This window comes from Manacus vitellinus, unplaced genomic scaffold (genome assembly GCF_001715985.3).
Source record: "Manacus vitellinus isolate BGI_N305 unplaced genomic scaffold, ASM171598v3 scaffold_8_pilon, whole genome shotgun sequence".
NCBI classification, from domain to species: domain Eukaryota; kingdom Metazoa; phylum Chordata; class Aves; order Passeriformes; family Pipridae; genus Manacus; species Manacus vitellinus.
This window is the reverse complement of record NW_021940864.1, coordinates 4,489,136-4,560,792: the sequence shown is the minus strand read 5'-3', so window position 1 is coordinate 4,560,792 and position 71,657 is coordinate 4,489,136. Positions and strand designations below refer to the sequence as shown.

General features: G+C 46.1%; 1 protein-coding gene and 1 long non-coding RNA gene across 2 annotated transcripts; both read right to left on the bottom strand.

Annotated features, from left to right (window-relative positions):
• Nucleotides 1-25,795: 25,795 nt before the first annotated feature.
• Nucleotides 25,796-45,486, bottom strand: ACBD3 (acyl-CoA binding domain containing 3). The gene is made up of 10 exons (XM_029965083.1): nucleotides 45,471-45,486; nucleotides 44,263-44,646; nucleotides 44,046-44,094; nucleotides 36,524-36,667; nucleotides 35,399-35,539; nucleotides 34,507-34,665; nucleotides 32,538-32,712; nucleotides 29,694-29,886; nucleotides 28,727-29,011; nucleotides 25,796-27,921 (listed from the first exon to the last, which is right to left on the bottom strand). Exons 1-10 carry the CDS (start codon nucleotides 45,484-45,486, stop codon nucleotides 27,710-27,712), a joined length of 1,758 nt encoding a protein of 585 aa, XP_029820943.1. The 3' UTR covers nucleotides 25,796-27,709.
• Nucleotides 45,487-47,592: 2,106 nt separating this feature from the next.
• Nucleotides 47,593-57,145, bottom strand: LOC108641808. The gene is made up of 4 exons (XR_001922288.3): nucleotides 56,763-57,145; nucleotides 56,585-56,655; nucleotides 52,975-53,080; nucleotides 47,593-47,793 (listed from the first exon to the last, which is right to left on the bottom strand). It is a non-coding gene; the product is annotated as an uncharacterized LOC108641808 (long non-coding RNA).
• Nucleotides 57,146-71,657: the final 14,512 nt, after the last annotated feature.

The following is a 71,657-nucleotide window of genomic DNA, read 5'->3' as shown; positions in this document are numbered from 1 at the left end:
AGGAATATCCCAGTTTAGCTGTCAATGCAGTTAAATTGTTCAAGGGAGAAGAAATCCTAATGAAAGATGAGGTGATCAGGAATGTATGCAGATGACAATATTTCAGTGTGCAGTGATACATCTGCAGTTCAGGGATAAACTTGGCCTTTTTGAGAATTGTGCTCTTAGAGATGCCACGTGAATCCTGTTGGTGATTAGCTCTCTGTGTCTATACTGATGCCAAGAAACTTCAGTTTCTAAAATAGTTTACCTCCTTTTTTTTTTCCCTATACCAATTCTACTATTTCTTGGGCAATTCAGTTAGAGCTGAGATTTTGAATACTAGAAACAAGTTGTGGTCATATGGACATAATTCTGTGGAGGAGTTTAACTGTATTGGGTGGAGGGATGGATGTGAAGTGGATCCTTGTCAGTAACAATCATATTCAAAAGTTGAACATCTCTTTAAGGCATATATGTCCACAGCTCAATTTCTGAATTATTTTTGTGAAGTCCTTTACAATGTGTATGTGATAAGCTGGTTTTTAAGTCTTTGTTTTAGATTTATATGTTAACAGCTGTATTTACTTGCTGTTTTCCCAAGAGTAAATACAAAACCTTATTTTAAGTTGGTTGCCTTATATTAGCAACACAAAAAGCCAACTTGCTTACCAGAGCCAAAAATTAATGCAGTGGGAAATTAAAGTAGTGGGAAATAACTTCAGACACAAGATCAATCTTGTGAGGCTTTATCAAATTCAACTGGTGGTTCTTGAGAGCTTGTGTAACGGGGAGCTTAAACCCAGCACTTCAGATTTTGTTTAGAAAAATAACTTGCTGAATATGAAGTAACTAATATTAGTGTACCTACATTTTAAGTGATGCATGTCTGAGCTATGTTCCTTCAGCCCTTTATCCCACCTGGCAGTAGCTATTAGGTGATCCTAATCCAGGGGCCAGATTCATTAATGCCTGCCCTATGACAGGTTGCACCACCTACTTGAAGTTGGTAATGCCACCATGATGAGGAAGGAGAGCCAAGTGTAACTGTTTCTCCTTAAGTCTCACTAATAGTCTCTTATGCTGGTGAATTTTTGGGATGCATTTTGTAACTTGGGGTTACTGTCTCAGGACATGCATTCCTGCCCTCTGACTTTCATGGGATTTTGTGACCACTTAATGATTTGAATCCACTTTTTTATATGACTAAAACCAGTGTGTTTCACACACGTACTTCCTGTGCCACTGTTTTTGGTCAATTAGCCAAATAATTGGACTTGGCATGTTTGCTTGATCTGAAGCAGTAGAGCAGACAGGAGGGTAGGACTATCCATTCCCCCAGCAGTGTACAGTTTAGGTTCAGTTTCACATTACAATTAATCCAAACTCTTGCCTGTGCTACCATTCCAATACCAGCTTTTCCTGCCACACTTGTCTCCATTGAGATTCTGTGATGGGTTACTTCAGTTTATCTTCTGGAGCCTAATTTTAAATTTAAGGTTTAATGAAGTACAGGCAAGGTTCAGACCTACTATGTTGATGGCATTGCTTACTGTGATTTAGTTTCTTACTCTAGCATACAAACACAACTTCTGTTGGTTTTCATAGGTGTAAACACTTAAAAATACTTCTTGTATAACTTGGATTCAAAGGCTTGAATTGAGAGGAGGAATTCTAGTGTCAGGAAAATTTGGGGTTTTTTTCCCAGGTGCACATCAGGGGGATAATGGGGAGCTGTTTGCTCAGATTTTACCATTACCATATATAATGAATCATCCTCAGTGATGAGATTTTTTGGTACTAAGTGGATGTTACAGACTTGTTTGTGGCAGGTTTGCCTCTAAGCAAGTGTTTTGCTGAACAGAAAGCCACGGTTTATGTATTTATTCTTTTTTAATCTGAGGAGGCTTTGATCTTCTGACCTGGGTAATACTATGTCAAAAAACTAGCTTAGTGTGGGAAAAGCACTACATCTATCAATAGCAGTGTTAAAAAGGGACTGTGGGGTCTGCACAGGCTGATCTGCTTAATGTAAGCTACTGAATTTCATCAGATGGTACCTAATCCAGTTCTTATTGTCTTTTTGTACTTAAAACATAGGATGCTTAACAGTGCATGTAGCAGAGACTGAAGACTTGCTATAAAAGACAATGTGTGCACAAAAAAACCTGTCTAGGGAATGTGAAGGGACTGCCTGGTTTCTGTTTGGGGGAACTACTGTCACATACTTGATTAAGGCCAGAAATTGCTCTCAAAAAAGCCTCACAAATTATAAGAATGTATTACTTTGTGCACGTATTTTGGAAGGGTGCCTCAGCGTAGCGTAAGCCCTTTCTTGAGTGTTTTATTTCAAGCAGTGATTGAGTGGTTGGGGGAGCAGACCCCTCTTTATTGCCTGGACAACTGTATTGTTGGAGAACTGTTACTCAAAACGCATCCCCTTCCTGCTACCTGGATGAGAATAAAGTAAGAAGAGATCTGGTGTATGGCCAAGTATCTACTACGGGTGTTTCAGGGGCTACATGTGGAGAAGTAGGATCAAGAAGGAACACATGGGTAAGGAGGTGTCTTTTTCTCCTCTTGCCCTCGTAGATGACTTTTGCACTTCCCACTGCATAGAAGTTGTGATTTCAGAGGCACTTTCTGCACAGAAAGTTGGTTTCTGGGTGTTGTCCCAGGGGCACCTGTGTTTCCTCTGATTCACACCACCCTTGCTCAACTTCCTGGCCCATGCATGGGGATTTTAAGAAAATCTAATTTTTTTTTTTTTTTAAATTGCACAAAACCCCCTCAATAACAGCAAGTGTGATCTTTGTAGGAGATAGGTACCACCTTTTCTTTATCCAAGAATTTCCTGTGCAGGGCTGTCGGTGATGGAGTAATTCTGAATAAATGGGGAAAGACAGAATGAATTGTAGCTGTAAGTGTGAGGGGTTTTTTTGATTGCCTCCTACTTGCTATCCCTGGCAATTTTACCTGTTACATGATCACAACTAAATAAATATACAAGAAGTTATTTATTTTAAATGAAGAGTATGGTCTGATTCTGAGAAACAGCTGCCAAATGCTGAGGCTTGGGGAATACTCTCAGTTGCAGTATGCCTAGGCCAAAGCTTTCTGCTTTTTCCTTGATGATGGTGCTTCTTGTCCCTTTGCAGCAGCAACACCAAAGATCAGGACACTTGGGTAAAATCCCACAAAAGACGAGGTTGGGGTCAAAGGCAGTGTGTGTGTGCTCTCCAAGTCGGTGTCACGGTTGCTCTTCAGTGAGAAATAAGCCTGGATTTTCTGTCCATCTCTGGATAACACATTTGTAGGCTTACACGAAGCTCGTGGTTTGAGACAGTGCACTCACATTCTCTGCTGTATTGTCCCCTGCCAGCAGCATCCCCCTCATCTCCTTCTGTAGGCATGCTATTACACACAGCAGGGTCTCTAGCAGCAGGGGTGCTTTATGTTACTAAAAGCTCCTGTGATGTCAGAAAGATTTAAGAAGTAAAATAAAAAAAAAAGGCCGAAAAAGAAAAAAAAAAATCTCTACAGCTCTGGAAACCACTTGTGTCTCCTGATGGTGTTAGGACTGAGCGTTCTTGTCCCCCTCCCTTGAGGAGCCTGCCCTCACCTCCTCTTTGCACAATGTTTGCATTTATATATGTGCTGTTCCATGGAAGCGTCCCAAGTGAAACCCAACTGGGAAATGTCTGTTGCACATACGTCCTGGTGTGAGTGTGAGCTCATTCCACGTGCCTCAGTGATAAATGTTAATCCGTGGGTTTGCCCCTACCACCCTTTGCTCACGACCAGTTCATCTCCTCTCTTGCTAGCCTAGATTTGCAAGAGATTTCTAAAGTTTAACTACTTTAGTTTTCCTTAGTGTCTGTTGAAGTTGGTAGGAGTATATTCCCTCTTGTGCCTTTACTTTGTGACTGCTTTGAGGAGAGGACAGGCTGAGAAAGCTCGGCAGTCATCAGGTGAGAGATGCCCCGTTCTTTTCCATGTACTGGAGGAGGAGGCAGGCTGAAGGAACAGTATTTACAGTCCTGCTCAGGCCTCCCTCTCTAAATGCATCATTGCCTGGCAGCTGAGCCCCCGTGGGTGGGAAGGCTGCCAGGTGAACACATGGGCACGGATGCCGGCCGTGAGGAGCGCGAGCACGAATCGTGGATGGCAGGATGGGCGTCCCAGCTGGATGCATCCCCAGGACCGGTTACCACTGAGGGGCTGCGTGTCCCTACATCTAAAGGCTGGAACGGCTTCAAACGGCCTCCATGCCTGCTAATTTGGGGCACGGGAGAGTTGCCAGGCTGAGGCGTGCATATCCCTGAGACCTTGGGCTTTGGCTTGGCTCTGGAGCGGGCAGGGAGTTGGCAGCGGCCACGGAAGCTTCCGTGTGCTGGCTTGCTGACGTGCTTTGCCCAGAGGGGCTGTCTCCACAGCGCGTGGATGATGGCTTTTCCTTTGTGCCTCCTTCCATCTGCACCCCACTGAGGCTGAGGGCATGGGCCAGAGAAGATGTGCAGAGGAGGGGGGACGTCTACAGCAGGTCCTGGGTGTGTGGGCAGGCATATGGAGCACAGGGGGTACCAGGCTGATGCCAGCACTCTCCCAGGAGGATGGAGTGTGAGCTGGGACTCCGCCAGGCAGATGTGAACAACAGGGAACGTCCAGGGTGTTGGTTTGTTGCTGAGGATGTATGCACTGTCTCCCGGAAGATAACTGGCACAATTGAGGTCAGTTGTGTCAGGAGGGTTTTGCCATATTCCCAGGGCATAACCTGAGCTGTGGTTAGCAGTGCTGTTTCTCTGAGTAGTCACTGAACTGACACGAGAGTTGTGCCTTAACCCTGACTTGATCTGGGACTGAGCTGGGTGTGGAGTTCAGGTGTTTCCTGAGACAACAAAGCACCAACCAAGAGAGTGTTACACAGTGTGTGAACGTGCAGTAGTTGTTGGCTCCCTCCAGCCCCCTCTTCAGGCCTATATGTGCAAAAAATAAGAGCAAAAGCATTTTTCTTTGCCTGCATTGTTGAGGAAGAGGGACTCCTTTAGTGGATTGGGGCTAGGGGTTTTTATGGTGATGCCATCGCCATGAAAAAGACACCCTTCTGTCCTCCCATTCCCTGGTACATGAAATGATTTAAAATTATGGTACTTGCCCTTGTTTTGGAGTTACAGAGCTGACTCTTTGATAAAACCTCCAGCTCTGCTGTGCAGCTCAAACGTAGTGGAGTTAAGAGATGTTTTCTGCCTGGTGTCAGCTTGAAGCCTCGCAGACACTGAATCCCTCTAGAGGAGGGCACATCTGTTCAGGAATCTGATCTCATTTCTGCCTTATATGTTCTCCAGCTAAATGGACCATTTGCTTTCATGAAAGTAATTGCTTTGAATACTGTGGAAAAAAGAAGCCAAAGCCACAGACAGCATCTAACCTTGCTAGTGTTTATTCAATAAATTAATAAACACTAATAGGGTAGCATTCAAGTTCACAACAGTGTACAACCTATTTTTAAGCCACTGTGGGTATTGCTAGAAGAGCACACAGCACAGCAGCCACTATCTGTAATGTGAAAAACCTGGCTACGGGTGCAGAGAGGGGTTATAGTGCACCCACGAGCATCGTGGAGCCGGGGCATAACAGCTCCATAGAAACACATCTGTTCCCGCCATGCTGATGAGGAGCTGCTCTGGCTCCACTGCCTGCTGCTGCTGGCACTGAGTTTGTCCCTCTAGCCTTACTTACCTGAGCCTCAGGAGATGCTGTAAAATACAGGGCTAATGCCAGGATGCTCTCGGCCTGGGCACATTGTTCCTGAGGCTGGCCTGACCTTCCTCTTGCCCGGCTGCTGTGCAGGTAGGGCAGGTGCTCCCAGCACCCAACACACCGAGTACGGGGAAACCCAGGTCACTCAAACTCCGTGTCACTATGACTTGTGTGCTCTCTCTACAAATCAGGAAGGCATAATTACATGCTTACTATAAAGCTTCTTGCCTTCCTTGCTGCATCACCCTGCTCATCTCTGCTGCATCCACAGCCCTGCTTTCTGTAAATCAGAAATACTGTCACACGTCCTGTCTGAAAGGAGCAGTGTGTACATCTTCCCCATGCACAGGCTCCCTCTCCTGCCTCTGCATCCACCCAGTTCCTGGCTTTTCCTGTGGTGGGGAAGATATGCCTTGTTTCTACAGGTGCCCTAGCTTCTGTGGTGACTTGACACTTGAAGGCCCTGTCCTCTCAAGCTGGCAGCATCCTTCCCTCACAGCACTCAATTCCCCTCACCTTCTAACTTTGGTAAGAGGTCAGGCATGTGGTGTTTATATGTGTAAATAATAATGTATGCTATTTGCTCAAAGTATATTACAAATTATATGTTATATAAAATTGTTATATATATACATATATTTATTGTAAATATAATGTTGTGAAGTATGTGCAATTATATATATGCATATTAAAATTTATTATAATGTTATTGTTTAAGCACATGAGGTTGGACAGATGCTCTTTTTATGTTTAAATAATACTATATTATTTATTATAAAGATATATTTTAACATATTAAAAATAGCTTCCTCAATCTCATACCAAAGTCATAAGGGGTGAGGAATGGAGTATTATGATGGAAGGTTGCTGCTAGCTTTATATATCTATATATTTATAATTTCTTTTTCTGTAGGTCTGGTAAAGGTTGGTTGCCTTAGGTTTACTTGCTATTGTTGCCTTTCCTTTATTTTTCTTTTAAAAAGTGGCAAAAGTTACATGGATTCTTCAGAAAGAAGGGACATTTTTGCAGATGAGCAGCTATTAAAATGGCACTAACCAAACGGTGGAGCTCATGGTCATCACCCAAGCCACAGCCACCAGGGGCCAGCCCAGGCACTTTGTTTAGAGGGTGTGAAGTGCTGAACGGTGATTTCTCTCCCTCCCGTGCATGCGCCTGATCTCTCCTACCCTCTCCTCATTTCCTCCGAGGGCTGCCTTTGCAGTTTTGAGGCAGGCACAGCACAGTTCTAATGATTACTTCTTTCGTGGATATCTTCTATTAAATATTAGAAAATTCATTTTGTTTCTCTGACACTCTTCCGTCCTATTGGGATTCCAGCACATGCTCTGCAGAGCAGCTCAGAGCCAAGGTGTGCACCTCAGCTTCCAGCTTGCAGAGATGGGGTGTGAGGGAGATGAGGAATGGGGTACAGTAAAGCCAGCAACAGAGCAAGTACCCAGTTTCATTAGGCTCCTGGGTTGATTTGGAGTCACACAAAGATGTGGTTTCCAGCTGGATGAAGGCAGAACCAGGAGAACTACTTGTACTTTCATCTTCCAGCTTAAGGACTATGTGTATCCATCTCCAAGCTGGAGCTTACATGGGTAGGTGTCATTTCTTTCTCTGACTCCAGGACCCTGCCCAGTACACCTGAGGGGAATGCAATATGAGGAAGTTTAAACTGCTGAACCTGCACAAAGGATTTAAAAATTAAAACAGTACATGAAAATTCCTAGGAAAAGTGCTTTAATTCAGGGCCTCCAGAAAAGTACACCACCAAACTAAAATACTTTCTAATACTTGACCAACAGAAGGAGCCTTGTCCACAGCCAGGCTGGCTGAGGTGGTACCAGTGAAACCTAGAGGTCTTCCTCAATGTAAGATATGTGTGCAGGCTGTGAGGTCCAGCTGAAGATGGTCCTGCCTCCATTCCCACTTTGCTGAGAGCATGTCTGCAGTCAGCTTTGCCCCAGGGCTCCAGGGTCACACCAAATGGTGCCCCTAGCCCCCCTCAATGCCCACCCCAGCACCCTTTTGTGAAGCAGCTGGGTGATGATTGCTCCTGTGGGCCAGTTGGGAATAGCTCATGGAGGTCTCATGCCTGCAACAAATGCAGGTGACCAAGGCAAGCCCACCTGCAGCTTTCATGGCATCAAATCATCCCCTAATGGATACTGGGGAATGGTGTGGGAGGGTTGGTACTGGCTGTGTTTGTGATTCCTGAGCTCTGAAATCCTGTTTTACTTTAGTGTTTCTCTGCTCCTTTTTCATTATATCTCTCTCCCTACCACATCCATATTGCTTTTTTCCCCAAGACTAGCTTAAATGGGCTCTGCCAGGGCACAGAAATATCAGATTCTGACTGGATCTCACTATTAAGCAAGGTAAACAGGTAGCAGACAAGGCCCAGAGTAAGCTGTTTAGCATCACGTAAAACTACTTTTATTTATCACTATGCGACTACTATCCTCAGGATATAGCCTGGCACTAATCATTTCCTCAGTGAATTGGCTTAATTATGATGCACTGGTCCTGAATTGTTGCTGCTTTTATACCAGTAATGCAGAGGTTCACACTGTACCTGTTGCTATATCCCATGGATGCTGGGAGCTGCTGCACCAAGGTGCCAAATCTCTGCTCCTGAGTAAAATTTAGTAACATACGGAGCTATGGGGTGGAGGCAGTCAAAATAAAAATAAAAATAAACAAGCCTCTACCTATTGGTATTTATACAATGCCACAGCTATGACTAGTGCTTCACACATTGAGGGGAAGCCTGCTAGAAGCGGCTTGTATTATTATTATATTATTCTTATCAAATAAACTCAGGACCAAGCACAACAAACCACAGGGTGGAGCAGAAGTGTGGTGGAGATACAAGCAGAAGATGAGGACTGGAGAAGATCTTTCCTAGTATGCAGCCAGCACTGGGGCAAAAGACACCCAGATCCACCCTGTGAGCCCAGGAGCAGGTTTTCCCTTCCCAGTCTTGCTCCAGGAATGACTTTCTCAATAGTTTTGTGCAAGTTGCATCACATCTGCATTTTTGTCTTCTCTCCTAAAGATAAGGTCACTGCTTTTATGCCCTTGCAGTGGGTCTGGGACACCAGTTACTGTTTGCAACATGCCCCAAAGAGCCACCAACCTGTGTGACGTTCACCCCGGAGAGCTTCTGAAATGCACCCTCCTCTTATGACAAGTCCTCTGAAAGCCGTAATCATGCTCCACTGCTGGCAGAGCAGGAATTCAGGTGGGACCATGGAGGTCTCTCCTGGGATGCTCAGAGAGGAGTGCAATCCTGCTGATGGAAATCGGCTTTCAGCAACGTCGTTGAACTCCCTTGCTGCTTTAAATGCTGGCCTAGATGATAATAGTGATGATATTACATTGCTGAACAGATTCAAACAGTGGGAAATACACCCACCTTGTTTAGAGGTAGCTAAATAAGCATATTTTATTTCATAAGATATCCTACCGCTCTTTTGGTATTAGACCAGTTCTCGGTGTCACCCCTGTCAGTCCCTCTGTCTCTGTAGGGTACAGGGCTGCATGGTGCCAACGTCAGCAGCCAAAACTGGTTTTTTTTCTGAGGAACTAACATCTTTGAAGGAGGATTTTGGCTCCCCTTTGTGTCTGCAATCAGCTAGTGACAGTTGACGATTATGACATTAAAAATATATTTTTTAACTACAGTTAATTGATCCTCACGGGAAATCAGCATGCAATGGGCTATTTGCTCTCTATTTATCACTATGCTTTGCTGAAAGAAGTTATCTCTGCTGTCTGCTACTGTATCTCCACTGTGATGGGTGCATCTCCTTGTGCCTCAGTGATGCTGGGCTCTGAAGACAGAGGCTTAACCCTGGCTGGGACAGGCAGCACCCGGCTGTGCAGATGCCCCTGGAGGACCAACGCTGCTGAATGGTTTCAGATAATCTGTGGATGCTCTGCCATAACCTGCATCCCCATATTTCTTACTGCTGCTTTCCCTTCCCTGCCCCACTGCGGCTCCAGCTGGGAAGCCAGAGCCACGTGCGTGTCTCCAGGCTATACATCAAAACTCGGCTTTCTGCGACCGTGGCTCTGCAATAAACAAGGAGAGCATGTCCCTGCTTGACTGGTACATTAAGCAGATGTTCAGTACCTAGACCTCATTTCAGGCAGGCAGAAATGAGAAGGAAGGAGAAGGGGATGATTTTTCTCTCCTCCCCAACAGCCAATGATGCCCTTGCAAACCTTCTGTGTTTGCAATGCCAGTCTGCAAATTCGGCATTAACAGCTGTGCGTGAGCTGCTGGCTGGATTGCAGGGATGCTACCACCCAGGATATTTGAGTGTGTGTGAAGCTGGCTCCAGCTGCAGAGATGGAAAGGGCTGAAAGGATGCTTTAGAGCCACTGAAGAAGTGCTGAAAGAATATGCTGGAAGCTTAGGGGTTATGGGGCTGTCACAGCCAAGCAGACCACTTTAACTCTCCTTCGAGCTACTCTCTATTTCTTTCAGAAGCAGCTCAATTTTTCATAACTTCCCTGTGTGAAAGGCTTGTTATTTTCTGTTGTTATTATTCTCCAAGGTTACACAGCATCTCTGTGGCAGAAATGCAGCCCTAAGGATGAGCTGAGCCATCTTGTCTCCTGTTTTCGCATTCATCCAGACACCTTTACCCTCACCCACAGACAGCAGCGAACGGGAGATGTCCCATTGACAGAAGAATGTAATAAAGGCTACAAATATAACAGGGGTTTCTAGGCACAAAGCAAGAGCTAATTAATGTGTAAATGTGCTCTAGTTAATTGGGAAGACTATAAACACCGTTCTACCTGGGCTGGACACAGGTAAGGTGAGGTGTCTTGCTCCTTTTCATCTGAGAGACGAGAAGCAGAGTGGGACGTTCCCAGCCCTGTGCTCCAGCTAAGAGGTCAACCTTCCTCTTGCCAGGCTAGTCACCCTGTTTCCACATCCATCTCTGCAAACAGTTGATAAAACAACCCTTCATGTTCACATTGAAGTTGCTTTAACTGCACAAACGACTTCTTGCAGACACAAGAAAGACAGTGATCAAAACTATAGGCAATGGCTACTTGAAAAGCAGAGCATCCATGCAGCAGGCTGATAAATTCTGAGTATTTCATGGACGAAAATGGAAGGGCAGTGGTGTTCTTTTAAAGATGTTCCAGAAAAAATCCATCCCTGAGCAGAACTGCTTTAATCTGCATGCTCCATTAGGAAAATTTTCCTTTCATCAGCAACACAATGGTCAACACAATGGAATGCTCAAGGAAAAAACATCTCAAGGCTGCACCAAGCAAAGTCTGCTTTTCACAGGGTGCTGCAGGATTGACAGACACCAGGCTACCTTCCTCCACTCAGCTGCTCGAAAAAGTCAGAGAGCATCAGTTGTAGTGAAAATGGTTGAAGCTGTTTTGGGTAAATGCACCAAATTCCCATCATAACAGCAGGTTTCTCGTATACTGAGGTTTCTTCTTAGTACTACTTAGTAAGAGTGCCACCAGAGCCACTCTGGAGGCACAGCTACATCGAGGAAAACATTCTGCCGGCTAATACAGCAGGTACTCCACTTGCCAGCAAGGCAAGGATGTGGGAGGCATGGTCGTGGGGACCTGGCCAAGTCCTGCTCTCCAGCCAGCATGCACTCTGCAGTGACTTCAGTGGGACATGTAAACCAACCATATCCTGGGCTGCATCAAGAGAAGTGTGGCCAACATTTCAAGGGAGGTGATTCTGCCCCTCTACTCTGCCCTCCTGAGACCTCACCTGGAGTGCTGCATCCAATTTGGGAACCTCCAACATAAGAATGACATGAACTTGCTGGAGGGAGTCCAGAGGACGGCCAGGAAGATGATTAGGGGGCTGGAGCACCTCTCCTACGAAGACAGGCTGAGAGAACTGGGGAGTTGTTCAGACTGGAGAGGAGAAGGCTTCAGGGAGACCTTATAGCCCCTCCTAGTACCTAAAGTGGACCTATAAAAAAGCTGGAGAGAGACTTTTTGCAAGGGCCTGTGGTGACAGGAAAAGAGGGAATGGCTTTAGACTGACAGAGGGTAGATTTAGATTAGATATAAGCAAAAAATTCTTTACTGTGAGCATGGTGAGGCACTGGATCAGGTTTCCCAGGGAAGTTCTGGATGTCCCATCCCTGGCAGTGTTCAAGGTCGGGTTGGATGGGGCTTTGAGCAATCCAGTCTAGTATAGATTGGAACAAGGTGATCTTTACGGTCCCTCCCAACTCAAACCATTCTAGGATGCTTCTGTAATTGATTACTTTTTTAATGTAATTGAAAATTGTTTCTGCCCATTATGCATCTATTCAGGGAGCAGTGATACTGAGGAATGTAGTGAGGAGTTATTTGGTGTGCATGGAGAGAGTTTGAGCAGTTTTCTTTCAACAATAAGGGATGAAGAGTTGGGGGTACAGGACTCGTACAGGACAAAAGCTGCCTGGGGCACAGAGTCAATTCAGAGATGTAGTAGGGTGCCTGTGTGCAGGGGAAAAAGTGATTTAACAGAACACAGGGCTCCATTTCCAACAGCATGGAATACCTGGAGCCCAAGGGGAGGTTTTCACAGGAGCCTGCACCTTTGGCAGTGCTTCCGAGGGCAGCGGCCGTCCCAGCACCCGCCTGGCTGGGCTCTGGCTGCTGTGATGCCTGGCACTGCGTGACAGAGCAGGTCACTGCAGCTTTACCTGAGCACCCAGCCCTGACCACTCACCTGCAGAAAATGACAACTGGGGATGAAAAGGGGAAGACGACAGGACTGGGAGGTGATTTTGGGTAGCAAAGGGAGAAACTGTGGGTATTTACTCAGCAGATGTGCTGAGGCTACCTGGCACAGCAAAAAATGGATCCCTTCCTTCCTCTGAGCCAGACATATCAAAGGAAAACAAGAGGCCAGAGGCTGAGGTTTATGGCTGGTGTGTCTGAAACAAATCAAAGGACAGCATATTTGGCTTGTCCAAGAATGGCAGGGAGCCTGCCAAGTCTTTCATGTGGGAGCACAGTCAAGGTATTGCTCTGTGCTGTGTTGGGGTAGCAGGTCCTGATGTACAGGCACTGATGGCAACAGCAAGGAATAGACCAAAAGTCATGGATATTGGACTAGAATTTAAATAAAATCTCTAGAATAAATTATATAGCTCAATGGGACAAGGCTGGGAACAGAAAGCTGGATGTCACCCCAAGGGACTGCAGTCTCCTTTAGGGACCTCCAGTTGTACTGCTCTGCTTATCTCCTGTCTTCCCAGTCCTTTCCCCATCCCTCCTCCCTTCTGCAGCAGAAGCTGACTATATAAAAGGACGGGATTTCAGAGACGAAAATGGTTTTTTGTTTCCATCCATCTGTGTTTGCTCACTCAGTGTCTGTCTGACTTCCTAAGTCAGAATTTAGCACCTATTACCTCCCTCTGCCATCCCCATTAGTTTTCCTGCATTGTGATCTGGGTTTTCCCTGGTCCTTATCCTACTCCTTGGGATGCGAAATTTCCTGCCATGGCCATCACTCGAATTTACATGCATAATGCAAAGGCTGACAAGGGGAGATGAGAAGCCTGGAAGCCCTGTGAGGGGGAATATTGTTTGAAAAGCCTCCAGAAATGACAAGAAAGCACTGAGCTGCATGGCAGGAATGGCTCTGCAGCCTGAGCACACCACATTGAGCCAGCTTTGGGAAGGAGGTGGGTATGGTGCTGGAGGAAAACATCTCTCCTTGGGCGAGTTACTAGAGGAGTAGCAGAAACTCCAGTGCAAGCTGAGCCAGACAGAAAGAAGCATTGTTGTGTCTATTTTAGGATTTTGTGCTGCTGCTCCTCATCACCCTGTCCAAGTACATCCCTTTAATGGATGTTGCCCGAGAGGAAGCACATACATTCTCCTGTGAGAGGGTGCCTGGGCCCATAAGCCTGTTTTTCCAACACTATAAATTGGTCCTATAAAAGATGTTGCTTCTCCCTGCCTCTCCTTAATAACTAGGTGCTGTGGCTATAATAGCACTTTGTTGCCATCATATTTTTCACTAGGACTCCAGTCCCCCCTCTTTTTTCCTCATGGATACTGAACAGCTCTTAGTGAAACCAAGCAGTTCAGCATCCCAGCATCCCAACATCCCAGCCCCAGTGGAATGTGGTTGTGAACAGAGAGGTCTGGTGAGGATGCTTTGGGAGGAGGTGGGACACTGGGCACGGAGGGAGGGCAATGGCAATAGGGCCACATGAGAATTCAGGAGATGGGAGGGGGTGGCTCGGGTGCATACTGCAAGACCCTTGGCAGCTCTCCTGGATCTGTCTCTGCAGTCACAAGGGTAAAAACGCTGCTTTTTCATACTCTCCCTCCTGGGATGATCACTCTGACGATCACAGTGCCCTGTGGGAAGCCCAGCCCCGAGACAGTAGCTGCAGTGGAGGTTATGGGTTCATCCTTAGGGACTCAGCATTCCTTGTTGTGTGAGCAGCATCTCTGCTGCCCTCATCAAAGGAAGGCATTAAGAACCTTCCTGATGGATGGTGCTGCCCCCTGCCAAACAATGCAAAACTCGTGGTGAAACGGAGCAGCGAGAGTACCCATCTGCACTGTGACAACCCATCTCCTTCCCATCCCAGCCCCAACACACCCTTGGCACAGTGCCAGGGCCCGCAGAGAGCACCAGAGACCCTACTGATGGCCCTTGCAATTCAGAGAGGAAGACTCTCAGTTTTATTTAAAAACAGTAAATGCCCAACTCCTCCCCACAAGTGACCAACTGGGGAAGTGCTCACCTGCACCCGGTTCCTCCCTCCCCAGTGCCACTGGGATCAGTAGTAAAGTGAGGTCCTCTGCATGACAGGCAACCAAGTTGTGACACCTGCTGGGTTTTTATGTGGCTGCTGCTGAGGGCTGCTCCTCTTCCTTGCACACACAGGGAACGTAGTGACAGGACAAGGGGAAATGGATTCAAACTGACGGAGAGTAGGTTTACATTAGATATTAGCAAGAAATTCTTTACTATGGGGGTGGTGAGGCCCTGGAACAGGTTTCCCAGAGGCACTGTGGATGCCCCATCTCTGGAAGTACTCAAGGCCAGGTTGGATGGAGCTCTGAGCAACGTGGTCTAGTGGAAGGTGCCCTGGCCATAGCAGGGGGTTTGGAACTAGACGATCTCTAAGGTCTCTTCCAACCCAAACCATTCCATGATTCTATGAAATTGCATCTGGAAAGTTCACTCTCCCACATTTCTTTTCCTCAAGGGCCATAGACTCACTGAAAACTAAAGATGTGATGTATGCTCCTTCAAAACCAAATGTATTCCTTGGGTGCACAGTGTGTAAGCAGAGCGTAATGTGGTTGCTGAAAATATGCGCAAATCCAGCATCAGAGACTTATATATTGAGATAAAAAAGGTTTAAAATGAACCATTAGAGGTTACTCTTACAGCTGAAGCTTTGAGGTTTTCTTTGGCACTGGGTAAAGCCTTGGTGGGGACTTTCAGACGTGGTTCACCTCTTGTGTCACTTGTATGCATGGCTGGGTGCCTTAGGGGCAACATGGCAGGGCTGTGTGCTAGAGAGGATTCACATGTCTGGGGTCAGTTGCATCTTTATGCATAGAAATGGGATTTAACCACACTGATCCTCTTTGCTGTTTATTGTGGGAAAGAAAAGGGGAACATCTAAAAGCCGAGAAATCTTGTCAGCTCACAGCTGGCACATCTGGTCAACAGGTTGAGGAAAACCAAACAGCTGCAATGTCATCTCTCTCACTCGTGCCTGTGTTCTTTTTACAGAAGAACCCACCCCCTTGCTGTGTGTTCATTCCCTCTCAGCTGAGCTGTGACTCTCCCACTGCAACCCCACAGTAAGTTGCTGTCAAGAGCAGCCTCCTTGCTTTGTGCTCTTACAATAAAGCACGACCAAGTATTTGCATGAGGGCAGCTTTACTGAGCTGGTTTTCTGACAATGCATAAAATCTTCTCATCCTCCTGACAAATTAATGCTTAAAAAGCCCCCTTTTTTAACTAGCTGCAGTGTTAACCATTATTACTTTTGGGCTTATTAATACTGTGGTGTACAGTAGCGACGCTGGGAAAACTCCAGGAAGTTGTAAGTATTAACACTTCTTTGCCTGTCAGGGTATTTAAGTCTTAGGTGCGGGGACGTGGGTGATTTTAATAATTCCCATAGATTCTTCAGCTCCCCTTGTCACATGCAGGGGACAGGAGAAGCATGATTAACTAATGAGCTGCCTAATGAAGCGCTTTCGACTACAGGCATTAACCATCTACTGTCAAACAGATCAGGGGGGGAAAAAAGGCATAATCCCATGTCAAAATTCCGTACTGTGTCACGCTCCCTTTGATGACAGCAGCTGGTCCCACCCCACATGTGAGAGGTGCTCCCAACAACACACGGGTGTTCAGTGTATTCGGCCACCAGCAAAACATGAGGGCTCCAAGTAAAGCAGACATGGTTAGTGGGAAGCTGGTGAATATCATGAATAAACTAAAAAAACCCTAAAACTGAAGAAACTGAAAAGACTAAAAAACCCTCCCACTTAATAGTCTGATAGGAAGAGGTTTATTTAACAAACCTCAATGAAATCTTTTAATTTAGCAGCCTTGAGCAGGAGGTTGCCAGCCACAAAAACCAGAAGAAACCCAAAATTAATAGCCCATAAAATGAGGAGAAATTTAACATGAAATTAATTTAACAGTCAAAATTTTTCATAGCTGCATGTATTAAACAGAGGTTTTCAAAAAAAGATGCTCTGACAACCCACCCTTCCAATACCTAAGGATAAAATATTTGTAAGGCCAGGCCCTGCTTCTGGAGCAGGGCTTGCCAGCTGCAGGCAAATGGGGATGGTAGGGCCAGGAAACCAATGCACTGGGCAGCTCTGCTTCCTAACAGCATGGGTAAATCCAAAACTTTCCATGGAAGCGGGAAAAATATTATCTGCAATTTGCTGAAAACCCAGGCATTGGTCAGCAACGCTTTGGGGGGATGTGAGATGTCACCTGCTGCTGCGGGATGCAGGTAAGTGCACTGGCAGCCACCAGCTCCTCCGGCTTGCTGCAAGGAATTAAGGCATCTCCTGCAGCTCCAGCCTTTCTGCCCCCAGGTTGAGACTGAGTTATTTATCCATACATGGCATTTCTCAACTCATAAGTAATCTGGCTCCCTGTTTTCCTCCTGGAGCAAAGGGTGAGAGTGGAAATGAGGGGTTCCCCCTCCAGGCTCAGAGAGGATCAGTGACATTGCTGATGGCTGACTCCTCGCTGGGCTGCTGGGAGGGGCTTTGTTGCTGGGCTGGGGTGTAGATTAGATACGGGTCCTGCAGAGTTTGGTCTGCCTGTTTTCTGAGGTCTAGTACATATGCATTAATCTTCCCGAATCCAAGGTTCTTGACACATCAGGTGGAATTTTTACTCTGGATGTGGGCTGTAAGTTTCCATCTATTTCCCTGTGCTTTAGTCTGTGTCCCTGGAGGCTGTCTGGGGCCCTGCTCAGCCTGGGCTGGGCATCTCTTCTGTGTTTCCTGACTCTCCACGTGCAGGAAGCAGTTTTGAGGGATGTTGCGGAAATTCTTTGTCTCCACTTCCTATTTCTTTTCCTGCTCGCCTCCCTCATACAGGCACGTGTGCTGCCTGCTCAAACAGCCTTGTGCTTCCTTGTTCTGGTCCATGTCTGGTCATCCATACTTTATGAAATATGGGAAGGGCTGGTTTTTTAGTCACTGGTGTTAGCCTTGGTGATGCCCCATGCCCTTGGGCATGACCAGGTGCTGGTGTGGTGGTCCCTGGCAAAGCACAGTGGATTTCGGCCAGCCTTCTCCATCCTTCCCAGAGACCAGGATGGCCCAGCATGGCTCTGCAAAATGTCCTCCCCTTCAGGTGCCGGGAGAGCAGAGTGGGTTTGGGTGCAGGCTGAGGGCACCCCTTCTTCCTCTCATCCTGGCTAAATGGCTTTATTCCCACAAATAACAGGATGTGGCACGCTGTGAGCGCTGCCAAAAATCCTGGCATTTTCTGATAGCATTGTCAGCAGCTATTCCTGGGCGCTCGTGTCCTCAAAAGGGGGTAAGGGCTGGAACTAAACTGCTTGTTAGGAAGTAATTTGCATGCTAGGAAGAGGATTTCTGCTACACAGAACGTGCCTGTGCAGGGAGAAGGCCAGTGGACATCCCTGCAGTTTGGTTTTGTGGTTTATAATCCAGTAGTTACCACTTGGTAGGAGAGATGCTGATGCTGCTGGGGTGAGGGCCAGCCCAGCTTCTCTGCCTCTGGTGGCTCTTCAAGCTCTGTGAAGGCACCTGAGTTTGCATGGCAAAAGAGATGGGATGGCCCCACGATAAAGGGATCTCACTGTGGCTTGGCAAACCCTGTGCAAACTGCACTGCATGTCTCATCCTCCCCATCAGTGCCGTGAAGATGCTGATGCCCCCAGGGATTGCTCAGCTTGGCATCATTTTGGAGCTTCAAAGTCTTCAGACAGATTATTTTTTTTTCCTAAGCATTTAACCAGTACTTGAAGCCTTGACAGTTCTCTAGTTTAGGTCAGGAATTGGGGACATTCATTCTGTAATCCAGAAGGAGCCCACGGGTAGATTAGCACCAGGCATCTTCCTTTGCCAGAGGTCTTTCCCATTGCTATGATCTGTGTACTGCACCAGGGAAAAACAAGGAGTATTACAGAAAAATCAGAGTGGATAAACCTTGTAACACAGACAATTTGGTAACTTTTCCCACCTACAGCTTCCCGTGGACTCTGTGGGACTCCCATCCCTCCTTGCTATGCCTCTGCATCCCAGAAACATTCCCCCCCTGTGGCAGAGGGTCAGACCAAGGTAGAGATGGCCAGTACTTACCTGCTGCTGGTGGCCAAGTCCCACTCAGAGTCCGAAACATAATTTACAAATCCAAACCTTTAACTATAGCCCCATCTAATGGCATGATCCTGGCTGCTCCCTGTACAATGCCTGTGTTTGGGTAGATGTGAATCCTCCTCTGGAGCTGGGGGTTCCTCATTGGCATGGCATGCCAGCAGTGCTGCTGGGCCATACTCAGCCTGCCAAATGTTCCTGGCCTGAGACACAGCAGCAGCTGTCACCTCATTTGGGTGCACCATCAACTCCAGCTGTTCTCCAGGATGCTCCTTGCAGTGCCAGTGTGGGGGATTGCCCCCCCCCTCCCTTTTCACTCGTGTGAAAAAGCTACAGCACCTGCAGATGCTTTGATGAGGCTCTGATTCCTGTCACCCAAGTGCAGCCATGCTGGGCTGGACACTCCAGAGCTGATGCAGGTGGCTGTTGGGAGCAGCAGGATTTGTGCTGTGGGAGCCTTGTGCCTGCTCTCCAGGAGGCTTGACCAAGGTCCTCTTCTGGGCCTGGGCAGGCATCTGGCATGTCTTCTGAGGTGCTCCCATTCCAGAGCAATGCAGAGACAAGGGAGTCTTGTGCCAGTGCTCCCATGGGAAGGTGTGGGGTGCCCAGCACAGTGGGCACTGTGACCAGGGGAACGCATTTATGGGAAATCCCTTGTCTGGAGGGTCCCCTGCACACACGCAGGAGCCACACGCTCTGGTTGCTGCAGGGGCTCTGGTGCTGATGGAATCCCAGCTCTCAACCCTGTGTGGCTCTCAACCCTTTTCAGCAAGGAAAATAGGGAAAATTTCCAGCAAACCCATGGGGGAGTGCCATGGGATGTAGAGCCGGTTCAGCCACTCCCTTCCTCGGGGCCACCTGCTCCTGGGCTGAACCCCTGTAGCCAAGCAGAACCACACTCTAGTGTGGCAGTGGCAGCAGAAAGTTCACCTGACGGTGATTTTAGTTGAATTTAAATGCTATCTATGGTTGAGATATGAAAAGCCATGAGAAATTAGGGCTGTGGGGTTTTTTTTACAAGGACGGCTCAGTCTGGCTGCTGCCTGGAGGATGGGGTCCTGCGTCTGCTTTGTGCTTTGCTGGCTGAAGCATCCCTCTCCCCACTTCTGCAGGCCACTGATGGCACTGGTGCTGGGTATGGGGTGCTGGTGGGGACTGTCCTGAGCCTGAGCCGGGTGTTGCTGCTGCCTTTGGAGGACAGTTTCATGCCTGGCAGGTTAGTAGATAGTTTAGGTTGGGTTTTTTTGGGGTTTTTTTTGAACTGCATTTGCACATATCTTCAAGTGTTGGTGGCAGCTGAAACCCGGCCCCCAGAGCCAGGTGTGGCTGACCTTGTCATCCAGGGCCTTATGGTGGTGTTGAGATGATCTAACATTGGAAAGCCTGGATCCTCCCTCCGCTGTGCCCACTCAGGGTGGAGAAAGGTGAGTGGGCAGGAGATGCCCTGCTGCCCTCCATGATGCTGTGGGGATGCTTTAGTCATCATTCCACGTGTCTCAGGGTGTGCACTGGCATGGTGTGTGCATCCACAGCCTTGTGTGTGTGTTATCCAGCCTGCCTGGGTAAATTTGTTTGAGACTTCGTGCTGCTAACAGCATGGAGATGGAAAATAAAGAGGACAGATGCCCAGCAGAACCCAGCTGCTGGGCTGCAGCTCCCTGCCTTAAAACAACTGTTGGGTTGAATCCCGGAGCAGGATTTTTCCAAGCCTGGCTCAGAGAAATGCTCCAATGGCTGGGAACAGCAGCTCCTCTGTGCAAGAGGAGGTTTTCTACACCACTTTAAGTGCTGGTGAGTATTTCCCTTCACCTCCCACTTTCTCCTTGCATAAGGTTGTGCCTGGAGCTCTCACATGGCATGGTCCCTAAGACCCTCATGCTGGTTGAGTCTGAGTGGAGATGGTGATGTTTGGGTTTTGGAGAGCCCTGAGGACACAAGGGCATTGAGAAGGAGGTGGCATCATCCGGCATCATATCATCCATTTGCTCCAGAGCACTCACCATGGTGAGAGTGAGCCCCAGCTCTCCCACAGCCCAAACCCAGCTCCAAGTTATGCCCTATCCCACAAAAGCACAGAAATGTAGCAAACTAACAACTGGAGCCTTCTGCTATTACTTTTTTTCCTGCTGTTTTGGGTCTTTGCCCTTCCCTTGCCGCTAGGGAAGGGGCTCCTCCAACAGCTGGGGCCAAACCAGGCTGCTTGGGCAGTGCTGTGGCTTGCCAGGCTGGCACTCACTGGGACAGCCAGTCCTGGCTGGGCTGGACATGCCAGTGGCTCTCTGCTCTCCTGTGGTTTTCATTTGCTTTGTGGCCACTGCAAGTCCCACCAGCAAGGCTGGTGAGGGAAGCCTGGCACACCTCCTCATGGGCTGGCTGGCTCTGCAGGAGCAAAATGTCGTTCTTTGTGGGGTCCCTCCTGCTGGAGAGGGGCAGCTCACAGCCCCAGCCCCCCATTTATCCAGCACCAGTGGGCTGGATACCAAAATCTACCTGTAAAAATTAGTTTTGGCATAAGTATCCCTGGGAAAGCCTTTGCCAAGGAAAAATATTGTCGACAGACTCTAGGAAAACAGCATTACTCATCCAGGGGAAAATAACCCAGCCAGGTTAAGCAACATGCACAGATATATTCAGCACAGCTTTATCTCCAGTTGGCAGATGGGTGCCTTCAAAAGGCTGGTGCTCTTCCTCAGTGTTACCCCATGTCACCCAGTTTGCCTCACCTTGGGTTGCTGTGGTCTTGAGGGTCCCTAGTCCTCACCAAGGGACACAATGGGCCAAACTGGAGCATTTCTGGGATGTAGCTGCCTGGGACAGGGGGTGGTTTCTGTGCCAGAGCTGAGCTGGGATATTCCCAGTGCTCTGCTGTGCCAGGGCAAAGCCCAGCCCTAGGGCACTGGCTGGGGGGCAGCTGAGTTTGCTTCCTGCCTTGTTCCTTCCAATGTGAAGTCCCTTCCCCGTGTGTATGAAGCAATCCAGGGCTCAGCGACATTTTTTTTCCTTTTAGACATTAAAAACCTCTGTTCTCTTCAAGCCAGAACCAAATTCAACGAGCAACACGCAAAGCTCTGCTAGTTGCTCTGTGATCTGGGCTGTCCTGACGCAGGCTGCAAATAGCTTCCTGATGTTTTACAGCACGTGCCAAAGATCAGAGCCTGAGAGATGGGATTTGAGACTCTTGAAGAAACCCTCCGATACAAACTACGGCTGCCCTGCAAGGGGCAGGAAGACCTCGTGTGGCTTATGAGGTAGGAGACTCTTCTTCTACCCCAACATGTGGCTACCCTTTGGCGCTGAGCACACCCAGACTGCCAGCCGAGGCACAAAGTCTGGTTTGCTTCATGTGATACAAAAACCTGGTGATGAGGAGGAATGGGGTTCCTCTCCCATAAAGCTGAGGTCCCCCTGCCTCGAAAGGGAGATTCCCCCCTCGCTGCCCCTCACCAGGGGCAGTGGGTGTAGCGAGTTGCACGGTCTCAGCACCATGGCTTGGAGGCCATGCTTGCAGGAAGGGGCATGAGCAGGGGCTTTTCTCAGCGTGTTGCTGCAACAGGCAATAAACATCAGAGTTTGTGATGATTTTTATTTTAGTTTGGGGTAATTCCGGGAGTTACTTTCCCCTAGCAAGGCAGTGCATAATGTCCATCCAGGCAGGTCTAGAAAGCACACCTGGGTCACAGCTGGCTGCTTGTGTGGCACTGGAAGGGTTTGAAAGCCATGGCTAAAACAGTTTCCTGAACGGTGACAGCCAAAGGGGCCCGTGCCCATTCCTGGGCTAGAAAAGGGTTTTGCTGGGCTCCCCGTGGCTGCATTGGCAGAGCTGCCCCTCAGTCCATACTGCAGAGCCTGTTCCCACATGCCCCAAATGCTGCCCCATGCCTCCTGTGCCGTAGCTTGATGGCTGTACAGGCATTTTACTAATGAAATGCTGGCAGAAGGCCAAGCATTTGTTCCACTGAGTGAGCAGTGGCAGCCCTCCTGCCCACAGTTCGTCAAGAGTGCAGGGGGAGAGCCCGTGTTTGAGCTTCCCCAGACAGACTAGATGCCAGCAACCCTGGTCAGGCTTCCCCAGCACGTTCCTGCTGCACCAGGGGACGCAGCCACAGCGGGAAAGGAGCTGTAAGCTGGACTGGAGGGGTGGCACAGGAGCTCAGACATCCCCAGGGAAAGGGAACGGTGAACTGGCCAGGCCAAGGGAATCAGCTTTTTCCATTCAGACCAGGTACTCCATCAGGGGAGCATAGGCAAGCCGAATTTTTGCTCAAATGTGCTGTGAAGGACAACATCAAATCTTCTCCTGGGCCCCAGCATAGATCAGCTGCCAGGTCAGATGAGAGCAGTGACCATCGTTGAGCAGGCGCTTCCTTAAAACAAAAATGTATGAAACCTGAAGTCTGATGCTGAGGAAAACTGAATTCCAGAGAAGTGGAGGCTGGAATAAGGGGTTACTCCTGCAAATCTGAGCACCAGCTAGGCATGCCAGTGTTGAGCTCCCTGAGTAAAAGGAACAGGTTTCTCACCAACTTCATGATGGAGATGATACAACACAAAAATAACAGGGGCCAGGAGAACTTGTTACAGAGAAGCACTGTTGACTTGTTTTCCCTCATTCCTTGCAAGATTCTTATTTTTAGGATACCAGACAATAACCTTGCATATGCAGTATCCATACTGCATTGTTGTATTTAATTAACACTAGTCAAAATAATTTAATATACTTCTTTAAGCCAGTCTGATGATGTTTCAACAGAACACCTTTGAAAGGCTTTTGATGTCCAATTGGCAGGTCTCAGATGAGCAGTATTTGGGGAAAGATTTGGGATGTCATTTCATGCTTTGCTTAGTCTTCCAGTACATGGTGTTGGATGTAGATGTGGTGTGAATTTAGAAGTTTTATTTTTTTCAAGCAATGGACCAGAAAGCAGGTAGTTAACATTTGTAACCTGCCCTGTCAAACCAGCTCTTGGTGCAAGCAAAACTGGCACACCTGAGCCCAGGGCCAGCACGCTGCTGTCACAAAGCATGGGACCAGCATTTACCACAGGAACTTGCACATCTCTGTGACAAATACATCAGCAACCCAGTCCCAAAAGTTCTCCCTTGTGTGCTGCCTCCCTGCACAGAGGGTAGGAGTAAAAACACAGGCAGGCTGGCTGTGGAAGCTGAAACCTGCTGCAAATGAACTAACAGCAGGAGCTGGGCTCAGTGATCTGAACTGTGTTTTGGGCGGGGGGGGGAAGTGGAACAGAGGAGATCAGAGCAGAAATAGCAGTTTGCAAGAGAGAAACTGTAATTTCCATGTATCCTGGGGGTACATGCATGTTCACTGGGCTCTTGCTCTATCGGGCACCTTTGAGCAGTGCCATGTGGAAGGTGCTGGCCAAGTCCCCACAGTGTGTGAATGAGGCAGTCAAACATGGCAGAGGAGCTCAACGAAGGGCAGGAGTGACAGGGCCTAAATCCAGAGTACAGGAACATGAGTCAAGCAGGCTGGGAGGGATTAGAGATCTCAAGTGGGCTTCTTCCAGCTTCCTCTACAGTCTTTTCAGTGGGAACATAATAGGAGGTGGAAAGAAAAGGATGGGAATCTCAGGATCTGGTGCTAGAGAGCATCCAGCAGCCAGAAAACAGCCTTCACATTTCTCCTTTGGATTAATAAGGCTTGAGCTGTCAGCCTGGAGCTCAGCTAGCACTTGGGTGAAGGGCAACTACTTTGCTGCTTTGTACTTTTAACAGGCCTGTGCAGCCCACTCTTACTCCTCCTAAAGCAACAGCGTAAGTAGGAGGTTAAATGGCTGAACCCTGCCCATTACAGTTACCTCAAAGGTTGCATCCAGCTGCTCTAAATCGGTGTCTAATCTGTGACTTAGAAAGCAAAGTACAAGGCAGAAAGTGCTAAAAGCCAAGGTGTGGGAAGGAGAGCAAAGAGGATAGGTGAGGATAATTTCACAGGGCAGCAAAGTGGTTTAATTAGCAAGTTGTTTCAATTGCAACTGCTTACCCTTCTGGGACAGCACAGTCAAGGAAGACCGTGCCTTGCTGTCTCCTACACAACTGCCTCAAAGAAACTGCAGAAGGAACATCCATGTTGATGGTGCTTTTGAGAACAACATCATTTCTAACAATGGCTTGTCCCTCGGATTGTTTAGCTTTCCTCAAAGGACCAGCGTATCTGGAACAGAGCTCTGTGAACCCGTTTATGTTGCACCACCTGGAGTTACTGGCAGTGACTCAGTTCTTTTCAGAAAGTGTTTATGATAACTCTCTTGTGGAAGAGAGCTGCCTTGAGTGAGCTGCAAGGAGCACAGTGCTTCACTTTTAATTGGAGAAAGGGGAATTTATACATGCATGAGACAGGTAAAATAGGCCCAACTGGGGTAGGCTTGCTGCTGTAATTACTTCAGTTTTCAATGCAGTTGCACATTTCACGTGAAATGAGCTTGTAACAAACTCAGACTACGGTACATTGAACTTCTCAGCATCTTGCCTCTCACAGCACAGCACTTGTTTTGTTCTCTCTGAAGAGATTTCTGCTCCTCAGGTGAAATCTGAGAGCACCAGCTTGAGAGGCTGCCGTCTACAGGGGCAGACGGGGCCATGGACCAAACTAGTGCACAACCTACTTGCAGCCTCAGATCTAGGATAAGCTACTTACCAGCAGCAGGTAAGCAGTAAAGGGTGATTTTGGCCAACAGAAACCTTGGAATAACTTGCCTTTTTGCCTCTAGGTCCTTGCTTTTCTTCCTGTTCAGTCTAAACTGTAAATGGTCCTGCCTGTCTCTTGCCCTTCGGGCCAAAGGCTTCTCAGGACAACTCCCCCAGCCCCTGCTGCCCTCGGGGTCTGGGTTCATTAAGCCTCAGGGGGAAAGGCAGGCGCTTTTCTTCTCGGCAGAAAGAGAGCTTACAGGTTCTAGCTGCCCACATCCAACCCCTCCTGCTACCCATTCAAAAACCAAAGCGATGATGCAGTTCAAGCTGGGCTCTTCCAACACTGACAGATGGCCTCGTCCAGCGAGCCAGAGACATTCTTGTGCAGAGCCTTTGGCCCAAGCAATTTGGCTGCTAAGACCACAGTGGGAGCAGGGTACTGAGCCTTTAAAAATGAGGGGGAAGGTGACAAGCTTATCTTAGCTCAGTAGCCATAAACAGCAATGCCAAGATTTGCAAATTAATAAAAAGCCAACAGCATTACAGATAAATGTCTTTTAATTAGGATTAAATACTATCTCAAGGTATCTTGAAATCGCACTTGTACTGTACTAATCAACAGCCAGAGGCAATAAAAAAAAGTCTGAAAACGTAAAAGTTCTAACATCCAACACATGACAGTAAGTGCTGCCATTTAAAGCGACAAACACCGCTCCCAAGAACAAATATTCTTATAGGAAAAAGTTGTAACATTTTTGTATGGACAAAAAAAATGTAAATTGAAGACCAGAAGAAATATATTAGTGCCTGCCTTTTTAAAAGGTGTTTGTTTGGTTTTTTTTTGTTTCTTTTTTTTGTGGGTTTTTTTACATTAAATACAGTTTCCTTTAAAAGCAAGGTACTTTCTAAAGTCATGGTTTATATACTGTATGTACACAAGAGCAGAACATTGTACAGTGTTTTTGGATAAAGCAGCACTAACTAGCTATAAGCTGGTACGGTGTTGCTGAACCAAAAGCAAGATGACAAGTTAAGCACTCTAGGAGAAGTATCTCCACGGTTGGTATGAGAAAAGTAAAAGTATCATGTATGTACAAACTGATTATTCAAACAAATCCCGCAAACTCAACATCATTTGCCGTGAAACTGCACATGCTGCAGCTAATCAATGGAAGTCTTACTGCAAGAGCTGATCTGAGACCCAAAGTAACCCTTTCCTTTCAGCAACAAAGTGCATTACCCATGCAGAGAGCACTTGCACAAGTCATTATTGCAACACATCACCCCTGGGCCCCGGGGGGTGTGGATTCTTACTGCAGCCTCAAGCCAAGTAGCCACCTGCATTTTTTTTCACTGTACAAAATACAAAATGCCCCAACCAAACCATATGAAACTGAGATTAAAGCTACGTTAAGTATCTGTATGTGCACTCTGCCTTTCTGCTGACAGTTACAAATTAAAGCAGAAAGTTCACACCCCAGTATCACCAGTTCAGACTAAAGTGGAGTGGCAGTGATTTCTGCAATTAGTGCAACATTAACTCCTATACTTTATCAAAGTGACTTACTGCTCTTCAGATGCACAGCGTGCTTATTCAGGTCTTACAAAAACAAACCAGAGAGCTGTGCAGAAAACTGGTTTCAAGCCTGTAGACTTCTTTTTCTTAAAGTCTACCCACTAAAAACCCATCAAACTCAGAAACAGTTTGTGCCCTTGGTTCTAAGCCAATTGCATCAAAAATGACTTTTTTTATTTTAGAGTTAGCAGTGGGGCAGAGATTAAGGTTCTTCTTGTAACATACACTTTTAATTGTCGTTCAGTTTACACCTTCAGAAGAGGTTATTTGCTGTACTCTCAGAACGCTGATCATCCTTGTCTTAGACACTACACTGGTTTAAGGAACTGAATGTTTCTTTGATGAGGACAGAAGTGAGACAACTTGTTTCTAAACTGCATCAACTTAAAGTTTCAAGTTTTAATGGTGTAAAAAAAATCTGACATTCAATTACAGTTAAGAGAAACTTGCTACACAGCAAACTGCATCCAAATCTACCAGTTATTGATGGGACCTTTAAATTAACCGTTAACAAGTTATTCAAAGCATCCAGACCTGGAAACATCAGATCACCCAGCCAGTGAACCAGCAACTCCCTCCCCCTTTTTCATGAGACTCTAACAAATGCAACTGATGTGACCTTAGCACTGGAGCCAATGACTTCCATTGGTTAACTCCAATCCCCAAATAGGTTAGGGAGATCCTGTGTTAAGCCCAATGCAATATGCATTAGTGTCATGGAGCAGGAAGATCCCAGTGTCTACTTGTTAAAAGTTCACACAAACCATACAGATACAGACAGGATAAAACACAGACTCAAAAGGATCCATTATGCTTGAAGAAAATTCCAAATAAAATGACATCTTCTGCACAGCCCAGCCTCAGACACAGCCACACCTTTATCTAGTATAATAAACTCTGTAGTAAACTGTTTTTGACCTCCATAGAGAGTAGGAGTTGTCAAATTTAAGAAGATAAACTCCTCTCCCTGGGTACTGGTGGCTGCCAGCATACACTTCTTCATGACAGTCTCGTCTGTACACAGGCACTATTTCATCTAGCTGAGGCTTGTTGGCATTCTTTTTGGCTTTTTCTTCACTGCTAGTATTTTCTACAAGAGAAAAGAAGGGTGTCAGTTAACATGGGTGGATGCTTTACGAGAGAAAGTCAGACTGATCTACAGTGGACAAGGCACCCTTTGTTAAAGGGATTCAAACCAAGGCTGTGGCTAAAGCACCCAGAAGCAGGAGGAACAGTAAGCACGATCACTTTACTGTAATTTATACAGCTTGATATTAAAACTCACCACATCCACCTCTCCAGGAAAGCTGGGTCAGTTTGTAGAGATGCCAAGCTCTAGTTTTCAGTAACACATTACCCCACACTGTCTGCTACTGACCTGACATACTTACTACTAGAGATTAGTTAGTAGTAATTCCCAGAAAGCCACTGCTTCCTATATCAGGGCAGCTCCTTCTAAGCAAATCACATGCTCACTGCAAAACACTTTTTGTGATGGTTTGCTAGACTCCCCTGCAGGCAAAGGCTGTGACTTGTGTCCCAGCCACTGACAGTATTGCTCTTTGAAACTGTTTTGCTGAAGCCTCAAGGGCAGGATTTTTCTTAAGGTTTTCAGCGTGCACATCCACTGTGCTTTATTATGGCACAGGTTTCTTCAGTCTAGCTTACTGAGTAGTTGACTTAGGAAAAGGATTTCCCCAGACTCAACTCCTTGAACCTATCTCTGATCAAAGGAGGTGACTGAAGGTACTTTCAGAACTGCACTTCCTGTTCAAAATTGAAAGCATGATTCCAGCTAAATGTAAGCCAGGGAAGCCAGGAAATTACACAAGACAATCAGCTGGGGTTTTCCCTCACAGCAAACTGTGACAGCTTATATAAATCAGCATGCTTACCTTCCTCTTCCTCCTCATCATCACTGGATTCGCTGACATGCACACTGACTGCAGTATTAGGGGAGTCTGTCCATTCAAAATACACCCCAAAACCAATGTCATAATTGTCTGTAGCAAACTCCCAAAAGAGGTAAGACCCCTCTTCATGAGTTGGTACTCTGACTGTAACCACTTCTCCTCGGCCCACTGTGATCACAGAGTCTGCATCCTGACGGATTTTTTCCTTGAAGTCTTTTATCTGGGGTCGTGTCCACATTGATGGGGCAGCTATCACTGGAACAGAATCTGCAGAGATGGGAGGAAATACTCCAGTTAGGGGTTTTTTTTCAGTTATTTATGCTGGATACTTAAGTGTGCCTTGAGAGCATTTGAGGACCACAAGCATCAGATTTGCTTCCAAGTAATTTTTTTTAACTGAAGAAGCAGGTTTCAACACTGAAAACATGTATGAAATGCAGTGCAAATTTAGTTATAAAACTTCTAAATGCTACCAGTTCCCCCATCAGTCACATTTAAACCAACAGTGCTTAGACAGAAAAGACTCAGAAGACAGATGTACTGCCACAGGTGACGGGTTTATACTGCACAGAACCCTTCACTGAAAGGATCTTTAATCAGTTTTAACCTGAGTTCACATAAGATTGAACATATTTCTGCCCAGAACAGCTTTTGTTCTAGAACTTTTATGCTCCTTTCCTTCAAGTTCAGAGTGAAAGGAGGTTCTGGATCCCATCGGCTCTGCTGAAATACTTTTGTTGCTTCCTCTTCCCCTCCCCTCCCAGAGCTGTTTTGCCTATACAATATTGCTCTGCATTGAGAGACAGCAAACCCAGGAATCAAACCTAGCTTTTCCATAGCCCAATGAAGCCAAGCAAAGAACCACAGTAACCATCATGTCTTAAGACATCTGAATCATAAGAAGGGCTTTTGCTATTTATTTTTAATTAAGAAGTCTAGCTAGTCCTACCTTTTGGTCCATTTTCCAGTGCTTCTTCCAAAGCCTCTGGATCCAACTCTTTTTCAGGGCTGTCTGCGTGTGCACTGGCCTGCCCATTAATAGATGGGGTGTCCCCTGGGGCAGGTGTATTCACCTTGGATGCAGTAGTCAGAGGTGCTCCTGTTGCTGCCACCACTGCCTCCTGCTGCTTTTGTAAGGCTGCCTAAAATGACAGAAATTAAGTCAAGGAAAGCCAAACCCTCACAAGATGTCAGTTTTATACCTTCTGCTGGAAGGTGTAAAGACAACTTTAAAGAAAAAATCTCCCCCTGCACCCCACAAGGGGGCTTGACTCAAAAGATAGAAGCAGCACACATTAACCAGTGAGAATAACATCTACTTTTTATCAAGGGAAGCGAAGCCACTTTGTTCTAGACTGGTGGATACAATCTGAACAAAAAAAAAAAAAAAATCAAATTAATTAGGGTACACACAATAAACTCCTGCACGAAACTGTGGAAGTTCTGCATTCCTATAACATATATTCCTAATAATAACAATGAGATTTTGATGAACAAATGGATTATAGGTATCCTGCAGGAGTATGAAGACAATACAGTCAAACATTAGTTAAATTTAAAATCTGAGCACTTGTACAGATGCTGTCCAGATCCACTTTCTACTACAGCAGTTCTACTACATCACTGAGAGAAAGTGGTGAGAACTTTCCTAAAACCTTATTGCACACAGCCTTTCCAAAACTAACTGCATCACAAGCCGATCTGTGAGCCACCATGGGAGAACAGCACTTTGTAACTGCACCAACAGATCCCAATGCAGCTGAGTCACAGGCATCCACACAGAAAGCATTCCTTGGAAGTGTTATGGAAGCTATGTGAGTCTTCAGGGGAGTCCAGACTTGAATTAGATAATTTTAGCTCTGTTACATGCTTCTTTTTCATGTTTTCCTCTGCATGAGTTGCCCAAGTGGAGATTTGAAAGATCAGCTTCATTGCCTGGTAGGATTATTTTGTAAGCCATTATAAAGGAAAGGCTGGTTTTGCCTGGGTTTTGGAGGGCATTAGGTCTTCTGTGCGTAGAAGGCAGCCAGCCATGATCTAAAGGAGCAGTGCTAACAGCACTGGAAAAATCTGGCAGGAGCTTCTCCTACACCTCAGTCTCAAGGGAGCAGCATCAACTACAGAAGACATCAAGCCCAAGTCTGATGAAACTGTAGCTTTTGCTTACCACTATGACACCAAAGCATTGGTACCAAGGGCTCATTAATCTTCAAAAGCAACTAGAACAGGGCAGAGACTCTCTGCCCTTTCTATACCACTTGAACTCCATCAAATCATGGTTTGGCTTAGAAGGGAGCTTTAAAGATCATCTAGTTCCAAACACACTGCCATGGGAAGGGACACCTTCCACTAGATCAGGCTGCTCAAAGCTCCATCAAACCTGGCCCTTAACAGTTCCAAGGACAGGCCTCCCACAGCTCCTCTGGGCAACCTATGCCAGTGTCTGACCACCCACACCGTAAAAAAATATAAATTCTGCCTTATGTTCAATCTAGACCTACACTCTCTCAGACCAAAACCTTTGCCCCTTGTCGTGTCACTACAGACCCTGGTAAAAAGGTCTTTTTTCATGTTTCTAATAAGCCCCTTTAGACACTGAAAGCCTGCAATGAGGTTTTCCCAGAGCCTTCCCTTCTCCAGGCTGAACAACCCCAGCTATCTCAGCCTGTCTCCTCAGCAGAGGCACTTCAGCCCTCTGAGCATCTTCTTGGCCCTCCTCTTGACCTGCTCCAACAGGTCCATGTTCTTCTTATGTCAGAGACCCCAGAGCTGGATGCAGCATTCCAGAGTGGGGGTCTCATGCGAGCAGAATAGAGCGGGGAGAATCATCTCTGTCCCTCAACCTTCTAATCACATTTGTTTTTATGCATACCAGGATATGATTTGCTTTCTGGGCTGCAATTAAGTTCTGGATATGAACTGCATTGCCAGTTCATATCCAGTGTTTCATTCACCAGCCCATCTCTGCAGGACTGCTCTCAATCCATTCACCCCCAAGTCTGTACTGATAATGGAGAGTGCCTTGAGCTGACCCAGGTGCAGGGCCTTGTTGAACTTCATGAGGTTCACATGGCTTCCTTCCTTGAACATTTCTTTGCTGAGGGTATCAGCCTCAACAAAATGCAAATGACTTAACAGGAAATTAATTACTGTATTTTAAGTCCTGAGCTCAAGAATAGACCTCAGGCTGGCAGTTACAGTCAGTCCTCCCACCCAACTCACAAGCAGCTTATTGCAGGCAAGCAACTTCATCAGACACTGATGTCAGACAAGAGATGCAAAAGGAGAGAGAAGTCAGGAGAGCTGAAACTGGCAGGGAGGAGCAATCTCAAACCCAGTAGTGAAGCATTAGTGCTGCATGCTCAGCTGGAAACACAGGGCTGAACAAAGCCTGCTGCTCTGCACAGATCTTCATACCTACAGGGAGAGTCACCTGAGTAGGTCTGTTCATGCTCAGATGCACTGGTATGTACCCCCATTAAATTACACACACACCACTGATGCTGCAGCAGAGCGTTTCACATTTGGTCTCCAATAATAATAATAATAATATCGGACCAAGTCATTAGTAAAGACTGCTTAGAATTTTCTTAATTAACAGCTGCTTCAGGAAACTACTCGAAAAGATCAAATAAAGGGGCTTTGGTGTTTGAATCTGAAGCAGCATTACTCACTAGCACAGTAGCTCTCCTCGCAGCAATTATCTTTTCAAGGAGATAACAGCAGTCAAGGCAACACCTCCCAGTGACAGCCTGGGACACAAAATCCAAGTTTCTCGGCTGGTCAGCCATACCTGTTGCTGTGCGAGCTGGACTTGATACAACTGCTGCATGTACTGCTGATAATGCTGTTCCTGGAGCTGCCGAATCAGGATCTGCTGCTGCTCATAGTTGCCCGGATACTGCTGGGCTGCATACTGCTGGAACTGAATGGCAGTCTGGGAGTTCAGAGCTGCCATTATCTGCTGCCTGGATTGGTGGGAGGAGAGTAGCAGATTACAAGCAGCTGAGGGTATTGGGGAAATCCCTGTATTTAAATGACTTAAGTGGCCTCAAAGACAGTTAATTCTGTTCCTGCAAAACCCAATTAAAATAAATCTACATAGTAGAGCAGTGCCCAGATCTAATGCAAATGTGAATTTGCCTAAAAAATATGCTGAGAATATACAGAAGGAAGCAACAATTTCTACCCAATGTTTGGAAACATCAAACGTTAAAACAACAAGACCTCTTACATAATTCTAAATCTGTAGTCTGATAAAGAGGTAAGGCTACAAAAAATGCATGGCTAAATTTCTCCATCAAGCAAAGGAAAAAATTCACATGTGGCTCTTCCAGAAAACATCCTTCTAGCAGACCTACAAATACTGATAAGAACAAAACTGCTGTGGTACAGCATGCCAATGCTTTTCGGTAAGTCTAAGAAAAACATACCACATGACTATCTTAATTTCCCTGGCCAGTATGCAAACAGGTACGAAAAACATGACTGACAGTGGACTAATTCAGGAACAAAAAAAAAAAATAATGCTGCCAGCTAGGGCACCTGCACCTCCAGTAAACTCAACTGCTGAAACTTCAGGAACACATGGGTAACTTATGTGCAGACTCAGTTTTGATCCTCTCCCCAAAAGATTAATAGAAACTATAGAGTAAACTACTAGCTAGATCCAGGGTTAGTCTCACATGTTACATCCATCAGTAACCAGCTATCAATGTTTCGGAGGAAGAAAGAAGTATTACACAAATGCAGAAGTAATTTTTTCCTTCCCACTCATTTTTCGTCCTAAAGAGCAAGATTTAATACTTTTCAGCAAACTGTGACCAGTTTAGATACACTTGGTCGGTACATAAGTATCAACATTCCTTTTCTGTCTGAATTCTTTGTCTCTGTAACCTTCTACAACCACTTAATACACAACTCTTATTCCTGTAAAAATCCCTCTTAGCTTCAAGGCATACCACACTTCTTGTTACTTAGCATTGTGCAACACTTTTATTAGATCTGTTAATCTATGTCTCTCTTTTACACTCTTCTGGCTCTCACCATGTTACACCAACAGTACAACTTGTGGATTAATTATTTGCTCCCTTCTCAAACCCACTACATAGCAAGTACAGGATCTACTTCAGAGACACCCCCTGCGAAGACATTTTTATTATGGAAAATGACTGTTGACTGATGTGGAACAGCTTTACTGCTCCCTTAAATATTACATGTGCAAAGCCAGATCCACATTTAGGGATGGGAACAATGAAATACAACTAGAGCTTATATTCCAAGTAAACAATTTAATTCAGGCTACAAACAGTGATTAAGTGCATTTGAATGTGAATTCTGTACTCCCCTGAACTGCAGTTATCCGATTTTCAAGGCTCTGCCTTCTGTGACAAGTTAAGAAACTTTCAAGTCACAGTTCAAACAACACTTGCAGCTGGACACAGCTCTACTCAGCTGAATGTAACATTAATCATTTAAGAAGCAGAACCACAAGTTTTCATGACGTTCAGCCCTTGAACCCCAAAACCTCCAGAGCTTCTCTTTAAACAAAGCTTCTCTGGCACTTTCATCTGAGAAAGCTGCATACAATAACATGTTAGGATAATTTTTTTCTGCAAACCCTGTCCCTCTTAACTAAGGATGCAAATGTTACTGCCAGGCTCGAGTACTCTGACCTTTAGCAGAACCATTTAAACAGATACAATCGTCTCAAGTGCAATGCAGTTATTTTCTTTTAAGTGTTGTTTGCTTCTGCTACTCACTTCTGTTGTTCCATCCGAAGTCGTTCCTCCTCTATTCTCCTCCTCTCCTCTTCTTCCCTTCTCAGTCTTTCCTCTTCTTCTCGCCTACGCTTTTCTTCTTCTTTTTGTAAACGCTCGCGCTCCTCCTCTTCACGCCGCCTTCGTTCTTCCTCTTCTCTTCTGCAACATCCACTCAATAAGCTATTTCAGCATTCCTACAGTCCTAGGATGAGTTATTTTCAACATGCTGTAGCCTGCTTTTTGCCTGCCCAATAAGGCTTTTTGGGCAGTATGATCTCCTCCCACTTAAACTGGCCTGGAGAAGCGTCTTATCGGACACATGAAGAAAACACATTATTGTACAGTTTTACTGTGCTCAGCAGCATGACAGGTGTAAATCCTGTGTCACAATTTGATATTCATGCTAACCTGTTACTATGCTATCTGTAGCAGAGGGCAGTAGAAAAAATTGCCCGAAAACCTTATAAACACATCTTCCAAGCTTTAACACATGTTGAATAATGATGTGGATACTATAGTTTAACAACCACATGACATGTAAGCAATAATAAGACAGCCTTTGTCAAGTTGCTAACCCATACTAGGAGTTTAAAACATCTAACAATTTAGTCCACAGAAACTGGGACAGACATTTTGTGAAGCATCTCTACTTAAGCAGATGATAGTATCAGCAAAATTTTTATAATTCCTTATATTTTAGCTGTCTTCATCTCAGAAACAATCATTCATTTCTGACAAAGTAAAAAGGCTTAAAGAGATCAAATGGCACCACGGCCACCTAAACTTCAAGTATTTATCTTCCTAAGATAACTTCAGCCTAGGCCAGCTGTGATACTCTCCGCAGGTCAAGAGTTACACAATATACACCAACACCAAAGCACTCAAATGTTACCTTCTCTTTTCTTGTTCTTCTTTCTCTATCTTGTGGGAAGTGACATACGTTGAAAACAAGTGGCAGCACCTATGTAGGAGCTTGACAAATTCTGTCATAGCTTTTTGCTTTGACATGTTTCCAAGAGCAGCCCATTCCTTCCTGAGAAAAAGAGAGAAATCACCTGAAATAACACAAGACTCAACTCTTTTCACATCATTAGTGAACTGAGAACACAGCAAAGAAAAAGAAGTTGGAAGACCAGGGACCAAACTTGATCATATGCAGTTTCAGAGAACCAACAACTTTTCCCCAAAGACAGCACTGCCTGCATCAGAACAACTCTTTCAAACAGACTGACTCAGTTCTTACCTTGAATTCTGAACTATGTCAAAAAACTTCCCAGCTACAAGTGAATCTGATGTATTTTTTTACCCTTCTTGCACTCTAGTTTGTGGAAAAAAAAGTATACACTTTCCTGAACGAACAAACATGGTAACAACTATTGATTACAGCGCTCCAGTTAGTTAAAAGCAACAGCTTGGTTATTCCTAAGGAAAGCTATACCCATTTGTCCAAAAGCAGTGCACTGGGTCCAGCTCAGAGAAGCCACTGCTGTGTTGCACATTGCCTTCACAGGAGAAATAGCAACAATGAACATGAGGAGTGCAGCCCGAACTGCAAGCAATACCAGAGACACACCTGAGACTGCCCAGATCTCATAAAAAATTTACTCAGTGTGAATGCATCAGGTGTCTAATTTCAGAAATTATCTTTGGTATTAGGACAAGCTATGGTGAATGCTTCTACCACTGGCAAAAGGCTTGGCCTGCTGTAACCCTGGCATGGAGTTAGGACGAAACATGGGCCTGCACTTTAATGCAGCCTTAAACTGCTATGAGGAACTGGACTGTCTGCACAGCAGCATCTCCTAATGCGGCTGAAAAAACCCATCTGTTAGTTCCTGTACTCAACTGTGACTCAAGAATTCTAAGATGTATTTGAAGAGGCCACTTGCACTTTCCATTAGCACACACACACACTGAGATAACCCACATACTTGTACTCTTCTTGCAGAAATTGGATGATGTTATCTTCAGACAGGAAATGCAGAGTTAAAACCAACAAAAGCACCAGCCCTTTTACCTTCTATCATTCCCCAGCACATCAAAGAATCCAACTTCAGGGCAAGTGTCAGGGTTGTAAGGTCCCAGCAGAACCTGCTTGTGCAGTGCCACAAGTTTGAGCTTTTCTTCATAGGTTGGATGAAAGGCTTTACCATCTTTTTCTGTAGGAAAAAAAAGAAAATTTCACTGTTGTGATTAATTAATTAAACACAGGATAGGAAAGAGGATTTTGTATAACCATTACTATAATTTTCTCCATAAAAAAAGAATAAGTCACAAAAGGTTAGACAAATTACGACAGCTCTATTCAAATAAAATATAGATCTGTCTAGAAGAAACACATCCATTTCAGCTGCTAAAACTTCATTGTGAAATGTTTTTCCTCATGCTATCTACATGTTTTCATCATACTATCTACAGCCAATCTTAGCTAATAAGTTACCACAAATACTTATGTTAATTTGTTGAACATTGTACCATATAGATCTACATCTCTGAAACATTTAAAAACCCCAACTGAATTCAAGTGTGTCAGCCAAGTCTCCTCTAGTGTGGATAGGAAGGATTTTCCACAAAGAACGATGTGATGTTAACTTTATAGATTGCTCTCCTTTTGCTCTTCACACCAATGAAAGCAGAACAACCAAGGTGGAAGGCAAGGAAAACTACACAGACAAAAAATCAGACTTAAGGAAAGTTCTCCTTGAGGGAATTTGATTGCTGTGCTTTGCCAAGGCAGCTGGAATAGCCCATCACAATGAAAAACCTTAGAGATGACTCCATCAGCATCAACACGTACAGAGAGCTCTGGATGTAAGAATAAGGCAACATAAGCCTGAACGTATTCCAGTGGCTCCATACCAACTCCTTCTGAAGCATTCCGGGTTAGATCCCGCTGCACATTCACAGGTAAGAAGAGTCTGGCATTGATTTAAAAATGATATATGAATTAGTCAGCTAGGATTTATCTCAGCACATTTAAACTGTCAAAACAAATCACAGAAACAGCACTGCTATATGCAGCTACACTGCTCATTAAGAAAAGACATTTGTCTTGAACAGGAAAACAAATAAATAAGCATCATCTCCTTTTGGCAGGGCTGAAATGAGGAAGCTATTACCAGAGGTAAGCGATAGTCACTTCATGACTGTAGTGCTCTCTGGGTAGTCAGGAGCTGGAGGCAGAGCTGCCACTAGTTTCCAGTTCTCCTTTGGAGCAAGTTGTTTACAGCCCCAAACTGAACAGTCCACACCTAAATTTCAGAGCTGACACGTATTGCAAAATTGCTTGGCTGATGCTTGTGAACAGAGGCATGAACAGGAAACAAAGCAAATCTTAGAACAAGACAGGATGGAAAATACCTCTACTTACAGCTTATCAAGAAACTGAGAACACATACTTCTGGAAATCAGAAACAATCCCAGAGGGAAAGTGTGTGCAGGTCACAGCAAGAAGCTCTATTTCTGACAGAGAAAGTTCAGTACGTTATTGGACTTACTCAGTTAAAACATCACAAGGAACATGTATGCCATTTGTTTTGAAGCCAGAATCAAAGGATTAGGAAGGCAAATATTTAGTTACTTATTATCAATTCCTAGAGGTCCACATCACTCTTGCAGAATCTGAAGTATTTGCTCTTGTTCCAGTGTCCCACAACCTTACAGCAAATATAGCTTCCAGCCTCAAAAACAGAAGCCTTTCTCCACAAAAATATCTATTTCCAAAAATAGCTGGAGAGATATCTCCAGTTATATCTAGTGGAGAAGGGGGGATATAAAAACTGAACCAGAGTCTACTCAGTGGTACACAGTGAAAGGACAAGAGGCAGCTGACACAAACCGAAATATAGGAAATGCCACTTAAGCATTTTTGTTGGGGTTTTCTGTTTGGTTGTTTTGGTTTTGTTGTTGTTGTTTTTGTTTTTGGTTTTTTTTTAATATTTTGTTTTGATTTTTAACTGAGAGTGATCAAGCATCGGAACCCACTGTCCAGAGTTTTTAAGTCTCCATGACAGCAGATATTCAAGACCCAAATGGAAACAGTTCCACAAAGCCTGATCTGAAACAGGAGGGCTAAACCTGACAACCCCCAGCAGTCCCTTCCCACCCCAAGTCTATGATCCTTAAGAGATGCAAATCACTACATGCTGGTAAGCTCTCTCCATGGGTCTTGGGTCTCCTGCTCTCAGGCCTCCCAAAGAGCCCTTTGGCTTTTCCTCAATTCTTCACACTTCATATTTAACTCGGAATTTACTCATTAGGTAACAAGCACTTCCATTGGCCTCAATAAACAGCACGCGCTTTGAAATAATACTTAATATCCTGGGGCACTGTGCTAAAAGCATGTCAATTGACAAGGGCACTAAACTGAAATTTTGCCAGACTTTTGAGCAAAGTATGATTCTCAAGGGGTCCCTACAGCATAGTTTACCTTGGACAACCTGTGTACCTACAGCTGTCTGCCAAAAAACATACCTATTTGATGTACTAGACTGCTGCCTAAGCCAGATAACTTCATCAGTATTTGAACTCACTTCTGAAGAGAATTAGAGTGAAAAAAACCCCATCATTTCCCATGCTATGCACAGCACATCTGCATTTTCACAGAACAGAGAAGTCAGACCTCATGCCCTAATTACTGAGAGAAGCCAAAATCTGCATTTACGAAGAATGGTGACCCAAGGGAAGAACAACAAACAAGTTAAATAAGAGAGGAAAACAGACGGATGAGAAAAGTATGAGAGGCATTCAGTGACTTGTAGATAATGCAGATTAGAAGCAAATTATCAGGAAAACACTTGGAGCTAGTCAGACAGTGAAGTTGTACACTACTTATTTTTCAGTTGAATTCTTCAGCATGAACCACACTGCATAATCATCCTGAAGATTTGGAATTGTTGCTGTTTAACTGAACCAGAGGACCTGAACTCATCTGCAGAGTCGAATACGCCAAAAAGTGCATTAGTGTGTCCAGACAAGTAGAACTGCCAAATCTATTCAAGCATCCGTGAACGTACCACTTAAGTAGGCATTACCCACACACCTAACACAGCTGTCAGGAAGCTGAAGCTCTAGGGAACACACTGAGAAATCCAAAGGATGTGTGTGCACAGCAGTAATACAGCAACTACACAACGCTCCCTACGCCACCGGTATGCCTGACCCAAGAGGTCCTGAGAGAGGCTCAGCCTGCAAACACAACAGAAAGATGAAGCTGCTATAGTAGTGACAGGCTGGTAACAGGGGCTTATGCCACTACGTGGCACTGTATTATTGACATGAATTGACAAAAGCCCACAAATTTAGACTCAAAGGAATTTAAGAACTATGCTTAAGAGACTGTATTGTGCAAGACACTGTTACTCGTGTGTAAATTCTGATTTTTTTCCCCCCTGTAAGAAACATGGCACAACGTGCTGCACCTTCTTCTCCAACTTTACCCACTCTAAATACTTAATTTCTGTGGGATGGCATTAGGTTGAGTCATCTAAAAGAAGCTAGAAAAGTTTGTGAAATGTGATTTTTCACCTCAGCTCTTAAAAGCAGAAGTAACATATGTTAATTCTATTCACTTGCAAAGTTTTAATGAGCAAGACCAAAACTGAGAAGTGTGAGGACTGAACTGCTACTGCAGATCCCAGTACGCTCTTATACTCCTAATTCTCCTCTCCTAAAGGTGTTCTGCCTCACCAGAAGAATTACCAACCAGCCCTTCCAATTAAACATGATCAAAGCTCAACTTCACAAATGTAGATAAGTTATAGAGGTTTTCATATCTTGAAAAAAAAGCCTACTTCACTTACGAATTACAATCATGCCATCAAATTAGTGCTCAAAAAAGAGGTCAAACAATTAATTCAGAATGATGTTCTGCTGAGGTTGAAAATGCATTCTTGTTAGGATAAGAGGAAATAACTTGAGCAGTCAAAGAAAATTGGAGTACTTAACATTCCAGGAAAGCTTTTAGATACCAAAATGATATGGTTTGTGTACTGTCTACTCAGATGTGTTGCACTGCAAATCACTTTGGACAGTGCATGAACACTTCAGGGACTGTCATATATTGAAGGTTGGGTGCAATGGTATTTCAATGACAGGATGTGGAAAACAACAACGCCAGGCTGATCCTGGAAGATATTTGCTGGCAGAATTATGCAAGCCAATGCCTCCTGCTGCAGGACACAACTTACATCTTGAACAGGCTGCCTTCACTGGCATAGCTCGTACCAGCTCAACGAGCAGAATAAGCCATCAGAGACACTTGTACTCTGTCAGCTGCCCCAGGGCTCACAATTACAGACAGTCCTAGAGACAAAGAAATACACAATGACTGTAACATGACTGTGTTCTCCACTGTACACTGGATCCAGCACAGTGGAGCAGCTTCTTAATGGCAAGCCAAAGCACTGGTCGACCTGCACTAGGCTCGACGGAGCAGTAAGGAAAAGAGTGCATAAGGGAAAGAAGGCTCTGGTTTCCCACAGAAAAATGGACTGGAACACTATTACCATCTATTTTCTACGCCTCTGTTCTTCTGAAAAGCTTTCTTCACAAGCCATTATGAATGCTAAAAAAAGGTAGTGCACATCTCCTGCACAGCCTAAGGCCTGACAGTGGAAGTGACACAGGGTCAAGTGTTTTAGATCTGCTTTAGATCTGTCTTTATCAGAGACAAAATAAAGTAGCTCTTGAGTCTCTTCACTATCCTAGCCTAGTTCAGTTGCATTTTGCACATTGTTTATGTCCCTCCCTGTCTTGTCTTGTCTTTGAGCAATTCTGTTCCCTGCAATATGCCACCACGGGCAAGTGTCAGCAGTCATTGTAACAGGCAAATCCGAAGTATTTTGATCGCATTCAACTTTTCTAGGAAGAAAGTGTATCATGAGTTACAGATAACTCCGCCTGCACACTGAAGCAGAAAGGAAGCTGCTTAACTAGAGATTGCTGCTTACCCTTTGACCTCACACAGGGCTGCTCTGGCATCCCGACCCAAGATCCTTCCATCCCAACCACCACAGTTAAACCAGATACCATCATTCTCCCAAACTAATACTGCTCCGAGTCACTCGTTTATTCCAAGGAAGTTTTTCAGAGCCACCTCTATCTCCAAATCAGCACAGTTTTAGAAGAATGACGACGAACAAGGTCTCAGCTTTGACCTATTAACATCGGAGAATCTTCAGATGCCTCATATGTTGCTACTTGAAGTACAGGAGGAATCCATATTTGCTCCTTGGCATGTACAAGGCTGCTAAACAAGCGTGCCCACTCCCACAGTTGTTTTGACAGCGGATGCATGAAAATCATTTGGAAACGAGACCAATTATTTTCGGAGCCATGCAGATATAGAACAAGCTGGCAGAATCAGTAACCCAAGTATTACAAGCTCCTGTAACTCACCATCACATCTATAAATAAAAATCCTCGTGTTACGTCACTTTCAGGAAAAAAGCTACAGATGAAACGATGGGCAATGACTTTGTGTGAGTTACTCCAGCCATAAGGACAGAGAAATAAGGTCTTTATTGGAAAGTCTGACAACTCAGTACAACGTGGAAAATTCTCCTCTTTTAAAGAAAACCATGAGTTACAAGAAATTGCAGAAGGCTAAAAAAGGAGCAGCAGTATGTCGAAACATGTTGATATTTAGTTTTGATTAAAAGGAGAGCAACGAAAAAAAAACACTGCTGAGACAAGATAATGCAAGGAACTGGAACCTACACACAAGTAACACTACACTGACTTTTCACCACCCAAAAGGAGATAAACTTGAGCATAAATTCCATTAAAACATGTGATATAATAGATACAGGGTATTGCTTATCTACATAGCAATAATGCAGATAAATTCACTCACGGTGTGTAATTTTTATACCCTAAATACAGGTTCCAGTAGAATATTCAGCCCAAGACAGAGTAAGACCACAGTTGACTGAGACAAGGAATTTGCTGCTGCAGAGATGTTTCTTTCTCCATCATGTTTTAAGAACAAACACTAATTAAACAAAACCAGTATTCTTCTAAGCAACTCGTTTTACAGAAAGAAGAAAGAGATAGAAGGTACAATGCTTCCTGATAACCAGTCGTAGCAGCTTCTGATACAAAGGAGAAATAAATTTAAAAAAAAAAAAATCAAGATTTCAGGATCTCTTCTGGGTGTTTATACAGATTAAAAAAGTAATATCTCTGTACATTAGCATGCTAATAAAATGCTTTGTGGAAGGGCATTAGAACAGCATCAAAGAACCAGGGCTCAAGAAACTGCTTAAAGCCTTACGTGCTCCAAACAACTCAAGCAACGTGAAGAAAACAGACAACTTTGTCCTTCCAGCAGAGTTTCCACCTGCCAGCAATGCTTCCCCTCAGAAGAGAGAGCCTTTCTGGGAGGTCATCTAACAACTGACTGCCGCAAGACTGACCTTTCCAAGTACAGAGCTGTCTTCCCTAGTGCAGGCATGCTGCTGGACACCCTGCTCTGCACCCCACATGAAGCAGCAGCTGCCTGAAATCCTCTGGAGCGACACATCACTCAACGTGCTGAACACAGGGCTACAGCGAACACAGCTCTTCTCTAAACCACACAGCTGATTTTCTTCTCCTGAAGAAACCAAGAGTGGCAAGGTACCTCTGGCTTCCTGCAGATGCAAACCTGGATACAGGGAATCCCAGGAAAAACGCTCCAGGTCTACACCCTGGGTATTTCACTGCTGCCTGGCACAGCTGCCTGCGGGAGTCACGACGGCAAACAGAACCAATTAGGTCGGAAAAGACCTCTCAGATCATCGAGTCCAACCTACGGTCGAACACCACCACGTCAAGTAGACCACGGCATCAAGTGCCACCTCCAGTCTTTCCTTAAACACCTCCAGGGAGGGTGACTCCACCACCTCCCTGGGCAGTCCACTCTAACGTTTAATCACCGTTTCTGTAAAGAAATTCTTCCCAATGTCCAACCTAAACCTCCCCGGCCGCAGCTAAAGACTACGTCCTCGCGTCCTGAAGCAGCAAAGCCAGCCCCGGCGTTGGCATCCTGCGGAGACGGCCCGACACCTCCCGCCGGGATGCCGGCTGCCAGCAACACCGAATCGCACGCGCTCAGAAGCGAGCGCCCTCGCCACGTCTGCGAGCTGGCCTTCCCCCGCCACCAGCAAGGGCCTCTGTAGCTCCGTTTTTAGGTCGGGCGCCTGCAATCCCCGGCAGTGCTGCCGCCGCGGCCAGGCAGCCTCTTCCCGGGTCTCTGCGCGCCGCCCGCCTCGCTTCGCGTCCCGAGGAACAAAGGAAAAGCGCATCCACAGGAGCAGCTCCGACGCCGGGAGTGCTGCTCGCCCCTCGCCCGCATACACCGAGTCCCCCCGGGGCCGCCCCCCGCGGCTCTCCGGGGCTCCGCATCCTGGGGAAATTAGCCAATCAGAATCAAGACTTTAATCTTGATCCCTGCGCGCCGCCAAGTCGGCCGGGCGATGCGCCGAAGGCTGCCCCGGGCCCAGTGGCTTCCCGGCCCGTGCCGGGGCTGTGGGGCCAGGCTGGGGCGGGGCTTCACTTTGAAGAAGCGCAGAGCAGCCCGTACAGCTCCTCCATCGCGAGCCCCAGCTCGGCTCCAGGCTCAGCGCCGCCTGCTCCGCCGCTCGCGGGCCGGCCTCCGCGGCCGGGAGCACCGGGGCCCGGCGGCCCCGCCCCGCGCCGGCTCGCTGCGCCGGCCGCGCTTCGCAGGTGCGGACCTCGGCGTTGGGGCTCAGCGTCAGCCCGTCCACCGAGAACCTCGAGCCGGTCCGTAGCTGCAGCACCGGCCCGCCACCCTCCGCCGCCCTCCCGCCCGCCCTCCGCCTCCTGCTCCGCTGCGGCGGCCACGTCCCGACTTCCCGTCCCCTCCGACCCGGATCTTCCGGGACCGCCCACGGCCCCGCCCCGCCCGGCCCCGCTCCGGGGCCACGGGAAGCACCCGGGAATGGCGCTGGAAGTGAACTCGCCTCCTTCCCTCGGGGTCACTGCCCTCACCAGCAGTTTGGGGAGCTTCGCCCCCTGCGAATCCCGGGTGACAGGAGTGTCTGGGGGGGCCGCCGCTGGACACTTTGTCAGCGCTTTTTGCTGCTCGAGTAGAGAGGATAATGATGTTTCGCACGGCGTTACAGGGTACGCCAGAAACTGAAGTTGGAAGACAAGGAGCTACTGGAGAGGGTCCAGTGAAGGGCCAGAAAGATGATTAGGGGTCTGTAGCATCTCTCGTGAGGGAGCTGGACCTGCTTAGTTGAGAGAAGACGGAGAGGGGATCTCATTAATGCATATAATATCTCAAAGGCGGGTGCCAGGAGGACGGTACCAGGCTCTTTTCAGTGGTGCCCAGCGACAGGACAAGGAGACATAACCATAAACTAAAACACAAGGACTTCTTTACATTGAGGGTGGCAGAGCACTGGGACAGACTGCCCAGGGAGGTTGTGGAGTCTCCCTCTCTGGAGACGTTCACAACCCACCTAGATGAGCTCCTATCACCTGCTCTAGGTCACCCTGCCTTGGCAGGGAGTTTGGACTGGATGATCTCCAGGGGTCCCTTCCAACCCCAATTATTCTGTTATCCTGTCATGTCACAGACTGAAATCCTTTTGCTCCAGAAGAAGGTGATGTGGGGTCTGTCGCTGACCTCTCTTCCTCCTCTTCCAGGAATCATGCTTCAGGCCTCACACGGGAAAGGAAAGAAATGAGCTAGAGAAGGGAAAAAAGAGCACAAGGCAATTACTTCTCCAAGAGCTGTATCTGCAATTAGCTCACTCCCTTGTGACCATGAAACACCACTCACAATACTACTATTATCATGTGCTGTGTAAGGGGAGAGAGTTGCTCCCATGTGTGGTTGAGGAGGTTTATTCCCAGCACAAGCAATCCTCCTTGCAGGATTTCGAGAGGGGCTGTGTTAGCATGGAGTGCTTTTGGTCAGGTTTCTCACCCAAACTGAGATGCAGGCTGCGCACCTGGGAAGCGGCGCATCCCGGTCTGGTGGTTCGTGAAGCCAATGCAAAGGAAGAGAACAGCACAGCTTTGCAGCCTCCTGAAACTCGGTTTGGTGGGGGGGAGTCCCTCCTGTCCCCAGGCTTCACCAAATCCTGCGCCCCTTTCTGGGGTTTATCCTCTGAAGTCTGTCACATTGCCTGGTTTATCTACAGCTCAAGGTAGATTTGGATTCATCTGTTTCTCTCTCAGGAATGTTGAAGAGATTTTATTGTCACACTTATAAAACGCTTTGAAGCCTTTGGAAGGTGAAAGGGAGAAGAAATGTAAAGTACTTAGTTTCCAGTTAGTATTTCTTGAGAGACCACACAGGGCACTGTTTACAACACATGAGGCAGAATTTGATTCAGATGATGAGTCACCTAAGCTTCAAAAGAAATTTTGCAACTAATTGGAAGTCCTTTGTAGCTCCTTCACTAGCATTTTTTTCTTATTGAGGATCAAATGTAACACCATATTGTTTGCTTTTTTCCTGCCAAAGACTGGAAAACAGGGGTGTACTGTCCTCTTTTGATGGTTGGAGCTCTCCAGAGCACACAGTTCTCTGTATTGACCATTTGGTGCTACCTCATGGACCAGACTAACAGCATAACAGATGATTTTGTCTCATACAAGCCTGCACCCTGCCTTATAAGTCTGTCACTTCAGCATCCAACTTCACTCTAACATTTAATAGTTCATTTATAAAATCACTTGTATTGAAATATCTGTTTTCAAAGTTTGATCTGGCACATTTCCTGCTCGTCTTGAGGAGTTAACACTTCATAAATATTTTTTTTATGGCATAAATTCTACACTTCAATCCAAAATTCCTGCTTTAAGAAACTCTAAATTCTTTATCCTTAAAATGCATCCTTAGAGTAAAAGAAACTGAACGTCTGACTGATCCCTATTGATTTGCTCTGTTTCACCCATATGGAAGAAAATTCTCATTTTATTTACTGTTAAAACCAGAGGTGTTTCTGCCTCATGGTAGGAGACTGGTCTGAAACCAAGCAGCCCCTAGTTTGTGTGTTTGGAGGTCAAGCTAAATCCAGGATGCTGAAAAGCTGGTTTTGGGAATAATTACAGAAAACTGATTTATCTCCTGACAGGCTGTCTCCTGTAGCAAATGTTTGGTATGCTTAGCAAAACTGAGACTATGCCTCTCTTCTTGTGCCAGCTTTGCTACACTGTGCAAGAGGCATGTGAGCTGGCAGCAGTGGAGCAGGTTCCTTCATGAAGGGCAGCATAAACTCTTGGAAGGATCCCAGCTGGAGAGTGTAAGCAAGATGTCTTTGCTTTGCCTCCAGTCAGGGAGCCACCAAGCAGCACAGAGCTGCCCTCAGTGGCTCTCAGCCTGCCTTCCCCATAGCACAGCTGCTCTGGAGAGCGGGGAATGGACATGTTACATTGACGTTCCTCTGTTTCGTGGTGCTTCCAAGTTGGATTTACAAATACGGAAACTCGCTGTTACACTGTGGTGTCACTAAATGCTGTGATGTGCAACAAGGTGAGTGCCTGATCAGGTGTAGGAAGGGGATTAGCTGTGAGATGATATATTAGAAAAAAATGGAAATTCAAATTTTGAGAGGCGTCAGGAAGTTCTGGTCTGTGATAATTTAATAAAAAATTATTAAATATTTTTCCAGAAGAAAATTCTGCATTTTCAGAGCTAGTTATCTGTGTTACAGCGTAGAATCCTGGCTCATCAAAGATTTATCCAAAGCCACGTATCCAGGCAGCCGTGGGGCCCTGAGCACGTCCTCCTTACTGCTAGAGGTCTGGCTGCCAGGGCTCAGGACCTGCCATGGGGAGCATTCCCAGGCAGCTTGGTCGGGAGGCCACTGCCAGAACCAACACTGGCTCCCTGGCCCTTGGGAGCTCCTTCAGCTGAAGCTCTTGTCCTTGGCCTTCACCTGAACTATGGCCACAGGCCCCCAGGCCCTCACCTCATCTTGCACTCCCAGCCCTCTTGGCTCCCTGGCCCTCAGGGAGCAGCTGGTCCTGGCTGTTCCCTGCCAGGCAGCCAGTATGACTTCCAACGCCTTCAGTGAATTGCTCATCAATCCTGTAAATGAAGACATATTTCCCAAATGATTATGACAAATTCCCAATAATTTATGTATTTGAGAGAACCCTTAGCTTAATTCGCAGATAAGATGAATATGCTCAGTTCAGCCAGTAAATTATTCACTTGTTTCTTGGAACAGCGGGTTCTGCATGGGAAGGGAAACACGGAGGAAATACAAGTCCCAGAGAGGCAGTCTAGTCCAGCAACAGTGCCCTCCAGTAAGAAATGTAGACCTAGAAAGTTTATAGAGAATAAAACAACTATTTAATTCAAGATGCTGAATGTTTTGACAGTTAAAAATACCAAGCTACTCACTGCAATTATACAACGAAGCATTAAAACATTCATAGGACATTAGCCTCATGTAAACAAACAGCTCTTCCACTCTTCCTTGTGCAAGAGTGAGGAACCTACGTCTTGTAGGTACCAGACCACCAGCTCTTCCTCCCAGACACCCCTGGGAGAAACCTGTGTGCTTCCTGTGGCTTTGGCTGTCCTTTGAAGAGTCCCACTTGCACGGTGATCTCTAACAGAGGAAGGAGCCTCAGTTTGAAAGATGTGGCCTAACGTGGTGTTTGCTACAGCAACGGCTGCTGAATATTTGATTGTCTCAAATGAACATCTCTGAGCAGCCGGGTCTGGCACTGTGCTATGGGCTCAGAAATGCAAATCACTCACTGTGGAAATATTGTTATCAGCTTCTCAGGAATGGCTGTGTTAAATAAACTGGGTGTGAACATCACTCCCAGCTCTAGTGCTATTGTACTAGCCCAAAGCTCCCATAACTGGGAAGGGCTGGAGTGTCTGGAAAGAAAGGCTACGTGTACCTCTGGGAAGACGACCAGGTTAATGGATGAATTAAATTCTCCAACATTTGGCAATTGAATAGCATTTGTGAGTATTAACAGGATTGACCTTTTTCTAGAACATGACAGTTCTGTTTCTCTTTTTATTGTCTTCTTTTTCTATTCATGAGAGTTGTACTCACTGAACAGACCAAGACCAGAAGGAAAAAAGTGTTCAAGTCCTTTTACTTTAATTACAGGCTCCCTCTTTGTCTGCCTTTCCTTACAGGACAGATACAAGCTGTTTGGTTAGGAGCTGATCTGACACTGTAAAACCACCCAGAGAGACACCATTACAGTGTAGTGGATTCCAAGCTCTGCTAGCAACACAAAGGAAAACAAATTTGGTTTGTGCTTATGTCTGATAAAATCTAGACTAAGAGTATATGTAAATACTTTTGTTTTCCCCTTGTAGTTCTCTTGATCACAGTCATTTTACAGATATAATTTTTTTTTTGGAAGCATGCTGGAAAATATCTTTGTCCTAGGACTTACAGTGAATCACAGAATCATCTTTATCATCTGCCAGTGTTGCCCATTTTGGTGACCACTCAACCTCGTCTACCACTGAGCTGCTTTTTTTGTGTGTGCTTGTTGGTTTGCCTTAAGTTTAAGAGCTCGTGGTGACCCTAATGTACATGTGACAGACAGCAGATATTCTCAGTAACTTTTTAGATGTTCAGGACATGTTAAACTCAAGGATCACACACCAACCATTCATGTGTGCACAGTAAATTGGGTTTGGACTTATTGGGTCTGGAACAGCAAAGGCACAACAGGAGTCACAGAGAGAAAATTCTCTAAGTCATTTATATGTCCTTTTTCATTACTACTTGTTTATGCAAATGTGTTATGTCTGTGGAGGAAAATAAGCTAACTCAAGATTTTATGTTCCTGCTTTTCAGTGAAGCAAGAGAGCACTCTAAATCCAGTTCTGCAAGACCTTCACCACGGTCTCCTCTGAATTGAATAGTTTCAGTTTTTCTAGGAACTAATCACAGAATAGCAGAATAATTAGGGTTGGAAGGGACCTCTGGAGATCATCCAGTCCCACACCCCTCCCAAGGCAGGGGCACCTACAGGAGGTGACACAGGAACATGTCCAGGTGGGTTTTGAATGTCTCCAGAGAGGGATACTCCACAACCTCCCAAGGCAGCCTGTCCCAGTGCTCTGCCACCCTCAATGTAAAGAAGTCCTTCCTCACGTTGAGGTGGAACTTCTTGTTTTAGTTTATGACCATTGCTCCTCCACCTGTTGCTGAACACCACCAAAAAGAGTGGCACCAATCTCTTGGCACCTGTCTTTGAGATATTTATATGCATGAATGAGGTCCCCTCTCAGTCTTCTCTTATCCAGACTAAACAGGCCCAGCTCCCACAGTCTCCCCTCATAAGAGAGATTCATTTATGAAAACTGAAAACCTGAGAGAGAAGGGGAAAAAATGGAGAAAGGTAATTTTCCAAGTAGAAACCTGCATGCAATTTCTGAGTGAAAACCTCTATGCAGTTTGTGTCAATGCCTGAAAATAAGTGCAATTCCATTTTCTTGTTCCTTCAGGAGGTCTTCTTTAAAGCATGGTCTGCTGTTGCCTGGCACACAGAAGCAAACAGTGCCACGTGCTGCACGTCCTGTTGGACAGCTCTGAAAGACAACAGTAGAGCTGCAAGTTTGGAAATGAGTTGTGGTTCCTTATGGGGCCTCTTTGCAGCAGGTGGATAATAGTTGTCTCTGCTTTGAAGCCAATACTGTTCACTGCGCTGCTGCCTCGCATTTATGTAGTTATTTATGGTGATGTTCACACTGATTTCTCTAATTTACTATGTGAGGTGTAGAATAACAGTCAATCGGATGTAGGATCTGGCAATACATTTTCAGCTATGTCAGCAAATACTGCTGAAATGGCATTTATTGACAGAGTGCTAGAGTGACTCCTGAGGAAACATACACATGCTAAAGTCCATCTTCACTAAATATTCTCATTTTGACAGACAGCAAACATCCCATAGCACGGCCACAGTTATACCAGCTACAGGTGACCGTAAAAGAACAGTTCAGTCTAATAAATGAAGTGATACCATTTAATTATCTTAGGCTGATATGATTGCATCTGCTGCAGTGTAACTGTGTAAACAGTCACGCCTTCCACGGGCACATGAGCTGGGAGAAGTACTACAGCACTTTTATCAATAAGTCTTTGCCAAACAAGATACGGCAGGAAATTTGAGCACTTCCTGAATTTAACCAGCTCCCCTTAATAAAGTGATTTTACAGAAGAGAGAACAGGGAAATTGATGCAATTAGCAATTGCATTTTTGGCTATCTGCCCAGAGAAAACTGAACCAACAGCCAGATGAATGATTTCTATCCATGTAAATTTAGAGCACAGAAAGCGAGTTGTACCTCTGTGTCAGGGTCTGACCCCAACTAGCACATGTCCCCAAAGGGGACAGGAATGACACATGCCTGCCCATGACCTCTGATGCTCCAGACATGTCCTCCTCAGCCCTGTGCTACATACCAGCTTCTTCCCTCCTGTGTCCTTTCCTTTTGGCTTTATTTTCAAATGAGCTGTACCTACCTTTGGGACTCCAAGCTGTCCAGTGGCACAGGAAATGATAGGCAGGGAGATTTCTTAGCAAAACTGCTGACTCTCCTCCCTCTCTCTTGGGAAGAGCAAGGCTATGTGTGCAATACATGGCATTATCCGTGTCACTCCTTCCATTCAGCAAACAGAAGGATAACACACCTTTCAAAAGCATGCATTAAACCCGTCCCTCTTCATCTAGTTATCAGATGCGGTCTTTAATGGAGACCATGCAGCTGGTTCCCATCTGCTCAGCTGTGGCTCACTTTTGTATGTTATTGTTTGGGGTTGTTTCTCCTGCTTTGGGTTAAATTAAGAATGAGGTTTCAGAAATGGCTGCAGCTCTGGCCTGCTCCCAGCCCCACACCACATGCTCCCATCAACATCCTGGTTGCCAGCTCTTAAGCTCATCGGACCTCTCAGCAATCCCTCTCACCTTATCATGCAGACAGAAAATTATTCGCTTCCTAGGTTAGTTCTCTGCTGGCTTGGAAAGCAGGCCTGGTTCACCAAAGGGTCAGGAAAGCACTGGCAGCAACAAGAACATGCTGCCAGGGGCAGGGAGGCAAGGATGGGTCGTCCCTTTGAGGGCAGCTTGCAGTTAGAGCTGGGAGCTAATGCCAAATAGCGGCGGTCGCACTCCACCACTGCTCCCAGCTGTGTTTCCTGCCCTTTCCCTTGCACCAAATCTACTCTTGGAATGGCTTCAGGGTGAGTTGATTCAGCTGGCTGATCTGGCTGAAAACTACTCATTTTTATGGCATGGTTAGTTTGCTGCTGTTGTCAGCCAGATGAACAGATTCACCCTGTGGCCACACAGCCGCTAGATACAATGTAAGGAAAGCAACACAAACAGGAAACACAGACCAGCTTGTAGATACCTCAGCTGCAATACCAAACTGCAACCTAAAGAGCAGCCACACCGATCCAGCCATCCTGCTGTTCCTGCAATAGGCAGATAACTAGATAGTTTGCTTCCCTACCTGTGCACTTCTGCTCTAAAGAACATCTTTTCAGTACAGGAAGTGTATTTTTATCTCCCTTATTCTGTGTGAGTAGAATTGCACTCCAGCAGGCAATATCAACCTCTTCTGATTTGTGGACTGCTAATGGAGAGGCAGGTCCTGCACAGAGGGACTAAATCTATTGACTTCCATTCTTTTGTGGACTTTGGAAGTTACTCACAGTGGCAACAACCACAGACTGAAATGTACCGCACAGTGGAACTGCTGAGAATCACACAAGTCCCACCTGACTGGCAATAGTCTTTTGACATCTTTTTCTTCTTTCATTTCTTTTTATTTCTCATCAAGGATAATAAAATCAGAGCAAATTACCGGGGTGAGGCTGGTGAACAAAATCAGAAACTTTGAGCTAAAACCTCCTCAGTCCAGTTTCCTAATGGATAGTGCAGAACAAATTACTGAGACAGAACTTTCCATTCTCACTATCTGTGAGTAGGCTGTCCTCACAGGAAATAAGCAGTAACATCCTTTTTTACAAAAGTAGTGCAAGATCTTTTGTTGCAAGGCAGAGTCACAAAGCTGAGTCTGTGTACGGACTGCACTAACAACTCTGCCTCCTCTTGGCTTATAGATGCTCCTCTTGGCAAAACTGTGACTCCTCTCTCCATCACTGCAGAAGGCTGTCTTTTGGTGTGAGGGGGTTTCAGTGGCAATACTGGCTTGTAGTGAAATGCAGCCTCCTTCCTTTTATACTTCTCTCACTCTCTTTCTCCTGGCTTTATTCCCAGATCTGGTTCACTGCCCAGCCCTGTAAACTGAGTCAGTACAATTGTCAGGGTGAAGGGCTGCAAGGAGAGGAGTGAGATGAGGGAGATGGCAAAGGGAGAAGGCAGCAAGATCTCCTTAAGCTGCCAAACCCTCACTTTTCACCAACCCAGAGTTCAAGACTGGCACATTTAGTACATCCATAATCTCACCCAGCATGTTTGGCTTAAATTGTCTGTAGTTTATTTACACACCTTCTGGTCTCTATCTTGCTGATGATTGAGAGGAATTGCTGCTGAAGAGGTCATATGTTTTCTTAAAGACAGGGAGACATGAATCCTTTTTCTTTCACATGCTTTGCTGCAAGATAATGAAATCTTTGAATGAGGAAGGGAACAACATATTAACATATAATTAAAAGCAGTCATGAAGTCATCCACTGGGGACCTCATCATGTATCTCTTGTTAAATGGGGTCTGGGATGGCTGGCATGTGTGGGGAAAAACAGGGCAAGAGTTCTCAAAGGGAAAGTTTAACCAAGGTGATTACATCTCACCAGCCAGTTTTCTGAACCCTATTCCCAGGAGAGAAGTATCTGAATGCCTGTTTCAGTGGTGGTGCACTCCTACACACCAGTCCTAAAACAGCAGAGGTTAACAACATTCAAAATATCAGCACTGCCCCCTGAGATAAAACACTATCATGACGAAAAGAGCAATTCTCTGGCATCCTTCTGCCTGCAGAATCTGTATAAGCTGGGCTCCACTAAAGGAGCATTACCAATGCAATTATGTGAGTTAAGAGCTGGGTCTTTTGGTGATAAAAGCCCTCATTTAGGTGTAGCTATACACACATAGGCAGGAAGAGTGTGTCTTTAACCTCACTGAGATACAGAAAAAAAAAACCACATCTCTAGCATAGACAAGCCCTTAGGATCAAAAATACATGAATATAATATCTCCTTTTGTGTGTGGCTTATATTACAGGCCTCCATAGAGTGCCCATCATTGTAATCCTTGAGTAGCAAACAACAATATTTTCCAGCTAGGGAACAGGCTCTGATATTCACAACAGCAACTGGTATTTCTTTCCAGATCAAAACCCGTGGAAGGAAATTCCTTGCCAGATGGAGTCCCAAGCACCACTAGTAGTGTGCCCAGTAACCTGTTATCCACGACAGACAGCAGGTTCTTGCTAATCCTCTCTACTCAAAAAGAGGGCAGTAGCAATCTTTGCCAGTTGAACCTTATCACTGTGGTGTGAAATGTCACTTGCAGGTCAGTAGCTGTTTGTTCTGACCCCCTCACTACATTTTACTGCAAAAAGTAATTATCTCACTGTTGATCACTTTAGGAGACTGATCTAGTCCCTCAGCTTTAGTGGTCATGTTAGGAAAGGGCTGGTCCTGAATCCCACAAAAGTACGTAAGAGTATCCAATATGACTGGTTTGATGAAAATAACACTTATTTAGAGGCAAGTAATTTAATGCACAAAATATTTAATAATTTTGATCTTTTTAACTGTCATCTACAAGTCAGGAGAAAAATCCTTCAGGAGGGCTGGAAAGTCTTGCAGATCTGAAGAAGGAAATTTCTCTAACCACATGTGAAAGAAGGAAGATGTTTGCTTTAGCATCACATTAATTTAAAAAAGATCCAAATTTTTGGTTAATTTTACTTTTTGAAAAATCTTGTTTTCATCAACTGGTAAAATATATTAGAGGGAAAACATCTATTTTGTAAGAAAGTCCTTTTTTTTTTTCCCAGTGGCACATTACAAGATCTTCCCTTTTAATGCATTGAAGGAGTTGGTTTGACGATTCTTTCTGACACCTCAAAGAGCTGAGACTCTGCAAATAGGTAGTGAAAGGATTAAATAAATTACTTGATCACTGTGGAAAATCATAGCCAGGGATTCAGAACACCAGGAGCCTGAGGTTTCCATGGCTATTGTATGAGAAAGACACCTTCATCTTGTAACACATCTAGGATTGCAGTGCTATTTTTTTGAACAAATGGGATCATGGCCAATGGTTTACCAGTCTCAGTTCTACAAGTGTAGAAGCCACTCAGTTGTCTCAAAGCCTCAAACAAAGGCAGACAAAAGCTTTGCAAAAAGTCTCATCTGTCCCTACTTAAAATGGAGACTGCTCAATAGCTAAAGAACTGAGCTCTTAGTTATCAAGGGGTATGGTAAAATCCCAAATAATCTGCAGACTATTAGAGGACCAGTAAAGCCTCTGGCTGGGAAGTTATTCAATGTTCAAGGATTTCCAGTATCCTGTTTCCTAGGTGCCATTAAAAACCCACAGTCTTTAATTCCACAGCAACTCGGCTCTCCCTGTGATACCATTATGTGTATATGGCTGGATGCAAACACTGTGGCAGTTCTCACCTGACAGCATATTGCTACACACTGTAGCATGTAAATTAGTCTCTGTGTGTTGACACAAGTCACCCTTCTTCAGTGTCACTTTATTTAAACAACCATGCAGTGTGTATTTGCATGTGTATCAGTACATAGAAGAAACCACCTCCCCAGTCAGCTCTTCATCCTCCTCGCGATCCTTGTGCCCACAGCACAGCCAAAGTAGGGGAGCCTGAGGGGTTTCCAGAGAGCTGCCAGGGAAGGATGGGGACTGGGGCTGCTCCCTGGCTCCCTCCCAAGCTTCCCGTCTCACTGGAGGCTGCTTGCTTTCATTTCTGGGTGCCTCTGATTTCCTCGTTGATAAAATATTCCTGCTTGGGAGCTGGGTGCAGCCAGTGCCCAGAGACACACCCAAGCCCGGCCTGTGGCGTGTGCATTTCCACCCCAACGGCTTTGTCTGACACCAAATCGTTCCTCACATTGCCTGACTGTCCTGTCACCTTTGGTAACAGCCGTGTTTGGCAGCCAACCATTTCCTCGCAGACTGGTGAGCTCACGACTGCTTCAAACGGGTGTCAGAGAAGTTTACACGTTCCTTGGAACGGGCTGTTCCTCACCCACACTACAAAGGCCCGATCTGAACTACAAACCACACAAAATCAACCTGCCTGCAACGCTGTGGCCACTTCGCACTGGTTTAGTCCTGTCAAGGATGCAGAAAGGAGCTGGAGCTCAGGCTGATCCATTCAGCTCTGTGAGGCTGGAGGGTGTTGTCCTCCCTCAGCCTGTCTTGTCCCCATGCTACACCCCACCAAGCCAGGGCTCAGCCCAGCAGGATTTCAAGCAACCGCTCCAGCAAACTGGGCACTTGTGAAATTTTTTCTGAAACTTTCTCTGTCTTTTTGATGTAGCTGTTGCTTCCTGGACTCCTATCATCTGAGCTGTCTCATGTGGTTGCAGAAAATGGAATTGGATGGACCACTGGTAACATCAGCTCACCATCCAGTAGGCCAGTGACTCAAGGGAAGGGGGAAAGCAGAACCAAAACAGCCAGACTCCCCTTTCTGCTCTTCCACTCGCTGGCTTTCACATAACTGTGAGCAGGCCACTCAGTCTTCCCATGTTCTAGTAAAACAAAGACACATCCCTGGAAAATATATCAAGGTCCTCAAGAGAAGGAATTCTGCAGAGTGAAATGCAGGGATTACTCCTAAATGCTATCGCTCAGATTTTAGAAAAGAATTGGCTTTACTAGAGCATCCACCATTTCAGGGCTGTCCTTAACAGCCCTGAAAGCCAAGACCCCTCTCCAGTGCCAGCACAATTCCACAGTCATTCACTTCTCTCTATTCACTCTAGGTTAACAAATCACAATTTCTTAAATAGTCCTGCTTTTATGGGAAATTTCAGCCTGGTTGGTGTTTTTTGAAATAAATGTGGCTCCATCCACTTAACAAAAAGGTTTCATATGTTGGATAATGCATTTCTGGACTTACCCCATGCAAGAAGTCAGTTTATCCAGAACTGCCAAAAGGTTTTCTGCTCGGTTGTCACTGTGTAGGGATCACTGATAGCACATAGTCAAGTGTGAGGTAGAAGTCATGCTATGTTGCAAAGCCAGATAAAATTACCTTTCTGTTAACAAACTGTGTAAAATTACCCAGTTTGTCTAACCTTGAATTCCTCCTGGTTTCTGGGGAGATTTTGTCCCAAATTCCTTGAACTATATAATGATTACTACCGTATTTTATTTTGGTTGTGTGCACATGAAGTAGGGCGGACTTGTAATACACCAGGGACTGTGTAGAGCGGCAGCTGTTACACTTTCAAAGAGCGTTACTGAGCTTTTTATAGTTGGCTGCAGTTGACATCATGGCTAAATTGAGTCTCGCTCTAAAATATATTCCACCCAGCCTGTGCAACCTTAAAGCCATGCATTGCTGGGAGAAGAGAGGGTCACAGGAAGCTATGCAATACCAGCATGGAAGTAAAAGCCTGGGGATGTGTTTGCTTCTTTTTCCTGTATCCAGTAGAAATGGTCTTGAAATATTTCTTCAGGAAGAACAGCCACCTCTGGAGAAGACAGGATGAAACCTTTCATCTTGGGATCAGCAATCAAATGTGGCCCAGGTGAGCAGTGACTGACAGCTGGAATGACCTCGCTGTAGGAAGCTCTCTCAGTGCCTCACAGGTAACTGTCCAGATTGAAAGAGGCCAAGTGCTTTTACACTGCTATCACTGGTGCCACCGTGATGCTGCTGGAACCTGGGTAAAAGCTGCTGCACAGTAAAAATCATTGGTGAGGAACATCACACACCCAAGCCCCTTTCCAGACAGGACCAGCAGTTTCCAGAGCTTTTGGGAGAGATCTCTGCACTGTACTTCACTATTAAGAAAATAACAAAGCTAAGTTTGGGGAAAACTTATCCAGAACTCAAGGGTATTGACGATAATGGTCCCTGAGGATGGCACCTGCTGCAGCACAGACTTCCTGGATGAAATCTCTGCATTGCTTTTAATCCTTGCAGGATGGAAAACTGCTGCCAAGGACCTTCTGCAGCAGCCTGAGGGAGAACAGCTGGGAACAAGTCCCATAAACCTGAAGATGGGGACTCACCACACTGATTCAGAGCAACTCAAACCTGGCCTATACTCTGCAATCCCTGTAGCTAACACAAGGGGATTAGGGACTAAGGAAAGTGGGCAAGGGTGGTCCTCCACACTGCAATGCTCTATGAACTCACCTGGGTTACTACAGTGTATAAAAAGCCACACAATTCTCCTGCCTGCTAGAGATATGGGGTGAAATACATGATGTGCTTCTTCCCTGCCTGGCATTTCTGGTCAGCTAGCAATGATAACAGCCCTAAGAGCTGAAGTCACACTGAAGTCACACATACTAATCAAGTATTTTTCCCCAAAGTATCCAAAGTGTTGCCCGGACTCCTTCCAGGCTCCCTTTTCTCTTTCCATCATCACAGCTGTCAGCCAAAACCAGAGGTCGTGATACAAGAATAGGAGCAGCCACTGTGACTGCTGTATGTAACTGGCTTTCTTGCCATGGAATATTCAAAGGACACTTCTGGTTCAATTTCTTTCAAGGGTGACTGTCCATGGGGTACAGGACATGCAAACTAGGGTACAATAAAATAGGGGAGGCTGAAACACTGCTGAATAAAGGTTTAGTGCAGAGGTTTCACCAGTGTTGATTGGATGAGGTCTAGTGCTCAAAATGTCCAAACCCACTCTGTACTTGTCTGAGCATCTATACTACTGTATTGCTGGATGTATTCCATGTGAATATCCTGGGTTTCCTGGGGTACCTTTCACAGTTTTACAATCACTGCAACTCCTCTCCGAGTCTGTGACTGAGAATTGTTTGGTTTTTAGCTGTGTTTTTTTCTGAGATCCTAAAAGATCCCATGAGGGAATGTCAGTGTCCTACTATTTCCTGTCCTACTCTGTCCTGACCTGCTCTGTTGCATCTTGCAGGGACCCACCATCCTAGGAAGAAGTCCTTTTAAAAGGCCAAGCCAGGGATATCTAGCCTACCTTCACCAGGAAAGGCTGCAAAATGCAAGGAGACAGTGCATCACCCGTCTGAGAGCCTTCCCTGGGCGTTGGTGAGATGGCCTGCCAAAAATGTCACAGGTAAGAGTTACTGGTACAGCCCTTTTCACAATCTGACACTTGTTTACTGTCTCAAGGGCGTGATGGCACAATTTCTCCTTAAAACTACATGGACACAAGCCTCCTCTGTGCTGCAAAATGCATCATCCTCATAGCCAAGTGAATCGGCACGTACCCAGTGCAGCAGCCAGGAATGATCAGCGCTGCCTTCCCCCTTCCAAATGTAAAATTAATTTCTGCTTAAGCAGATGACACCAGCAACCACAGAAGTCTCCCAGCCTCACCCCAAGGTTGTTGCTGTCCTCTTTATGCTGTGCTCTCCTTCCTATTCCACATTCAATTGAATGGTCAATTCCCAAATGGCCTGAACTCCACCCAGAAGAAGAAAAAAATATGGCTATTCTGCAAGTGCTCCAAAGAGCACCTCATTACTCCTTTTTTTTCACAATTCATGATTTCTACATCCCTACATGGAAAAAACCATCAACCCAGACCCACAGAGAGGATTTCACAGGAGTGCCTGTCCTTTTGTCATGAAGAAAAAGTGAATAAGGTTCTCCTATTGTGTGATGTGGTCCATGGTTTCTGCAGCTGCTGAAAACACCAGTCAGAGTTTGAGAACTGACCCTGGGAAGTGTGGAGAGAGAAGTTCACACAGACCTGGAATGAATGATCTGTCTTCTGCGGCTCTTTGTGCATACACATTTCATATAGTCCTAAGTAAAATTCCCACCTGAAACCAGCTTTAAAAGTTCAGTTAGCCAAAGGAATCTGGTGAAGCTGCACTGCTACAAGATTAGATAAAGGCCTGGAGAGCAGGAAACAGGCACCAATCTAGCTCTGGAATAGGGATCTTCTAGGAACAACCCCGTGTGTCTCTGCCAGCATGCCATGCACCTTCCCTTCAGCAGTAGAGCCACAGGCAAGTTACAGTGGCATTTGATGTGTATGTTTGGACAGCCCAGACTTGGTTTTTCACTGTAAATGGCAACTGGCTGCTGTGCAAAGCTGAAATCCAAAGATTTGTTTGAGATGAAGGAGGTCAGGTTGGTCGGATGAGGAAAGAGTGCAACACACAGGGGTTTGCTTGCTTGGGCAACTGTGTGGCTCTCTGCATCTCAGAAATTATCAGTCCCTCAAGCAGGAGCCTGCTCCATGCAGCCAGAGGAAAGATGACCATTTGGCTGAAGAGATGTAAAATCAAGCTCTGTGGGCAGGGTCTTCGGTCTGTCAGGATTTTCAGTGGTAGCAGGTGCCCTGTTTCTCTTGGACTGCTCTATACATGCCAGGAGTCCTGCTGCCTTGCCTGATGAGAAATACAAAGCATGGAGGAAGGACAGTTCGACCAAGAGAGCTTAATCAAAGGAAATTCCTTATCTTCTCCCTTCTGCCCTTATCCTAGCAAGATTTGAGAGAAATACAGCCTTTTTGAAATGCTAGAAAACCATGAATGCTGCTATGCTGGCACTGACCAAGACACACAAACTGTGAAACACCAAGGTGATGCTGTGATTGATGTGATATCGTGCCCATTTTTGCAATTTTCAGCCATGAAGACTTTGTCTACAGTCATACTTCAGGCAGTGTCAGTGAGCCCAAGTGTGGTGACAAAAGAGGACAGCAGCAGAACTGTAAATAGAAACCTACACTAGGATGCTGCTGCACCCTTTTTTGATCACTCAGCCTTGCAGCAAACTCTCATTTCTCCTTTGTGCATTCTCTTACCTGAAATACCTTAGGACAGCCTCCCACATGTGAAAATATGGCTGCAAAAGAGGAAAAATGTGATCTCAAAGATATGGGGGATGGCTAAGATGTCAGTAGAGAGCTGCTGTGATCACTGCCACCTGGAGTCACTCTCCAGTCTTGGATTGCAGTTGTCTCATTTGGAATAATGAATTTATTTGCTCTTTGGCATGTGTCCAGCAGCACGAAGAACCTTCCAGGGGCAGGGAAGAAAAGCTGTCAAGGAGAGAAGTCTTAAATCCCCCAAGTAACATGTGCAAGACAAGCTTGGTCACATGCAAAAGAGAGGGGTAAGAATCAAGGGGACTGAAAGATAGTGGAGAAAGAGATAAAAGTACCAATAAAAGGAAAGAGAGGAAGACCTTTAGATAACGAAGGAGAGGATTAGAATATGGAGGTGACAAGGGTGCACCCTTGGCAAACAGGGCCAAAGTCAAATAGAAAAATAATCCTGCCAGAAATAAAAGCAGAGGAGCTGAGCTTGAATAATAGGGGAAGAAAAACAGCTGTCATGTAAAATGGGAGTGAGAGAACAAGGCATTTTGAATGTCTAGGGCAGGAGCTGCCTGAGCAGGGCAGCCCAGGGGGTGCTGGGTAGAGGGCAGGGACGCCTCAGAGAGGGTATTTGCAGAGAGGAGTGAGGCAACATGCAGGATGCTATCAGGCAGCTTATCTGGGATGGTTGAGGCAGGAGGATGGATAGTGGGGGAGGAAGAGGGAGATACTTTTCTATGCAAATATATGGTGCTTCTGTGTGAGTCAGACACCAGAAAATTGTGCTGTGGGCTTACAAAAGTCAAGATAACCCACAGAAATAATGTCTACCAAGTTTGTTGCATGGCATTTTCTTTTTCTTTTCTTCAGTGTGACTTTAAATAGCAAAGAAATGTGAGTCAATTCATGCATAGAAGAGAATTACTTCATCAAATGGCATATTAACCACTGCACTCCCCAGCTATGATCACCTGAAACTGCTGATTTAATGATCAACTACAAATCCCCAGCTCAGGTGGAACTTCCCACCCTCCATTACATATTCAACCTGAAAATCTACCAAACTGTACAGAGGCTTGAAATTCTTTGAAATGAAAGAGCCCAGAAAAAATGCAAGAGCAAACCAAAATGTTTTTTTTTTTTGCAAATGCCATGATACACAAGAGACTAAGAATCTCTCATCTCCAGGACTAATCAGAAAAGAGGAGGGGAAACATTTAGAATGGATGATAAGTCTGAAGCCAGAGCACTGACCTTGGCACATGCCTGAGAAGCAGCAGGGAAGCACAGAGAAGCCAGCTGAAGAAATCTCCAGTCAGTATCACTCAAAGAGGGAAGATTTGTGGGGTTTAATAGCACCAGGGCAGGCAAGGGCAGAGAAAGACAGTGAATCCGTGTTCATATTGAAACAGGCATCTGACCTTACTGGGAAAGTTCAGATGTTTTGCTTTCTGGTTTTGAAACATTGGAGCAAAATTTGCTTCACATTTGGATCCTTTTCTCAATAACCATGAGACACAAGCTTTGACAAAGAAAAAAAAATGTAAAATTCTCAAAAAACCCCATTAATTTCAGCAGCTCAGGCACTCAGATACCAAACATTGCAGGACAGAAACAGAGAATCTTGTGACTGTCATTTGCTAAGCTGGAGTAGAAGGAAGAGCTCACCACATGCAGGGTATGATGATAAGGGTTTAGGAGTCTGCCAAGAAAAGGTACAAAACAGTATCTTAACACTGCTTGCTGAGGCCAAGGAGCCTGAAAAGGGAAGAGAGGGGACTTTTTGGAGAATTTTTGGTGTTAAAAGAGGATGTGGCCTTTCTGCTATCAATCACCCAGCCTTCCCCTGCCCGCCCTGCCCTGTGTGAGTATTCTGGATGCACTCTGGAAGGCTGCCTCTCCTAAGCAGGTGTTGTACAAAAGGGAGGTAAACAGGGTCCTGTCTTTTTCCTTAGATTTTCTGTTCTTCTTTCTTCTTTCATTCATCTGCAGAGATAGAGTTTTTTCCTTTGCTTGCACAGTGAATTAGTGGCAGATTACTGAGAGTTCAGATAACTCAGTTATCTTATACAGACAACCACCTGCATCAACAGTTCTCATAAAATTCTTCATTAAGGAAAATATCTCTAAGAGTGGGATATGACCTTGTTCAGAGCATGCAATAGCAATATGATAAGCTATTAAACAGAGGCTTCAAGTTCCCTCACAGTACCACATGCTACAAAATCAGAGAGAGCACAAAGACAAATAGCAACAAGGACTTATTTAAGCCTAGGGCTTGCTGCTACAGCAAGCTGTGGGATTGCCCACTCACTGCAGAAGCATCAGTGAGAGTCAGGTACACACATCCTGCCATTCTCAGGGTATCTCAAAACCCAAAGGTAGGTTGAGTTTTAAATGTGTCTAAATTCAACACTAAATATCTCCTGCTCTTTCAGCCAGCCTCTCCTATATCCAGGTAGCTTCTTCCCTATTGCCCTTACCCCCATCCCACTCCCACCGTTTGCTCTTATCTCCCTCCCACTCCCAAATCCTTGATCTTCCTCTCCCTCCTAAGGTAGGGAGCCAGGTGCCAGCCATCAGACATACTCTGCTCTTGCCCTGTTGGTGTGTCTTCTCTGAACCTGGGCATCTTGCCCCAAGTCTGTTCCTGTTGGGATTTAGCAAATGCAGCCCCTTGATCTTTTCATATGCATTTGCCAGGTTCTTACGCCTCCCCCACGGCTGCTTTCTTCAAGGCTCTCTGTGTGTCTGAAGCTCTTATCAACTCCTTGGAGCAGAATACACGAACAGCACCACCAGGTCTTGAAGTCTTGTCTCACACCTCTCAGGAAATGGCTTAACCCACCAAGTCACATCCCCCTCCTAAGCACAGGGCTAAAGTCACAATATACTATTAGCTTCTTGTTGCCAAAACCAAAGAGAGACAGCAGTTTAATTTTCAAAGCAAAACAGATCATGCATATATAGAGGGAACCAGGTCTGAGCCAAGCACAGTCATCTTTCAGGGTGGGCACAACCACTTATCACATTGCATTTATTTTAACCCCATGGGAGATCTGTGCACAGAGCTGCTGGGCAAGCCTGGCCCTTTACTCTGGGATCTGAAACAACTGGTGGCACTGCACTGGGCTGGGCTGCATGAGCAGCAGCCTGTGCTGGGGACTGATGTCACCAGGCTCTGACATCCTTCTGGTTCTCCAGTGCAAGGGGCTCCCTCCCGTATTTCTTACCCGTTGGTACAAAAGCCCTGAAAGGGGTTCAGCCCAGTCCCTTGGTCACAGGTAACACTCAGGACACCACCAGGCTGCACCACCACAGGTCACACTGTCAGACAGAGAATAGGGACAGCACTGCTCTCCCTTTCACTCCTCAGCCACATCCAAGCACCCACTGCCAACTGGGACAGTCTGGGGACGCCTGGAGTGTGGCCAAGTCACACTTCTGGCCTTGAAGTAAGATGCTGGCTGTATCCACCTCATTGTCTCCCAGGTGGAGGCGAATACACTTCCTGGGCTGACCAGAAAGGCAAAACTCCTCTTCTCTGTAGAGGGCTCTGGCAAGGAAGGGCTCTCAGGGGCACAGCTGAACATCCACAATGGACAGGCAGCTCAGGTCTCTCAAGAATACATCTCAAACCATCTGCAAACCATGTCAGAGCAAGGACTATAAACAGCCCACCTGCTCAAGCTCTTCCTTATTACAGCCACGAGGGATAGAAAAATGACAACTGTAAATTAAAAACATGACATCACTGTGAGATCTCAGAACTCTACCTAAAAGCCTCAATATATAGATCTTGGTGTCTGTACATTGGGAAGACCTGATAAACCTCTAAAAGCATTTGGAGGCTGTAAAGAGCTTTGTCAGAATGACTAGAAGCCATCAAAGGGAAATTAAGTATTCATCCAAAGATTTCTTCTTAGGCATAATGAAAAAACCTCAAAACCTTAGTCTAACATGCATTAACAATTTCTACTAACAGGCCCCTGCTAAAGAAGCTGGAAATTATATGGCATTTTCATGCCAGCAGAAGCTCTGAGGCAAATGCAGTTATATGCACAACCATACAAATGTCTCTGGTCTACAATTAATTTTATTTGTGAGATAATTATCCAGGGATTGCTTCTTCAATATAGCTTAAACTTAAGCTACGTCTTAACAGCAAAAGTGTGGTTTTGTTCTTTCTGAAACTTTCTCTAAGTTAATGAAATCAGGTTTGTGTGACCACTGTTCCTTTTATTTTGGTCAGTCTCCTAATATAGGGAGAGGAACTTTTTACAAGGGCATGTAGTGACAGGACAAGGGGGATGGCTCTAAGTGGAAAGAGGGCAGATTTAGACTGGATATTAGGAAGAAATTCTTTACTTTAAAGGTGGTGAGACACTGGTAGAGGTTGCCCAGAGAAGTTGTGGATGTCCCATCCCTGGAAGTGTTCAAGGCCAGACTTGATGGAGCTCTGAGCAACTTGGTCTAGTGGAAGGTGTCTCTGTCCATGGCAGGGGGGTTGGAACTAGATGATCTTTAAGGTTCCTTCCAACCCAAAGCGTTCTGTGATTCTGTGATAAGATTTGAGCCTGTTGGCCTGTTTCTCTGTAGATGTAGAAATTGAGATCCCCGAGATACCAAGTCTTTGCAAGTTTAGTCAGGTTGACAAGATACTGCTAACTTTGCACTACTGAAAACTTCCATCTCAGGTTTAGAGACCAGAGGATTCATGTTAAAGACAGCCACCAAAAAAACCCCCCAAAAACCAGTAAGTCTTGCTGGGATGATAAAATACCATGCAAGAGCTGTGTCCCTGAAGAGTCCTAGAAGGACCAAGGTGAAGCCAGAAGAGTTTGAACACATCAAAGGCTGCACTAGCAATTACAAACCACTGCATGATAAAACCCATCATGTCCCATCCCCTCCAGGACTGAGCAGCAGAACTGCTCATGTGTGTTAGTTATCTAAAGGGGTGTGTTTGTTTTGTCAGCAAAGTCACAACTGGATGTCACACTACTGCATACTCTTGCCATACATTCTGGGATGCTTCCCAAGCGCCAGTTCCTCAAGTCATGTAAGGCAGGATCATAGCAACACAAGGCAGTTTGCTCCTACCTCAGAGATAGCTCTCTCAGTTTTAGCCATCCTAATTTCAAAAAGCAAGCCACTTCTAGACTTATATCATACCTTCTGCATCTGAGGGGAAGAAGTGAAATCCCCCTTTGTATCTAGACAGGACACAAGTAAAAGCAAGTATGCAGAATAGGAAACAAGGAAGTTCTGAATGTCTTCCTAAATGCTTCCAGCCCTTGCCTAGGTATAACTCCATGCAGATATTGGCACCTACAAGACGTTGGAAACTTCCTTGTCAGACTACCAGGGGCACAGCAGGATGCAAAACTACTTGTTAGGGAAAGGAAACTCCACTGAATCCAGATACAGCACATTTTCCTTGCTGCAGGAGGCACACTACACTACTCCACAGGCATGGCTTTTAGGACATCAGTGGGATGACACTGTAGGAGCTGTGAAGTGTGCCAATGTTGGGAGGGAGAGAACTGGCAGAAAGAAACAAGCAGATGTCTTTCTGCCATTCTGCTTGTCTAGAAGAAGGCAAAAACCTCCTACTCTGATCTCCACCTAACACACACTCCTTTACAATCAGAGCACCCTTGCCTTTATTCAATCTGAGATCCCTTTTAAACCAAGTCAATACAGAAGGGTGGCCACCAGGATCCCATGGAGGAAATTAGTGTGAGCAAAAGGAAAGAAAATACGATTCCTGGGCTATGGACCCAGAATTGCTCTGCTTTGCATCCAGCACATACCACTGGTAAGCAAATAAGGACTCATCACCAAGATATATCATCATGCTGGTTTTAGCCCAGAAGGAGAAACTGAGGCAGGCTAGAAGTAAACAGAGGTCAGCACCAAAGTGTGCAGCCAAGCAGTGTAGCCTGACCTGCTCACAGCAGCTTTAGCCCTCACAGGTACATCTGCTAGAAAATGCAATTGTCTGCAGACAGGTAATGCAGAGCCTGAGCATGAACCCCACGCCTGTGTGTGTAAACCTGGGCTGCACGAAAGGCACTGACTGCTTTGCCCACAATTCGGTCACACAGGCTTCCTATTCCACACCGCAGAGCCAGCGGTTACCCTGCACTCACGTACAACATACGTTGCAACAACATTTACTGCGAAAAAGTTACCTTTCTTCTGCTGTAACAAAGTAGATTTGTTTTTAATAGTCTATAAATGTTACATCTCTATCTCCTAATGAAAGCTTTCAGGCCTGGGAAACCTCACCGTTTATTTCCTCATCAGGGGAAGCACGTCAGCTGCTGTCACAAGACAGCCATTGGAACAACTCTGAAACCATAAAGGGAACCAGCAAGGGAACTGAGAAGGCTTTTTGCCTGAAGGATGTCACAGCAGTCAGAGATCAAAGAGTCAGCCCATTTCCAGATTTATGGGTTGGGAACAGGTCTGTTAGCTCCCAGTACTCACTCTTTCCTCAGTATGTATTCAATATACGTTGATAGTCATCTTAATGGGAAGTCTGACACTGAAAACCACTACACTCCTGGATAGTCTGTCTCAGTTTTGTTCTCTTCTAGCTCAGCATTAGATCCATGTGGTGGCAGTCCTAGAAGCACCCCAGATGGGATCCCCTCATCTCCCTCTTGCTCCATCTGGCAGTGTGCTCTTGCTTGCACAGCTGTCCCAGGGGCTGCTGGTAACCCACAGGTGGGATCCCAGTTCTGGATTAAAAAAAAACCCCACAACTGCTTTTACTGTACAGTTAATTTAACTTGGATTAATTCCTTGATTGCATTGTGTGGACTGACACACAGCTTAGACACATGCTCAGCTAAAGGGAAGACATCAGGATGGGGGTAAACAGTGGGGGGCCTGTGGTGCCAGCAGCTCCTTAAGCCTGGGCTGTTCCTGAAAGAAAAACATATGCATGTGTGTGAAAAAACACATTTCCTCAAAAAACTGTTTTCTTTCTGGCAAACTTAATCAACCTTAACCAAATCCTTGAAACTAAAGTCAATGTTCCTATAAGGGCAAAGCAAGATTAAACCCTTCAGAAACCTAAAGGATGTCACATCTCTATTCTTCATTATTCAGAAAAGAAACTTCTGCTATGTTTTTAAGCAAATATAATTAGATGTAAAATCGGATAAAATATTCATCATGCAAATGCATTACGAAGTAATTTCCCTTTTGGTGCCACCTATGGCATCTTCTAAATCTGCACAGAGTCTGCAGAGGAATTTAACCCTTCTGTAATAAAAATGTAAAATAATGCTGTCTTTGCTTTCTGGATCACCACTCACCGTATCCTTTCTCACCACTATGCCCTCTCATTACTCCGCTAATTGAGAACACTGTACAAGTCTCATGTTTCTGACTGCTGTCTGTAGACTACAGGCCATGATTTTGGGAATAACCTAGAAACTTCTGTAATGAAAGCACCTGGATTGCTGCATGTGCAAAAGCACAAATGTATTAGAGCTTTAGGAATAAAAGTTCCAAAAATGGCTTTTAACAATCAAACCACAATTTTCCTTACAAAGTCACTTTTTTTAGGAGACAGTCGTGTAGAGCAAAATGAGGGCAAACTGTTTTTTAAGTGCCTTGGTGTTGGTCAGAGTGTGTGGGCTGGGAAACAGTCACGGCAGAACTGTGCGATGAGCAGGAGTACACAGGCATTAGCAAGTGGGTGGGAAAGGCGATGACACCCGCGGCTGCCTCTGCCTAGTCTGGCTCTGGCTCTCCAGGTGCATTTAACTTGCATCTTAAAAAGAAAGAGATGTTTTTGCAGCAGCAGGCACAGCAGGAGGCCATACACCGGCGCACAGCTGGCAGCAAAGCACTGCAAGCAGAGCAGCCGCAGCCACGGGAAGAGATAACTTCTGTTTGCTTTACGTCTCACACCATGCAAGATTCATCACTCGCCAAAGCAGACAGCTGCTGGAGGACATCTACCTCCATACCAGTAGATGGAGGGAGTGAACTCCATAACCCTATCAGCCCAGATGTTTTATCAGAAATAACCCAGCTGGGGGACAGTCCTATGCGGCGTGCCAGCCTCCCAACACCAAGTTGTTTTGCCCACAAAGGACAGATGCAAAGTTCCCTCTCCCCTCTCCCTTCTGCTGTCCACATTCCGCGCAGGGAGCCGAGGGCTGCCGGCCATCACCCACCCCGTCGGGCAGGCCTAGGGCTGCGGTGCCCGGCCACTGCCGAGTCCTTCTTGAGGCTGAGCACAGGGGCCGCCCCAGCCGGGCACCCTCCGGCCCCCAGCCCGGCGGGGCCCCAGCGCTCACCTTTCCCGCGGGGCAGTGCCGCCCCTTCGAACCCCCGCCCCCGGCGAGCCCCCCTTCCCCGGCTATAAAGGGAGGGGCACGGTCCGGACCCCTGGTCGCCGCCTGCCATGGCCGCGCTGCAGCTTCGGGGGTCCCCGGCGGGCCGCCCGCCTTCCCCGCGGGGCAGTGTGGGCGGGGCGGCGGGCCCGGCCCGGCTCGCCCGCCTTCAGCGGCGCTTCCCTCGGCGAGCCGTCGGAGGGGGCGCCGGCGGCTTCGCAGCGTACGGAAGCGGAACGAGGCTTCACGCGGCGCAGCATGGAGCGCTGGAGCTGGTTTTCCAGGACACCATGTACCCGGACATCTATCTGCGGGAGAAGCTAGGCGGACGCCACCAGATCCCCGAGTCGCATCCAGGTGAGGGGCGTCGGGCCGCGCCGGCGCCCGCCGCGCCGGGGCCGCCCCGCCGCCCTCACCCGCCGCCCTCTCTCCCAGTGTGTGGTTCCAGAACCCGCCGCTCAAGTCCCGCCGCCAGCGGGGCCCGCCCCGCCCCGGCCCCTGCCGCGACCGCCGCCGCCGCCCCTGCCGCGGGCCGCCACACTTCGCCGCCCTGCTCGCCGGAGCGGCCCCGCCGCCGCCCTCCCCGGGGCGGCCCGGGCGGAGGACGGCTCGGGCCCCCTACGAGTGGCCGCCGGCCGCCGCCCTTCACCTCCCTGCCCCGGCTTCGAGGGGCTTCCCGCCCGGCCAGCCCGGCCGGGCCGAACCCGCCCCGTTCGCGGTGAGCGCGCCGGCACCTTCGCGCCGGCCCGCCGCCTTTACTGCGGGCAGTACTCGCCCGGTGTCGGACCGCCGAGGACACCAGCGGCTTACTCGGAGTCGGGCTCGGAGTGGGAGGAGAACGCGCTCAGCGCCTTCCGCGCCCTCTGAGCGCCGCCCCGGCGGGACGCGGCCCGGCCAGGGCAGAGGGTTAAACCCGCAGCCCAACCCGCCAAACCCCGTCCCGGGGTGCGCTGCTCGGGCGGGGAGCAGCCACACAGCGCGCTACCTCACCCCAGCTGCTCTGCCACTGTTGCACTTTATCCGGTAGTAACTGATTTTACCTATTTATTTAAGAAAGATACGGGTCGGCTCCATCAGCTGAGGACATCTTTTTACCCTGTACTTAAAGCTTTCTGATAGCGTGTTTTGTATTTCTATTTAACCTTCTTTAGCCAAAAAGCTAACCAAATCCACTGTGTTTTGGGGGTGGGGACCGGTCTTAGAAAAGAGTGGGATGGTCTGTCGGGGTTTTTTGAAAAAAATAAAGGTTTACATTTTTGCTCCGCTTGTGTGTGTTTTAGCAGGGTGTCTTACCTTGGCTGACATGATGTAGGAAAGTGGTAGATATCCCAGCTACAAGTTCTCTTCCCGGGTCCTGGAGAGCCACAGCTGCGGTTCAGCTGCCAATGAGAGACCTAAGGGGCCTGAAGGATGGGTTAGAGAAACAGCCTTAAACCTTCTCTGTCAGTATTTGTCTCAAATCTCCTCTAAACGAACACCCCCATCCCTGAACTAAAATGCAAATTTATGGACTAAGTAGTTTGAAACTCCAAATCTCAAGTGCTCAGACAAAAGCGCCCAGTCTGCCACTTGAGCCAATGTCAGTGTTAAACTACTGAAAAGTAGGACTATTTTGTGGACACTGTAAAGGTGCTTCAGCTTTGAATTCTAGTGACTCCACAGAAGCTGTTCAATGATGAGTTGTGGGCTGAATGGCTCTGCACTGAGAATACCAAAATTAGTAGTAACAGAAGCCTCTCCTGTAATTCAATTTATTGAGGAAGGATAAATTACTGCATATGTATTCTGAGGATAAGGCCAAACTACAAAGTTGTACATCAGAGCCTACCAGAGTGAGCTGTAAGACTACAGTTAGGGGAGAGCACCTGAATGACATGAGGTTCAGAAGCACAGGAAACATTACCCATGTACTGGTGGCAGAAATATCCTGTCAGGAATCACACTCCTGCTAGAATAAGGCTACCAATGCACAAAATTCCTCAGTGCCACCCCATAACATACCTGTGCTTGTGAGATCTGGGACAGCTGAACCCTGGCTGGACTGCAAGCTTGTAAGTGAAGTGGCATAGCAGGACTGCTGATTAATATTCTCCCTCCAAAAAACACAGCTGCCCTTGAAAAAACATGAAGCAAAAACCAACCAACCTCAGGACAGCACCTGTCTCCCAAGTGGACTTGGGTGCAAAAGGAACTGCTATGTTGAGGGTCAGGAAGACCCCTGAAGAGAAGCACTCACAAAAAATGAGACCATCATTTCTTGGAGGCTCACGGTAAATTCAAGTTTACTGATTTTAAGAAACGAAAGTAACTTGTTCTGCTCCTGCAGACTTCAGTTACAGTAGCTGCAGTGAGTTCTTGAGACTCCTGCTATGCTTAGGGCACATTCAGCAAAAACAGTCATATTTGTTACTGTCACCAAAATTCAACATTATCTCTAACCCAACATATTGGTACCCAAGGAGAAATGCAGCCTCTTAAAGAAAAGATGTGTATATTCACATTGCCAGCAGCAATAGATAAATGACATGTGAAAGTACACAGATATGCGTGTTACAAATGGTGTATCTTCCTATTACCCTGCAATAATTAAAGAAAGGATAGTGGGTTCTATGAGCACCAGAAGACAAGAACAGGGGTGCAAGGGGATGGTTCCTTTTTCCCGAGTTAGCTGTAGATCAGATTAGTTCCTGTCCACTAAACCTATGTACCTTAAGTTAGGCTGTGGCACCTTTCTCTGTTTAAATGAAAAGGGTGGTGGGAAAGGACACATTTCTGTCTTCTTAACCAAACAGATGGTAACATCACAAAATAATGGGTAACATAATTACAGAAGCAATTG

Coding starts and splice junctions, on each gene's coding strand:
- ACBD3 (XM_029965083.1), bottom strand. Junction 34,666..35,398: donor GAAGAACAAGAAAAGAGAAG/GTAACATTTGAG, acceptor TGGATGTTGCAG/AAGAGAAGAGGAAGAACGAA. Junction 29,012..29,693: donor ACTGGAAAATGGACCAAAAG/GTAGGACTAGCT, acceptor CCATCTCTGCAG/ATTCTGTTCCAGTGATAGCT.